The following is a 69,312-nucleotide window of genomic DNA, read 5'->3' as shown; positions in this document are numbered from 1 at the left end:
TGAGAGGTATGATGCCACAGAACCAAATGCTATCAGTGACACTGAAGAGGCCAATTTCTCCCCTGCCAGTACTGCTCATCCTAGAAAAGTACACCCTTAGCTGTAGGTCCCTTAGTGACCTGGGTGTCAAGCAAGTGCACACCCTCACACTAACCATCATTCCTGTGCAGAGGCAGAGGTGTGTGCCAAGCCTGGACAGAAGTCCTGGCCCACTTGGGCAGCCTCCTCCATACCTGGGTATGGGATGTGACTTTCTTCGTATGCCAGGCAAGTCTCCACTTGTTTTTGTTCAGTGTCATGAGCTCAACCTCTGTTTCCTCGTGTAGATCTAGCCGGCTGCCTGCTGCCGGTTCTTGTGGACCTGTGTGCATGTGTGTGGGTTATGTTCTTCTGTGAGTAGTGCCTCCCCAGAAGCCCCAAACAGAGTGTTAGGAGCCATGAGGAATGATGGATGATGAAGGAGACATGCTTCGTGGTGGTCCGGACTTGAGTTTCACTCAGGAAGGCTGAGAATAGGGATAAGTGGTGATCTGGGCAAACTGTATTGATGATTTTTATCCTTCCTCATTGGTTTCTGTGCTGTGCTGTGCTTTCCAGTGTCTCGGGATTATCCTGTGGTGACCATAGGGCAGGGTTACACAATAGTGGATGGTCATTTTGGAGGGTCTCCTGGAGTTAGTGGCCATTACTAGGGGCATTATTCTAACAAAAGGCAAATGTGGGCTCTCAGCAAAGAAGAATATGGGAGAATGGGCCCTAACATGGGGAAAAGTGAGGCATGTCATCGGAAGTCCCAGGACGAGTCGGTCCTGGGATGTTTGGCATCCAAGACTCATTGGTAGTCCTGTGTGTGCTGTTACCCATTCTCAATGTTTTCAGCCAATGATGTTATTTAATATATTTCTTGGAAATTTCAGTTTTGTCACGTGTCTCCTTTGGGCTGTTGAAGGAAGATTGTGTTAGGCCTGAGCATGGTGGTGGAAAATTGGTGGGCATGTATACGCAACCCAGAGTGGGTCAAAAGTTCGTTGATTATAGGCATATATATAGAGTGGATCATGTACTAGGGTACAGGAAACATCTTGGAGAGAGTAGGAGCTGTTTGTATCCATGTGTCATGTACAGAGACTTTGGAAATGAAAAGGTTGAATAGAGGGTACATGAAACTAGACCACAGCTGAAATGTGTCTGTAAAGTCTGGCACACGTGTGTTCTCATGTATTTGGGTGCCCCTAGCTACCTATCTAGGTATGTATGTATCTATCTATGTAATATAGATTTAAATAGATTTTATGAGAGAAGAGATTGAGTGGGAGATGAATAGTGAACTAAGGGGTTTGTGTTTGGTAGGCAAGGTATCATCACTTGAGCTATGCTTCTAATCCGTATTTGTATTGGTTATTTTTGAGGTAGGATTTAGCTTTATGTCTGGTTGGTCTGGGTTGAGATTGATTTCCCTGTTTCAGTAGCAACAATAGGCACAGCCCTGTTCCTATCCGCTGTTTTCCCTAGGGATAGAATAACAGGTGCTTGTCAACTTCTTCCTATTGGGTAAGATGGAGTCTTGCAAACATGGTTTTGTTGGTTCTAGACTCTAAGCACAATCCCCCATCTCTTCCTGGAGGATAGATATATTTTTAATCATTTTCTATTTTTATTATGTTTATCTTGTGCCTACCCTATGGTATTAGAGCGTTCATGATGTCTGGGAACAGTGAATGGGGCTATAAAATACTACAGTGGGACATTCCAGCCACCTACACTGTCAGAGATCTGAGTATTTAAAGCCGAACACGTTCGCCGGCACATGTGAGAAATCAATACATTCTTTACCACAGCCTTCGGCGCCGGTTCCTCGGTGAGTTGCCGAGAGCATGCACGGGCCTGCGCGTGTGTACACCAGGGTCCTTTGCACGTAGACCACCGCTGACGATGTGAGTGCGCCTGCGCAGGCCGCCATTTCCTGCAGCCGAGAGCTTGGGCTGCGATGTCTGAAGGCAAAATGGCTGCCGGGTCGCCATCGGACATAAAGCGGCTTCGGCGGACGTCGTACCCGCGTCGGCCGCGAGGTGGCGGGCGAGGATCACAAATGGCGGGCGCCGCGCCCCGCCCCGCCCCCACGCTGCGGCCTCCGCCGCCGCCGCCGAAGGGGAGGAGCCGTTCGCGGGGACAGGCGGCAGGGGCGGGGCGGGGACAGGCGGGGAGGGGGCAGAGTGCCCACGCACGGATCACTACGAGGACAGGGTGATCGCACGCCAGGAAGAAACAGAAGGAAACTTCTCCATAGAGGATCTAGCTATGTCATCGGCTGGACACTGGGCAAAGCCCAACTTGGGGACCACAAGTTGGCCTCAGGCTGGGGGATGATGTAATTAGTACACTATGACTTTGATGAGCTAAATGGACAGGTGGGTATGGGATGATGAGATCCTTAAGAACAGACACTGTTAACAGACTGTCTTTACAGAAGGAACTATAAATACATGAATAGGCAACAGTGTGGATTTATCTAGTTCACTGTTTAAGGACCAGGATACTTAAATCTAAAACTTGTGCCCATTTCACTACACCCTACTACTGCCACGTTGAGTTTACCTCTACCTACCAATTCTTTGGCAAGTCTGTGATGTTCACTTCAAATGTAAACGATCAATGGGCTAATGCTGAGTACTTATCAAAATATCTCCTTTTTCTTACCCTACTTCCCACCTCTCAGATGCCTGTTCGGACATCCCAACAGCTTTTATTATACACTTCACCACATACCAGTTTTCATTGCAGATACTATATGTTACACATGCACTCATTCTTCAAGCAGATTAATGAACTCATGTATAACACTTGTGGATGCTAGGACGGGGGACAGGGAGTGGACATCTTGGTATATCTCATGTGGACAATGATTTCTTCCACAAGGGAAAGGAAAAGTATTTCACAACCATAGGGACAAATAAAAATCTTTTATCACAACTTGCTTCAAGACCTTGTTCATTCTCCTGCCCTCTTTCATTTCAAAGAGATATGGATTGTTGAAGTAGCACACAGAACATCATTCAGACCTGTTATACTGATACCACACACTAGAGCCCTTAGTAAGACACACTTACTCTACAAAGTACGAGATAACCCCTAGGAATATCAGGGACTGACCCACCTTACTGAGATTTTTAGGACTCTAGTACTAAGCACACTAAGATGTCTATCCCAGAATAAAAGACAAATGACTGTATCCTGACCTTTCTACCCCTCCACAAGAACCAATGGCAGTACCTGCTAGGCCTCTTTGGGTTCTGAGGAGAAAATATCACAAGCCTGGGGTGACTGCTGTGGTCCAAACACTGGGTGGCACTGACACAGAAAGCTGACACCTGTGAGGGGCCAGGAGCAGGAGAGTAACCCGCAAGGCAGGACAGCAGGGGAAGAAACACTTGAATGCTATTATCTGATACACACTATGGTGTTAGGGTGAGGCTTGTATAGGAAAGGATGCAGTGCTGCGTTTAAGGCCAGCCCCCATGGGACAATTTCCATGCAAACCCCGAGGGTTCTGGAGCACAGCCATGCCACTCCCATCAAACAATTATATTTCTTTGTAAAAACAGTTTCTGGTGTGATTCTGGGTCCTTGTATAATTAACACTTGACCATAGGAAACCAAGAGGCCTTTGTGTCTGAAACTCCCCATTATGAGTAGACTTCTGTCAGATACCTGTCAGCAATCCATTATCGAATCAAACTGGTGAATCTGAAATACAAACTGTGTAGGGTCATAAGTGCAAGTAAATTGTATGGATGGTACTGTAGACTCATGTTACCATCACACTTATACCAATGCCCTTCTCTCAGGACACATCTTGGGTCATGCGATCTTGTAGCTAGGGCAAGGGAAAGGTCCAAGTTCAGTTTATGGAAGAATTGACTAGGTATTTCGATAGTTATTTGAAGTGGATAACAGCTGCATCAGCTCACCATCAATGTCCACCTCAGGATGCACCCCAAAACACAGTACAGAAGAAAGGCAGGCCTTCCCAATTGGTGAAGCTTTGAGTGGTGCAGCTTGTTATTCATTTTGTGTGGAAAGAAAAGGGCCTCAGATAGGACTGTATGCAGATCCCTGAGCAGTGTCAAATTTCTGGAAGGAAAAGGACTACATAGTTGAGGATAAGGAGCTCTGATAGACAAGCATATGTATAGGCACAAGAGGGAACATATTAATGCCCATCAGAAAGAATCAACAATTGCACATGGCAACATTTATCCACATTATGTCTCTCCTTTCTTGGAAGGACAAGGTTTTCCTTTCTTATAAGAATAAAAGCCTATACCAAATATTTTTCTTCCCTTCTGGTAGAACTTCAGTCAGAATCACTATCCAAGAGTCACCAGTGTGTGATATAGACCTGGAATGTCACAGAGGATGGCATCTTACCAGGGGACATGCTTCTGAATGAAGGAAGCGTGTGATGAGATCCATGACCTGGAACTCTTCTATCACAACCCAACGCCAGCCATACACTATTAGATAGATGGAGGAATGGCCTGTTGAACTTGCAGCTAAAGCACAAGCCTAGAGAGAATACTCTGCAAGGCTGAGGGGCTCTCCTCCACAGTGTTACATAGTTGCTCAATCAGAGATCTCCAGGTAGCACTTTGTTCTCAAGAGGAAGAATATGTGACTCAGGAAATTAAGAGATATAAGCCACAGAGCCCAGTGATATACTCAGAAACCATCTTTGTGTTTCTCATATGCTCACTTCTGGGCTCTGTAGAGATTTTCATCCCTAAAAAGAGTACCTTTTCACCAGAACAGAAAGCCTGTGTCCCACTGTATTTATAGCTGTGATTAGTAAGGGGGAATTACTGTGATCCATTGTGTCCAGATGCCAGCAAGCAGGAACTCTCATCATCTTGGTAGGCGTGGTAGATATTTACCAAAGAAGAGGCAGGGCCGATGGTAAAACCTCCACAGAGAGGAACATATAGGAGACCTAGAAGACGTCCTTGGGTGGTCCTTCATATTGTCTTGTCTGACTGAAGCTGTGAATAAACAAGTACACAAATTTTGGCCTGAAAAGGGTGGAGCTACTAAGGAATAAGATCCTCAAGGATGAAGGAAAGTCACTAAGACTGCACAGATAATAGCTTAGGATGAGGGAAATGGATAGTGGAAAGAAAGAGTGAGTAGGGAAACTAATACTTCTTACAATCACAGGACCAGCCATATTGATGGAGGCTGTATTTTTGTTCTACCAACTTCTGTTGGCCTCAGAAAAGCCCACAGGGGCCACAGAGAAAGTTATGCATATTCATGGACCTATGTGGTATAAGGGGTGGCCTGTGGCAGCTATGGAAGTATACCACTCAGATGTTTCTTTAAGAGAGGGCTTGCTGCAAGGGGTTTAGCTACCTGACAACATTTGAACCAAGGCCATGCCATTTCTAAGGACCCATTACTTAATGGCTTAGCACAGCACAGTAGGAGGGTAATTTCTAACCAATCCATGACTCCTCTTTGGGAGTCAGAGCTGTTTCCTGTTGACCTGGCCAAGATCTCAAAATTCCAACACAGTCTGAATTTCTTCTGTCAACCCTTCTTCCTTCTCTTGTATCCCTCTCTCCCCAGGTATCAGGCCTAAAGGCTCTTCCTGCTTCTCCTGTGACTTTTCTACTTGGTCTTTCTCAATAAATCTCTCACACTCTGTTTTGCTTCCTGCAACTTCTAGCTGACGTTTAAATTTGCTGTTAGATAGAATGCCTCCAAATCTTCCTTCATGGAGACAGTAGGAAAATAGCCAAAAAAAAAAAAAAACTCTTTGCTCCTGCAAATTCCTTCCCAAATCATCTTTGAAATGATTAATCTTCTTTTTAATAGCCTTCATGGAATGGTTGGTGGTTTCTACATTGGCTTTCCCATCTGTTAATACATCGAGCAGTGTATAGGGATGTGGAGGCTGAGCAACGAAAAATATGACCACAAGGGGCAGTAGCACAGACAGATCAATTAGGAGACACTTGGCAGTTTGCCCAGGAGGAGACTGTTCAGATGCTTCATGGGGAGAGCTTAAGTTCATCACCTGGGAGGGGAGGAAAGCATAAGGGACGCTTACAGAATGGAGATATTAGAAAAAGAGCTTACATATCTTGGCAATGTCACTCATAAGCACAGTAAGGAGTCTCTGGCTAGAGCTCTAAATCTGCGTATTTGGTCTATTTTAAAAAATAATTGAATGTATGAAAAACTGAGTTTGTATGCTACAGATTGTACAAGGACTTAACTTCCTGTCCTCAGATTTGCACTGAAAATCATGTGAAAATAGGCAACATTCAACGTAAAAGTCTCTGAATTTCAAAAGTAAGTATATGTAAAAAGAACACTTGCAAGTATGACACCGCTGAACTTCAGCTTATAGTGCAAAACCATAGTCACAAAACAGAGTTTGATATGGGCACCAAAACAGACATAGAGACCAATGAGACAAAATAGAAAACTCAACAAGCAAAGCTACAGGCTATGACCATCTGATATTTGACAAATGAGCCCAGACACAGTCTGATGAAAAGACAGCATCTTCAACAAATGATACTGGGGAAATTAGTTATTTACATGTGGTAGATCCTCAATCCTTTAATTTGTATAAAAATCAACTATAGATAGATCAACGATCTTAACATGAGACCTGAAACCTTGACACTTTATAGGAAAAGTTTCATAGGGAAAATGCTTAAAGTGCAGACACAGCTACTTATGTTTTGAGTAGGAGGACTACAATTGCCCTAAAATAAGAGCAAGAATCATCAAATGAAATTACATCAAATTAAAAAGGTTTTGCACATCAAAACAACTGGACAAAGTCTTGACCAAGTATTCAACATACAAAGGATTAATATGCAGAATATACAAAGAGATCAATATGAATCAGCCCCAAACCAAATAATCCAATTAATAAATGGGGAAACAAACTCAACAAAGTTCTCTAAAGAAGAAACAGAATGGCTAATAAATGAGTGAATAAACATTCAACATACTTGATATAAATAAAATGGCATAAATAAAATGGCCATCCTTGTCCTCACAGAAGGATATCTTGGCAAATTGGGGCAGAGGGTGAACAGGTTTTTGGTCATAGCCCCCATCAGGAGCCCCTCCTGATCTTAGTGACAGGACAAGAGGGAAAGGGTAGGCAAGGGGCTAAAGCCAGTCAGCCAGGCCTTGGGAGCTCTTTGCTTATCCCTGGGTAAGACTGGGCCCGTGTGTGCTATTGTCACTGAGTAGGTGTGACTGGAGGGGACTGTGGGGGAAAGGTGTGCATGGGAGTGGATGTGTTCATGTGAATTTCCAAGGATGTGAGACTAATTGAGAGTGAGGGTATGTGGTTATCGTGGCACATGTGTTGTTGAGAGTGCAGGTCATTGAGAATGGGAGAGTGGTGTGTCTGAAAATAAGAAGGCTGTGAATGGCTGAGGGCATGGACTGCATATGAGTACGTGACTATGACATTCGGTGTCTAAGTTTGTGTGGTCTTGAATGGGGAAGGGGTGAGTGTATTACTGACTGACTATGATTTTCTTGGCTTATTTGCTGAGATTTGCTTTTGCTAACTTTCCCCCTATGCTGCCCTCAAACCATAATTCTCCTCATCTCTGCCCGCAAAATAGCTCTATCAAGTTCCATATCAGTGCTATAATGTGACTTTAATGGTGCTAATTGTGAGGGAGGTCAGTTTTTATATCTATGGACGTTTAGTTAGGATATGATTATGAATATGGTTTAATAGCTATGTTAGGGAATATTTCTGGTTTTTCTTGGTTGAAATGACCACAGATAAAGTATTGGTTGTGCTTTTCTTTTTACCTTTTTTATATGCTGAACTTTGTTGATTTTTTTTTTTGTATGTGTGTGGTAGTGCTGGGGCTTGAACTCAGAGCCTGGGCATTCTTGCTTGGCTTTTTTACTCCAGGATGATACTCTACCACTTGAGCCACAGCTCCACCATGTCTGGCTGTTTGGTAGCTAATTGGAGATAAGAGTCTCATGGAGTTTCCTATCCGTGTTGGCTTGGAACCAGGATCTAAAGATCTCAGCCTGCTGGGTAGCTGGGATTGCAGGTGAGAACCACCAGTGCTAGCACTGACTTTTTCTGTATTTAAATGTAATTAATAGAAGCTCCTGTAAACAAAATTGCTAGGCCTATCTTAGACTCATAAGATCAGTTTCCAGACGCGGAGTCTACAAATCTGTCCTCTTGCTGATCACTGCTACTGGTTATCCCATAGAGGTTGCTCCTTCTCCACCTGTGACACTTTTCACGTCACAGGTGACATTTGTCAATTTGGTCCCCAAATGTAATGCTTTTGTGTTAGGTACCATACTGGGCAATAGAGACATAAAAAGCAAACAAGTAACATTTCCATTAGCCTCAGGGTCAGTAATTAAGTACAGTTTGGAAACTGTTCATAAACTTTTGAAATTGAACATATTCTACGTATGACCTCTACGCCTGGTATTCTCAAATCTTTTTCTGATGTACACACTATTCACCTGGCTGGGGCTTCTCCAGGCTCCTTTCTAGAGAAATTGCTGACATGCCCCTTTGCCTTTCACCCCACTGCATGTCTCCCCTTGACAGCTCACAGCTTTGTCATTTGTTCACTGACATTGTATCCATAGCGTCCATTTCCTGGGCCTAAATTTCTGTCCCTGAAACTCAAGCACATGAATATTTGAAACCTTGGAGTGGCAAACATAGGACCAGACAAAGGTCTTGGTGTTGGGAATTTACATCAGTGGAAGATCACTTGCTTGGAAAGTGCCAGGCCCTGAGTTCAGTCCTCGACTCTGGGGAAAAAAAAACCCACAAAACAAAAAACAACCACGAAGGTCTAAAAAAAAGAAAAGAATACAAAGGGCTCATTTAGAAATTTGCAAATGAATGTTTTGGGGAGTGATGCATTGTGAGTGATGTCTTACACATTTTTGTAGAGCAACACATACATCCTTGACATTGATAGCAACCCTGACAAGGTCACATTCTGCATGTTATGGAAGGTAAATCACCACTTTCAGAGCAAGGAAGTTATGCCATGTCTCCACATGAGGGAATCGTACTGTAAAGTATGTGACCTTGCACTTGTCTCTAAACCTGTCTTAGGGTCATGTGTCAAATAAGGACAATGTTAATACCTATCTTACAGGATTTTGGTGAGTAGTAATTGAAATGATTCCCCTAAAGAGATTAAGAATCCAATGTAACCAAGGAAAAGTCCTCAAGCATCATTGCTTTTGGATTTGTGACAACAGACAGAACAACAGCAAACAGAAGTCTGAAGATCCCAGGATGGGGCACAAGTCCCGTGGACAGTTTTGTGTCACATTGCTATACAAGGTGGTTTCCATGACCTGTTTGGATGGGTGATTCCTGTGTGAGCAACAAGCACACAGTCCTGGTGAGGCTGGGAAAGGGACAGAGCCCTGCTCTCGGGAAGCTGGGATGATGCCGCCAAAGCATGCATGATCACAAAGAACATAGTAGGTGAATGGTAGTGTGCTTCTAGGGGAGTCCTGTCTCCCTCATCCAGTTGCATCCCTAACACCAAACAAAGAACTAGTAGGTTCACAGACTGTAGGAAAAACCAGGCCTAAGGTGTTGGGTTGAGTATTAAGAGAGCAGCAGCTTGTGTGCGCCTTTCCATCTGAGTAGTACAAATGGAGTGCAGCACTCTTGTGTTGTAGTGCAGAAAGGGAAAGGGTCATGCAAACCAGAGCTATAGGTCATCCCTCTGTGTCCGGGACAGTGGCCCCAGGGCAGCAAAGTTGTTTTGCTTCCACAGTGGCGCCACTGCAGGCCCAGGCCTGCCTGCAGTTCCTGTCTTCTAGCGAGAAGGGCAGTAGAGCATGAACCCATGTGAGCAGCTGTGGGATCTCATCTGGGGGACTTTCCCCCCCCTCCCCCCACACCGCTCAGGGCAGGTGAGCTCTGTGCACCGAGTTCATGGACTGGGGCTTTAGTGAGTGGGGTTGGACTGAAGGGTAGCTGAGAAACTGTCAGAGTGCCTGTTCCCAGCCGCTGGCCACACCTCTGATCGTTTGCTGGTGGCCTTGGGTGCAGGACTCTATCACTCCGTGGCCAGGCAAGACTCCAACAAGTGCGCATCCCACGTCCGGGCGGGGTGGGGCGGGGCGGGGCCGGAGGGTCGCGTCCCAGATCGGAGCGCAGGGTTGGGGCAGGGTGGGGGCACCTGTGACTGCCGGCGAGGGGGGCGTGGATCGTGGGGTGGGGGCACCTGTGACTGCCGGCGAGGGGGGCGTGGCGCGGAGCCGGTGATGTCACCCGGGGCCCCCGGGGCCCGCAGCGGCGGTGGCGGCGGGCACAGCCGCCCGGTCCCGTGACCCGTGCGCACCAATGGCCCGGCGGTCTCCAGGGCGACGCGGGGGGTCCGGGCTCCGCCGCCTCCGCCCCCCCCGCCCCGAGTCCGCACTGCAGAGAGTGGTGGCGAGCAGGCGCGGGCGCCCCGGCCCACGTGCCGGAACCAGACAGCCGCCGCCAGACGCGCTGAGCGAGCCGGAGAGCGCGCACCGGCGCAGGACGCACGCGCACCGCGACACCCACCGGGGCCGCCAGCCCAGCCCCGAGCGTGCGCGCCCGCCGCCCGCCGCCCGCCGCCCGCCGCCCGCCTGCCACGGACCCGGGCCGCGACGCTCCTGCCCCAGGACCAGGTACCCGCCAAGCCCGCCCGCCCGCCCGCCGGCTCGCGGGAGGAGGGGGGCGAGGCGTGCGCCCCCGCGGGACCCGGGCAGCCGCCCTGCGCCGCGCCCCCACCCACTGCGGCAGCGCGGGGCGCCGGGCTCGGGGCGCGCACCGACGCCCACCCGACCCGACCCCACCCGCTCCGCCCCGCCCCGCAGGGGCGGCCGACCAGGGGGCGGTGGAAGGCCGCCTTGGGGTCCCCGCGGAGAGGAGCCGGCGCCGGAGCTGGGGGGCACGGGGCTGGGGTGGGCTGCAGGGCGGGCGTTCACCGCGCTCTCACCCCCTCCGCATTCACAGGCAGTGCAGACCCGCACGGGAACTTTGGGCTCGAAGTTTTGTGTTTCCACACCAATTAGAACCCGCTCAAGTTTCAAACATGCCACTGAGCCTGTTGCAGGACTGGTGTAGAGGGGAGCATCTGACCAGCCAGCGATCCATGCTAATCCTCGGCATTCCCGAGGACTGTAGTGAGGATGAGTTTGAGGACACTGTGCACTTGGCTCTCAGGCACCTGGGAAGATACAGGGTCATCGGTAGGATGTTTAGAAGGGAGGAGAATGCCAAGGCCTGTCTACTGGAATTTGCAGAAGATTTTGACTGCGCTTCGGTCCCCAGAGAAATACTAGGCAAGGACGGGCCCTGGGAGGTGATTGTAGAACCTCCTAATTCAGATGGTGAATTTCTTAATAGACTAAACCACCTGTTAGACGAAGAGCGAAGAACGGTGTCTGACATTAATAGAATCCTCGGGTCCTATACTAATTCTGCTCCTAGGCTGGCTTTTAACCCAGAAGTTTGGAACTGGACCCAGACCCTGGAGATAACAGTTCAGCCTCTGCTAGAGCAAATGTTGTACCGACAGCTAAGAGTGTTTTCTGGAAACACCACACCTGTCCCAGGGATGTCAGCCTTTGAGGCCTGGTTTGAGCACACCACGGACATGTTACAAATGTGGCAAGTGCCTGAGATGGAAAAGAGGCGCAGGCTCATAGAATGCCTTCGAGGTCCTGCTCTGCAGGTGATCAGTGTGCTGCGGGCCAATAATCCTGGCATCACTGTAAAAGAGTGCCTTGAGGCCCTGCAGCAGGTGTTTGGGCCTGTAGAGAATGGGAGGATGGCTCAGATAAAATTTGCTGAGGCCTACCAGGAGCCAGGAGAGAAAGTCTCCAACTTCGTGCTACGTTTGGAGCCGTTGCTACAAAAAGCTATTGAAAAAAATGTAATACCACGGAAGAGTGTGAATCAAACTCGCCTGAAACAAATCTTAGACGGAGCCACTCTTACTGACAAACTTCGAGACAAGCTTAAGCTGATGAATCAGCGCAAGAAGCCACCAGGTTTCCTGGCCCTGGTGAAGTTCCTGCGTGAAGAGGAGGAGTGGGAGGCCACCGTGGGTCCAGACAGGGAGTTCCTGCAACCTGTGGAATTATCTCGAAGACCCTCAGGCACAATCAGTGAGTTCGGGCCTTCTCTCTCCGCCTCTGAGCAAAGCGGTCAGACCTGGCTTTCCCAAGGCCCCCAGGGCTCCCAACATCATCGCCGTAACCAGAGGGGCAGCAGAGGCTGGAAGGGCAGTATGCTGAGAGGTGGCTCTCGAGGTGCAGGCAACCGGAACCACCACACATTCTGTTACAGTTGTGGAGAAGATGGCCACATCAGGGTACAGTGCTTCAACCCCTCCAACTTGCTCTTGGTGAGGCAGAAGAAGCAGGCTGCAAGTAGAAAGTTGGGAAACGGAAGCTGGGCTTGAGACAAGAGCCAACCCAAGTCCAAGGTCAGAGAACAAGGTATAATTTTTTACCACAGGTTAAGCAGACAAAAGACATACTGAAAAAATGGAAAGGCATAGTCCAGACAAATAGCAGGAGACTTGAGGGAGCAGGAAGACAGGACAGCCAGGCCCAAGCCAGACCCCCTCACCCTTCACCAACTGTCACCAACCAAGACCAAAATGCACCCAACGCTGTGGAGGCCACATACAAGAGCTCCATGAAGTGCAAGAAATGCATGCAGGAAGCTGACACACCCAGCCCAGAAAGCACCAAGAACTCCACTGTGAACCTCAGTGAAGCAGAGGCCACAGATGGTGAAGCTGGGGGCTGTGGTCTGGGTGTCAACCCAGTCTCGAGGCCACCTCCACATGTCCACCATGGGAGCTCTGATTTAAGCCTGCTCATTAAATATCACGTCGCACTGGGCAGAAGAAGAAGCCTGCGTCAGGGCAGCCCAAGCCAGAAAGACCCAGTACTGCAGGACAGAGAAGACCCCGCAGGCTCCAGCCTATCTTCAGGGTCATGTACACTGCTCTTGGGAAACCCCAGGAGGGCAGTATCCTGAAGCCCCTTCGTGAGTAAGGCTGGGTCCCTGGACCCAGAGGCCCTGGGAGACCACAGACACCCAGAGGCACTTTCCTCCCCTACAGCACACAGGGCTGTATGGGAAGGACACCCAACATTCAGGACACACTACAAGTGGGCACGGGGTGGGGGGAGCTCTTTGGGTCACTTCTGTAGCACTGCCATGGGAGTGAGTGGGAGTGCCGGGCAGATTTTGTTCTAACAGAGGTGGTGGAGGAAGGGAGGACTTGGGGTGGGGTTGTTTTGTTCTTTTTGTTCCTGCAGGAGGCTGGAGAACCGGAGATAGCGCACAGGGAGTACCGGAGCCTGGCATGGCAAGTTACAACTCAGCAGCTGATAAGGCCAAGACCAGTTCAAACCCTGCCAACTCGGGTGGCTGAGCTGGAGGCATCTGTAAGACACCAGCCTACATGAGGGTGCCTGAAGATCATAAACTGCCAGCTGCACGCCTCTCCCCAGTGGCGGATCCCATCCCAGTTCCACGTACCAGCCCCAGATAGGCTACTTCCTATCGTGGAAAAGCCCACCCTTACCTAAAAGCCCTGTATTTACCCCACCTGTCAAGCAATGACCACCACTGCCCCCACATACTAACCACTTCTCCGGTGCAAAGGCATGAAGTGTGTATGAATCCCAGGCAGAGGTCCTAGCCCACTGGGCAGCCACCTCTATGCCTGGGCATGTGACATGTGCTTCCTCCTGTGCCACACAAGGCTCCGCTTGCTACTGTCCAGTGCCAGCAGCTCAACCTCTGCTTTCTTGCTATAGATCTAGCCTGCTGCCTGCCACTAGTTCGTGTGGACCTGTGTGCACATGTGTGGATTATGTTCTTCTCTGAAAACTGATGCCCCAGAAGCCCCAAGCCCAGTCTCAGGAGCCATCAGGAAGCATGGATGACAAAGGAGTGGCCTTCCAGTGACCTGACTTTAAACTTGGGCAAGAAGACCTGGACCAGAGATTAGTGGGGGTCTGGTGACATTATTTTGATGTTATGTTCCTGTTGTTAGTTGTGACTGAGTTTCCTTTGTTTGGTGGAAGTGAGTCCTTGCTGTTCTTTCCAGCATCTCAGAATTGTCCTGTGCTGACCATAGGCAGGGCCAACCCAAACAGCAAGTGATCCTGAAGACAGTGGACATTGCCAGAGACCATTGTCCCTGACAAAAGGCAAATGTGGGGCTTGCAGCAAGGACAACATGGCAAGAAGGACTGTGTGTGGGGGATGTGTGTGTGTGTGTGTGTGTGTGTGTGTGTGTGTGTGTGTGTGTGTAGGATATGCAAATGAAGCAACTCATCAGGAGTAGGTCCCAGAGTCTATGGCTCCTAGTAGCTGTGGGGAGTTCCTGTCTTTGCTTTCACCTCCTTTTCCTCAATGGTTTCAGCAAATTCAATAAATTTCACTAATGTTCTCCCTGTGTCCTGCCTCTGCTTGGATGGGTTGGGTTGGATTGAGGTGTCAAGAGCACCGAGGCTAGCCAGGCACTGGTAGCTCATGCCTGTAATTGTAGCTACTGAAGAGGCTGAAATCTGAGGATCACAGTTTGAAGGCAGTCACAAGACTGTTATCAACAGTTAATCACAGAAAAAGCTAGAAGTGATGCTGTGGATCAAGTGGTACAGTGTTAGCCTTGAGCAAAAGGAACTCAGAGACAGTGCCCAGGCCCAGAATTCAAGACCCAGGACCATCCAAAATAACAACAATCAAACAAAAAGCACCTGAGCTAACATTGAGGAATATGTAGGGCAAGGTTCCCAAGGGATATGGAGTGTGTGTCCTAACTGCAGAAGTGCTCATGACTCCGACAGTGGTTTATAGATTCGGATTAAAAAAAACCTAGCTTAGCAAGTTGGCAGTTCACAGGGCATTGGTAGGTGTAGTTAATCATAGCTGAATCACAAAGGTACAAGGGAGCTCTTCAGAAGTAAGTGGGCATAACATTAAAGGGAGAATGGGTGTCATCAGACTGAAGCAAATGGCCCAGGTTTGCTACTAGTGCTGGTAGAACTCACGGCACATCTGGAGTGTCAATCTCATCCCTTGTATGTGAACAAGTATGAGAAGATGTATGAAAATGTATAAACTTCTGACCTACCAATTGAATAACAGTGGATATTATATTAGCTTACGTTAGACAGTGGATATTGTGTATGAACCTGTCAGTTATTTGTGAATATGTGCTAATGACTGTGAATGTATTATGTTTTTCAATATGTTTCAGTATGTGTGAGTATGCGAGATAGTGTGTGAATGCATTTATTGTCTATTTGAGTATTTCTTTACCATCAGTGTGAATGAATGTGTGTGATAGTACATGTATTTTTATGAGTAAATATGTGTACATAGATATGTGTGATAGTAGAATAATTTGGTATGTATCAATAACACTGAGTACATGAGTCCATGTGTATAAATCTAACGCTGTGCTTGTGAGTAAATCCATGGGGATTTGTATGAAGGTATATGTTAGAAGATTGGAGGTTCAAAAAGAGAAAATTCTTGCTGCACATTACATACAGGATTCAAGAAGTGTGATTAAGGTGCCAAGAGGGTTCATGCCAGCCAGAAGGTCTAAGGAAGAATCTGTTGCATTCTTTTCAGCCTATTTCTGGGAGCCTTGGGCTTTTCTTGGCATGTAATAGAATCCCAGAAAATTTCACATGGCACGTGGCCTATGTGGATGTCAGTATTAGTGTTCAAATTGTCCTTTGATAAGAACATCAGTCCTATTGGATCTGGGACCCATCGTTCTCTAGTTTCACCTCATCTAAATTTAACCATTAAATCTACAGTGATCCTATCTGCAAATAAGGTTGCATCCTAAGGCAGTGCAAGATTCTTTTCTTCCCTTCCTTCCTTCCTTCCTTCCTTCCTTCCTTCCTTCCTTCCTTCCTTCCTTCCTTCCTGTCTCTGTCTGTCTGTCTGTCTGTCTGTCTGTCTCTCTCTGTCTCTCTCTGTCTCTGTCTCTCTCTCTCTCTCTCTCTCTCTCTCTCTCTCTCTCTCTCTCGCAGAGTTTGAACTCTGGAACTTGTGGATTTTAGGCAGGTACTCTTACCACCTCAGTCACTCCTCTAGCGCACAGGATTTTTTACCAGAAACATTTTTTAAAGCAAAGTGGGCATGGAATGGTGTGTTTCAGTCATGGAAAAAAAGTAAATTCGAAGCTACATTAATATATCCAGCAAAGTCATCTTTCTTGCTTGAAGCAGATATAAAAACATCCTATGACAAACAAAAACTAAAGGAAATTATATCCTCTAAGCCAGCACTACAGAGTGTACTTAAAAGAATTCTATACACAAAAGAGACAGATGAATACACTCATAAAAATACAGGAAAAAATTACTTGAGGCATGGATAAGCAAATGAGCAGAGAAAACTGAAAATTTATAAAAGCAATAAAATGGCAGGAACTACTACAGGACTTCCAATAATAATTCAAATAGTGTTCACTTCCCAACCATAAGACTGGAAAATGAGTTAAGAAACATGGCTCAACTATTTTGCCTACCAGAAAGATACCTTACTGACAAATTCATAGGCTTAAATTAAAAGGGACAGAACAAGATTTTCCAAGAAAATAGAGACTTAAACAAACCACAGTGTGTGTGTGTGTGTGTGTGTGTGTGTGTGTGTGTAAGTGTAACAAACTTACCTCAGACTGAAATTAGTTACAAGCACCAAAAAAGGACACTTAGTATTGAAAAATACATCAGGAGTATATAAAACTTAATAAACATATATGCACGGAATGTTGGCACATCCAGTTTGATAAAGCAAACACTATTGGATATACACACACACATTATACCTCACAATGAATGTAAGGTCACTTCAATACCCAACTCTTTTGTCATCCAGACAAGTCAACATAGAACTCCAAACTTCAATATTACAATAGAGGGAATATACTTAAGCATCTACCGAACATTCTACCCCAGAATACTCATTTATTTTTAGCAGCTTAAGACATTCTCCAAAATAGATAATGGTTTAGGATATAAATCAAGTGTTAGTAAACACAAGGAAATTGAAATAAGTTCTTATGTTTTATCAGACCACAATTGAATAAAACTAGAAATCATTAAAAAAAAAAACTATCTCAACAATATCTGGCCATGGTAACACATTCTGGTCACTTCAGCTATGTGGGAAATGTGAAGGGTAGGATCATAGTCCAGGTCAATCCAATCAACTACCAATAAAGCTAGAAGTGGAGCTGTGGAGCAAGTGGTAGAGCTACTAGCCTTTTGAAAAAAAAATAATAAAGGCCCAGGGACAGCACCCAGGCAGTGAGTCCAAGACCCAGGACCAGAAAAACAATAACAAAAACAAAAACAAAATCCCAAAACACAAATGCCAGAAAAACCCTTAGTCAATCTAAACAAAAGAGAAAATACTCAATTTAACAAAATTAGAAATGAGAAAGGGACATATCACTACAAATATCTATGAAATTTGGGGAACTATTAGGGAAGATTTCAAACATTTTTATTCTAATAATATGAGAGATCTAGAAGACATGAGTAAATTCCTAAACCCATATAACCTAATAAATTTAAACGAAACAGAAGTCAACAACACATTAAAAATAGGTATCACAAACAAGTTGGTTTAATTGCAGGGATGGAAGGACAGTTCAATTTATGAAAATCAATAAACAAAAGTAATATAGCACATGAACAGAATAAAGGACAAAAACATTTAATCATTTGAATAAATACAGAAAAAATGATAACATTCAATATTTCTCATGATAAACTAGGAAGAGAAAGAGAACATAACTCTATAAGGTAAAAGCTATATATAATAAACCTATAGCTCAATCCTACTAAATGGGGAAAACTGAAAGTATTTCCTCTAAAATGAAGAACAAGACAAGGATGTCAATTCTCTCCAATCATATTATGCTTGAATTGTCTGGCAGTTAAAAGAGGGAAAAAGAAATAAAAGTTACAAGGAGGAAACAAAGCCAAATGATCCCTACTTGCAGAAGTCATGACTTGGTACTTGAAACTTTAAAGACTCCACCAAAAAAACCCTGAGATTTCACAAACACTAAGAACAGTAAGATTTAAAAACCAAAACACAAAGCAGTACGTTTTTCTATATCCCAATAACAAAAAGGCTGAGAAATAAACTAGGGGAAAATTCCCTTTTTAATAGCCTCCAGAAATTTTAATATTTAGAAGTAAACCTAATAGAGAAGATGAAATACCACTACAATAACAACTATAAAACTTTCCAGGAACAAAGAGATGTTATGAAAAAATGAAAAGACCTCCCATGAGCACAAAAAAGGCAAAAATATTATTATGAAAGTGGAGAACTGCCAAAAGTGCAATACTTGACAAAATTCTAATGCCATTTTTTCACAAACAAAAACTTCAATCCTAAATTCATATGTAATCAAAAAAGACCCTGAAGACCCAAATAATCTCAAGCAAAATGGTCGATGCTAACAGTATCGCACTACCTGATCAAGTTACAGCACACAGTCATAGTAAAAATAACATCGTACTGGAGAAAAAGCAAACATGTAGATCATTGGAATAGAAGAGAAAATCCAGAAACAACTCTACACAGCTACAGCCATATGATTTTCGACAAAGATGTCGAAAACTCTTGACAGAGAAAAGAAAGCAACAAATGGTGTTGTGAAAAATGGATCTACACCAGTAGAAGACTGAAACTAGATCCCTGTATTTCCCCGTGTACAAAAATTAATTCAGTATAGATCAAAACTCTTAATGTACAACCAGAAACTGAAATTGCTAGTGGAAAATATAGAGAAGACTTTAAGGATAAAGGTTTACATAATAGTATTCTGAATAGGACTCCAATTAGTCAGGAAATGAGAACAAGAATTGGCCACTTCTGCCTTTCACTTACTTATATCCTGGCCATGCCTCACATCTCATTTTGACTGACAATGCCTGTGAGGTGGGTAAGGAAGGTGTTCTTGCCCTTTAACAAATCCAGAGTCATAATTTAGTGTGAATACTTTTAGTTTACATATGGTATGCTTATGCAGGCAGGGCCATTGTCACTTGCAGTTTTCTACACCTGCCCCCCCCACCACTCCAGCACCTCTCAGAATTCTGCCTTCCCCAAAAACCTGACCCAGAAGAAGAAGAAGAAGGCAAGGCTGATGGGCTTTTGATAGTCTGCTAAAAATTGTCTAGACTTTCTTGTGAAAGGGACGTTTACTCTTAGAGAGGTAATTCATTGCCCTCCTGTTTCCTACTGTATCTGTGCTGGACCAGTTTCTCCCCCACAGATCTTATCCCATTACTATATATCCTTCTGCAGGTTTCAACCTACTGGCAGTAATCATTCATCATATCTCTGAGACTTGCTCTGTGTGTCAAAATTTAATGTCATAACTAGGTGATGGAAGCCCAAGCCTGAAATAATAGCTACTTAGGAGACTGAGATCTGAAAATGGTGGTTCACAGCCAGCCAGGATAGAAAAGTACTAAGATTCTTATCCCCAGTTAACCAGGAAAAATAAACCTGGAAGAAGAGGGAGTCGCTAAAGTGGTGAAGGGCCAGTCTTGAAAGGAAAATCAAGCAAAATGTCAAGACCCTGAGTTCAAATGCCAGTAACATACAGACACACACACACACACACACACACACACACACACACACACACGTTATGCCAAGTGTGTGATCAAGCACTGTGCATCAAGGGACTTAGAGGTTTTTAGGTTAGAGGAAGGACAAGGACAACCTATGAGTTAAACTGGTGAAATGACAAGAAATTTTAATAACACCTGTCCATATCAGGAGAAAGAAACTGGTAGGGGAATAAAAGGAGAAAACAAATGTTTCATTTAAAGACATAAAGCATCAGAGAACAAATACTTCTAAAAGACATAACAGTCTGCTCAACTATATAACTGCAGCAAGTCAAGAGGCACAGAAGTATAGCTTGTGGAGGACAGCTGGGCAAAATGTCAGCCAAACTTTACTTTAACCATGAAGCCATGCATGGCGGTGTGCAGCAGTGCATGCAGATATCAGAGCGAATAGACTGGGAGCAGGGAGGATTGTGCCAGCAAAACCGAGTAAAAGCCAAGCTCAAGCTAAAGAGTAATCTAAACGAACAAGTGATTAGAGAGTTTGAAGTAACAGAATGATTACATTAAAAACCAAAGAACAGGGGCTAGGGATATGGCCTAGTAGTAGAGTGCTTGCCTGGCATACATGAAGCCCTAGGTTCAATTCCCCAGCACCACATATAGAGAAAACTGCCAGAAGTGGTGCTCTGGCTCAGGTGGCAGAGTGCTGGCCTTGAGCAAAAAGAAGCCAGGGACAGTGATCAGGCCCTGAGTTCAAGCCCCAGGATTGGCAAAAAAAAAAAAAAAAAAACAATCAAAGAACACAGATAAAATTCTAGTAGAATAACACACACACACACACACACACACACACACACACACACACAAACACAGAGGGATCTTGCCATGTGTATCAAAGTCTCTCAAATTAAAACACTGTCAGCCAGGTGCTGGTGGCTCATGTCTGTAATCCTAGCTACTCCACAAGCTGAGACATGAAGCCCATGATTTGAAAGCAAGTGAGGCAGGAAAGCCCATGAGATACTCATCTTGAATTAACTACAATCAAAAAGTTCAAATTTGAGCCAGGGAAAAACTAGTAGAGATTTATCATTCAGCAAGAACAGCTCCAGAACAGCATGCAGATGCTGAGATGAAATCTCAGGAACCACACCCCCACAAAAACCCATCACTGTGTACAGGATATGTAAAAAGACAGACTGATTACTATAAGAGAACATAGGGTATAGTAAAGATATCTGTATTTGTAGCCAGTGAAAACTCATTTTCAATTATGTTTTAAGGAAGCTGATATGCAAAGATATACACTACACAAAGAGGAAAAGAACAAAGGAGGATATTGGATTACAATATCATACATAAAGATACAAAAATGGATGGGAAGTAGTGACAAAATAGACAATGAAATTTGAGTACTTTAATTAGAAAATATAGGTAATTTAAATGAGAGCAAAATTTACGAAACATTTACATAAAAGACCTATGCAAAAAATGCCAAAAAATTATTATGAGAAGGAATGAAACGGTATCCGAAATGAAAGAGGAATACACATTGTGGAACAGCAAAAGGGGCTCGGAGCACGAGAATATATTCATGTGAAAAGAAACACAAATGACCCTAAGAGCAGGCATGAAGGAAAAAGCAGTTCAAAGTCAGTGGGAGGGAAAATAGAAAGCCAGTGAAGAACTGTCAGGTTGTGTCGCTGAAAAAATGCTTGTGTTCTCTATGTCCCTTTATGTGACCTTGTGGGGTATGAGGGAAGACCCTGGGATGGAGGGACAAAGGGTGAACAGAAACAGCTACAGTACTCACTGGACACTATGTCCAAATGAAATGAAGTGTACATCTTGTGTGGGGGATGGTAGGGAAACACTAGGAGAGAAAGGGAAGGGATGAAATTGTCCCCAAGGAAATATCCTGCTTACCTGACTTATGGAACTGTAACATCTCGGTAAACTGCAAGTATGATAAGAACTTTTAAAAGTAACAGCAAAAGGAAAAAGGGACTTTACTAAATGTTCCTGTACCACCTGCTGGTGAGTCTCTGAGACAAGGGGAGAGTTGAGCTGCTGTTAAGCGCGGTCCAAAGGGAAAGATCTGGGCAGTGTGAAGGTTTCCACTGGCTTCTGGCCCAGGAAGCCCCATTCCTGGCGCGTCAGCCATTAGTGGGAATGAGTGTGGACCCCGTTACTGCCACGCAGGAGCGACTCAGGAAAGAATGCTCAGGTGCATGCATGGACAGGAAGCGGGGCAAATGAGGGCACCGCGGGGTGTCCTTGGGGGTGACAGGCCGACACAGGGAGCAACGTGGTCCGCACAGGAGTGCAGAGCCTGTAGGAACAACAAAGGGGCCAGCAAGAGCGGACGTGGCAGAAAGTTCCATGGAGGTTGAACTTGATCCCAGGGATCTTGCTCCCCGCAGAGGAGAGACAGGCAGAGCGGAACGGGGGGGGGGGGGGGGTCCCGGGTTCGAGTTCTGGCAGGGCTGTTGTCACCCGCAGGTGCACTGGAGGGGGCTCCGGACCCACCGGAGCCCGAGCAAGGAGGGGCCGCGCCTTCGCAGGAAAGGAGCGATGGAGGGCAGCAAGAGGACATGGCAGTGCTATGCACTTGTGCTAACTGCATGAAGGGGGGCAGGAGCAGGGGGGCAGGAGCAAGGGGGGCAGGACCGGGGGGGGGAGGAGCAGGGCCATGGGGCCTCTGTGGTTGAGGCTGGGGCTTACAGGGAGCTGTGCGGACTGAAGGACCGAGCGCCAGGAGAGCCAGGAGAGCGTCAGAAGCCGAAGCCATAGCAGGCCGGGGGATAGACGGGAGCAGGGCCAAGCGATGGGGTCTCTAGGCTCGGCTGGGGCCCATCGTTGTGGGGGATAGGGGTGGAAATCCCCCGGAAATGATGTGCCACGCATGCGCGGAGCGCCCGTCCATCATGGAGACGCTGGGGCCTTGCAGGGCGAACACACCAATGGAGCGCGCCGCCACGGGAGGCCCCGCCCCGCGCATGCGCAGAACGTCCGGAAGCCATTACGGCCACCAGCTCTGGCGGTGTGTTCCACATGGGCGCGCGAGCCGGTGCTGCGAGCAGGTCGTGGTCCTCGAGGTAACGTGCTTCTGTTTATGCGGGCGCGGGATCGCCCAGCTGTGGGGAGCAGGGGCAGCCTGGGTGCCAGGCTCCTGGGGGTTGAGGGGCTGGGCGGCCCAGGGAGGGCCAAGGCGGCTCTCGGAGGACCTGTGCCCGGCTGCCCATGGGCCGGGGCCCGGGCCCCAGCCAGAGCCCTTAGAGCGGCCGGGATGTGCGTCCAGGCCTGCAGCCTAGGCCCGGAAAGGCCCGGGCCCCAGCCAGAGCCCTTAGAGCGGCCGGGATGTGCGTCCATGCCTGCAGCCTAGGCCCGGGCCCCAGCCAGAGCCCTTAGAGCGGCCGGGATGTGCGTCCAGGCCTGCAGCCTAGGCCCGGAAAGGCCCGGGCCCCAGCCAGAGCCCCTTAGAGCGGCCGGGATGTGCGTCCATGCCTGCAGCCTAGGCCCGGGCCCCAGCCAGAGCCCTTAGAGCGGCCGGGATGTGCGTCCAGGCCTGCAGCCTAGGCCCGGAAAGGCCCGGGCCCCAGCCAGAGCCCTTAGAGCGGCCGGGATGTGCGTCCAGGCCTGCAGCCTAGGCCCGGAAAGGCCCGGGCCCCAGCCAGAGCCCTTAGAGCGGCCGGGATGTGCGTCCAGGCCTGCAGCCTAGGCCCGGAAAGGCCCGGGCCCCAGCCAGAGCCCCTTAGAGCGGCCGGGATGTGCGTCCATGCCTGCAGCCTAGGCCCGGGCCCCAGCCAGAGCCCTTAGAGCGGCCGGGATGTGCGTCCAGGCCTGCAGCCTAGGCCCGGAAAGGCCCGGGCCCCAGCCAGAGCCCTTAGAGCGGCCGGGATGTGCGTCCAGGCCTGCAGCCTAGGCCCGGAAAGGCCCGGGCCCCAGCCAGAGCCCTTAGAGCGACCGGGATGTGCGTCCAGGCCTGCAGCCTAGGCCCGGAAAGGCCCGGGCCAGAGCCCCTTAGAGCGGCAGGGATGTGCGTCCAGGCCTGCAGCCTAGGCGCGGGTCCCAGCCAGAGCCCTTAGAGCGGCCGGGATGTGCGTCCAGGCCTGCAGCCTAGGCCCGGAAAGGCCCGGGCCCCATCCAGAGCCCTTAGAGCGGCCGGGATGTGCGTCCAGGCCTGCAGCCTAGGCCCGGGCCCCAGCCAGAGCCCTTAGAGCGGCCGGGATGTGCGTCCAGGCCTGCAGCCTAGGCCCGGAAAGGCCCGGGCCCCAGCCAGAGCCCCTTAGAGCGGCCAGGATGTGCGTCCAGGCCTGCAGCCTAGGCCCGGGCCCCAGCCAGAGCCCTTAGAGCGGCCGGGATGTGCGTCCAGGCCTGCAGCCTAGGCCCGGAAAGGCCTGGGAGGGCCCCTGTGGGCCGAGGATGGAAGCTCCATCGGCCCCTTGGCGGGTCCGAGACAAGACCTGCTCCCTCCTCCCAGGCTCCACGAGGCCCACCACACACAGGCGCACGAAGCCAGGAAGCCATTTTCGCTGACAGCGCTGGCGTAAGCAAGCCACAGGGTCAGGCGGGCTGGAAATGATAAACGCGTTCTCTCTGTACGTGCATGAGATCCTCTGTGTTTCTCTGCATCTCTGTGTGTTTTAGGTATGGCTTCCCCACAGGACACAAAAACAAGGCAGCGTTTGTCTTTCTGAACTAGCCTGATGTGTCCTAACCGGATGATCTCCAGCTCCACTCATTTGCTTGCAAGAGAGACCATTTTAGGCTTCCTTTCGGTCTTGAGTTCTTGTGTCCCATTATGGTCTGAAAGCACACAGGCAGTGACAGCAATTTCATTGCATTTGCTAAGGTTTACTTTATATCCTCAGAGATGATTCGCCTTGGGAAAAGGTCCATAGGCTGCTGAGAACAGTGCTTAATATTTGTGTCTCAGCTGGAGAAACTACCATGGAAATGTCTGTCATGTCCATTTGGTTCATAATGACATTTAACTTCCACAGACATCTCTCAAAAAAAGTTTTTTTTTGTAGGTGTACATAGCCATGCTCTTGGTGAGTTTGGGTACAGAATCTGCCACTGTGATTGTGTTGGGTGGGGGTAAGGAATCCAGGTATATTCCTAACTGACAGCACTTCTTTACTGAAGATGGGGACAAAGACAATATGCACCTAAATCTCGACAACGATTATGCATTCACAATATGTTGCTTGTAGGAACATCTATGTACAGATATGACTACATACATCACTTGTGCTTAGGAGATCTCTGCTCCAACCTTCCATGCTAACCCAGTTTTGGCTTTTGTCTGTGAGGTGTAATTGTGGTCCAGAACAGGAGTTTGGGCCTTGCCTTTTCCTCATGTTCACTAATCGATGTCTTTTGGCCAGGGAAATGGAGACAATAACCGTTCCGTGTTAGTACTGAGCATACCCCACGGAGTAACGCCTGCCATTTTGTTGTTTCTGTAGTGTTTGCTTCTTTCCCACTTCTTACTTGCTTTGTCTGCTATACAACACAGGCTGTATTTCCTCCCCTTGAGCACACTGTGAAGTGCTTGTTAGATGGCTTGCTTTAGGTTTTGTTTATCATGAAAAGTGTGTTCCTATGTCTCCTGTCATGAGTGGTAGCTGTGCTGTGCAGGGTGGGTGGAATGACATTGGATTAACAGTTGTTTCATCCCTGAAAACACAACAGACTGTGCCTGCCTTGTTTTGAAAGATTCTGTGTAGAGTTTCCAGTTACCCTCCTGGGCTTGCATTATTTGTGAGTAACTTGCCTCCCCCCCCCCCCCCTCTATGAGGTAGTTGTTCACTCTCCTATTTAAATCTAGCAGTCTGTGGAGTGGCTCCCTTCTGGTCTTGTCTGTTTGGAGTCCTAAAGGCATCTTGTACCTGGATGGACTCCTCTTTCTCAAGATTTGGCAAGTTTTCAGCTGTTTTTGGAAACATTACCCCACCCTCTTAGCTAACATTTCTCCTGCTTCTATGCCCATCTCTTGTACGTTCAGTCTTTCAAGCTCTGATCTTCTGACTTCCATTTCCTCTCCTCTGCTGGAGAGGCTTGGGACTGCGTTTTGCATCCCTAGGATTTAAATTTTGTCTTCTTTACTCCCGTATTTCTGAATCTTTGTCGTGTTCCTTTCGCATGTCTCTGTTGAAGTTTCAATTTGCTTAGGTGTTTATTTATATATTCTGAGAGTTCTCTTTGTTGCTCATCTGTATTCTCCTTGAGTTTTGTCAGCTGAGTGATATTCAAAGTTAACTAGAAATCACCTCCACTTGGCCCAGTGTGGCTGCCGGCCAGAGACAAGTAAACCTAAGTAATAAGAAGACACGGCCCTTGACCATACTCCTAGCTATGTAGGCTACTGAGTGTAAGGGTCCACATTTCAAAGGGAACCTCGGGCAAACAAGCCCATGGGTCTAATCTCTTAATTTACCAGCAAAAAGACAGAAACAGAGCTCTGCTGTGGCTCAAGTGGAAGAGCACCAGCCTTGACAGCAAAAGCAGAGTGAGACTGCAAGGCCTTGAGTTCAAGCCGCAGGACCAGCGCATGACAACCAAAACAACAAAGGAAAGCAAGGGGTTGTGCTCTTCTCGGTGCTGGTGACTCGTGCCTTCTGCTATCCTAGCCAGTCGGGAGTCTGATAGCTGAGAAGGAAGGTTCTAAGCCAGCCTGGGCAGATGTCCTATACTCGTACCTGCACTGAACCAGCAGAAAGCCAGAAGGGGAGGCATGGCTCTAGGGGTAGACTGATAGCCATGAGGGATTATGATCTCAATCTCTAGGGAGGAGCAAAAGGAAACCAAACCATGTGTTAGGGGATCAGGGAATCCTGCTGTTCCCGAGGGTGGACTCGTTGGAGACAAACAGTAAGGAAAACTACTTCCTCTTGAAATGTCCCCATGAACATGAGCATGGGATTTGCAGGGTTGTGTATGCATTTGGAGCTGTTGAAGGAAGTAAATGCAGTGGTCTCCCAAAGTGATGCTATGTGTTTGCAGAGTGGACATTCGCAAAAAGGAAAAAAGCAAAAAAACATCGTGTCGTTCACCTTGGCCCTCTGCCACACCGGAGACTTAAATTTGGTACCACGTAGAGGTGCAATGGGACGTGTAAACTGCCCTCCAAAAAACAAACCAACAACCAAAAAATAAACAAAACAAAACAAATCGCATGTGGGAAATTGATGCAGTTGCCCAAATATCGTTTTGTAACTATCTACTAGAGTTTTCTCTTTGACTACAAATATTAAGTATCCACGTCAATACCTGATGCTGTGGAAATTTAGATGTGGGCCTTGCGGGGTGAGGTGCCTGTGTTCCAGCTACGAGGAAGGAACCTCTCTTTGGCTCTTGCCTGACAGGGCATGTCTCCTCTGAGGCCCACTGCTGGGAAATGGTCATGATATCGTTGTGCCCCTGGGAGTGTCGGGGAAGAGACCACGCTCTGTGGGGACCACACACGCACACACGCACACATTGACACTGAATGCTTTGGGTTTTCTGGGGTACATCTTCCTTCCCTCCAACGTAGGACGTCACTTGAGTCTTCCCAGAGTCGTGCTGTTTTCTAGGTTGTAGCACGTTCTTGACTGCCTCACTGGCTCATCTACTCGCTTGGAGGAGGAGCACAAGTAAACTGTGGCTGAAGGCCCTTTGCTTGAAGATCAATCAGCATGCGTGTCCTAGGAAGAGGTGGAGAGTGTGTGACACGGGGCTCTTTCTACTTTGCGAGACAACAGGGAGGCGCTACTCGTAGTGGTAGTGAGAAAGACTTTCCGGCCGGCCTCATGTTCTGCCTGCCTGCAATGGAAGCCAGAGTCCACGTTTCCTGCCATTAGTGTGTCATGGGGGTGGACCTGCGTCTTTGTGGTCCCTGAGGTCTCGTCCACTCTGAGCAATTTCTGCAGATCCTTCTACGGGTCGGGCGGTGGCGGTGGGGAACCAAAAGACCCCTGTTCCAAAAGTGGGAATGCTGACTCTCCTGTCAGCCCGTGGTAGCTCCAGGCAGGATTTTGGGGAGCAGGTGCCACCCCCAGCTTCCTGCTCTCGGTTAGGGCAAGAGGCACGGAGATGACGGCCTTCACATGCAAGCTAGCTGTGTGGATCCCTAGAGGAGAAAGGGCAGAGGCCTGGCAAGAAGTAAACGTGGGTGTCTTGAGGACACTTCAAGGGGTTCTTGTGAGGGGAGGGTTGGGGAAACCTCTGCTGAGCTTTCCAAGTGAATTGTATCCTTCCTTGTGTCCAGCAGGTCTCAGAACACCGTAGACCCTGGAGTGAGAGGAGACATCAGGAGAGCCCAGGCAGCCCCTGCTGGTCAGCAGAGGGAGGTGGCCGCTGTGTGTCTGCCAGGAGCCACGGTGAGGAGACAGGAAACCTTCTGACTGTGGGTGCGCTGTCTTCCCGTCAGCTGCTCTTCCACGGTCTGCCTCATGGAAATGGGCTTAAGGAAGGTGGGCTCAGGGCGTCCGAGGGGACAGTTCTGGCCCTTGCCATTGTGACAGGATGAGCAGGGAGATGGTCCCCATCCACATCACGGCCCCACCTGAGTTTGGCCATGTCCTGCTTTTGGACCTGGACAGGGGTGGCCACATGTGAGGTCTCCCACTGCATTTTGTTTCCATCTCGGGCAAGTGGGACTTGATCTCAGGGTTGGCTGGCCTCAGGCCAGCTCTGGGGAGATGGGGGGCCGGTCACGGCCATGGGACGTTTGGGAGCCTAGAGCGAGCCCAGAAGTGGTGTTCACCCCGGGACAGAGGACACCCTGGCACAGTACAGCCCGCCCATCCTGTCTCGTGGCTGCCCAGTGGTGGGCTTGCAGGATTCGGCCCGAGGGAGGTGAGGTGGTAGGGAAGGTACCCCAGTGCCTCGGCCAAGAGCTTCAGGGGCCAGGAGATGAAAGAGTTTGCGTGGTGAGGCAGTGTCCAGGGGTCCCAGAGGCGATGACACTCAGGTGGTGTCATGGATCTAGGAGAGGTATCCAACCCGAGTGACTCCCCCCCCTCCCCGGGCTGTACCGCACCCCTACACGACCCTCAGGCAGCACCAGAGCCACCAGCTCCTAGCTGCCGGGACCCCAAGGAACCACCCCACTTTGTTCCTCAGGCTCTCAACCGGTAGACCCCCTGGAGCACAGGACTGGCTGCCAAAAGCGATCACCGGTAAAGGGCTTTCTTGTAATAGACCTTGTGGGAGCTGCCAAGGGTGCCGTTGAAAGCTGAGGCCACTCACCGTCTCCTCCCCCTCTCCCCAGGCCTGTCTACCCTGCTTCTTGCCTGCTGCGTTCAATGAGAGCCACGATGCCCTATATCCCAAAGAGCCAGCACGTCTCTGGCGAGGGGTGCTCCGAGACCCCAAGGGAGGCGCGGGGCCTGCTGGGTGGGCTGGTCCCTATGGTGGAGGAGGAGGAGGCGGCCACTGCCACTGCCTCTTCCTGCTTCACTGCTATGCTCCCGGCCTCCCCAAGGGAGGAGCAGTGGGGCCAGGAGGAGGAAGAAGAGGAGGAGGAGGAAGAGGACGAGGAAGAGGAGGCTGCAGCAGCCGCCGCCAGAGCCACTGGCCCTTCCTCCTTTGGTTTTTCCGTGCTCCCCCCCACCCGAAGGGAGGGGCCTGTTCCTCAGGCACCTCCCAGTTTTGGTTTTCCGAGCACCTTCCTTCCCCGCATTGGCTTAGTCTCTGCCCCATGGAAGCAACTCGATGAGGGCACCAGAAGTGTCGTGGTGATTCCTCGTCTGTTCCCCTGGGCTGACCGGGTAGACCCCAAATCCTTGCTGAAAGACGGCCTGTCCTTGGTGCCCTTCCTGCTGCTCAAGTACCACCTGAAGGAGCCCACGAGCAGAGGGGAGCTTCTGAGCCATGTCTGCAGACAGCACCAGGAGTTCTTCCCTATGATCTTCAAGACAGCCTGTGAGTGCATGCTGCTGGTCTTTGGCATTGAGCTGAAGGAAGTGGTGCCCGAGGCCGACTGCTACGTGCTGGTCACTTCCCTGGGGCTCACGTATGATGGGATGCTGAGTGATGTCCGGGGTGTGCCCAAGACGGGCTTCCTGATCATGGTCCTGTGTATCGTCTTCCGGGAGGGCAACCATGTCTCCGATGAGGTGCTCTGGGAGGCGCTGAGTAAGATGGGGGTGTGTCCGGGGAGGAAGCACTACACCTACGGGGACCCCAGGAAGCTCGTGGAAGATTTTGTGCGGGAGCAGTACCTGGAGTACCGGTGGGTGCCCGACAGTGATCCTGCTCGCTATGTGTACCAGTGGGGCCCCAGGGCCCTGGCAGAGACAAGCAAGGCGAAGGTCCTGGAGCAGTGGGTGAACTTCAGTGGGCGTGATCCCAGCTGCTTCTCGTCCCTGTACAAAGAGGCCTTGAGAAAGGAGAAGGAGGCCGCCCAGCAATGAGGGGTAGTGAGGGGTAGATTACCTTCCAGGGGTGGGGGGCAGGTTACCACCAGGACAGAGAGGGGTCAGGGCCACATCCAGTGGCCTCTCCTGCCTCGTGTCACATGAGGCCCGTTGTTTGCTTTTGAGTTTGGAGAGAGGAGTCAGCCTTGTCAGTTGTGTGGCTCCGGGCTGGGTTTGTGAAAACATAGGCTATAATACCTGTGTGGGCAATGTTCAAGTTGACCTTACTTTGGTCTGTCCTTTTCGATGGAAGCTTTATACAGGTTCATCGTCCAAGGCTGTGGATGGCAGTAGTCGCATGTGTATTGCTGTGGATTTTCTTTGAGGGAGAGTGTCTTTCACTGTCCAGCCAACTGGGAACCTGTGGACTTTGGGGGCCTGGGGTGTGTGTGCGGCGGGGGGCGGGGGGGGGGGGGTTGAGAGGTTGGAGGAGGGCCACAAAAAACCAAAAAACAGTTGCAGTAGGTAATGTCCCTTGCAGATGGAAGGGACTCGGCCGAGAAGAGATAATGGCATAAAGAAACGGAGGAAAGAGAAGTTAACTCTTGCCTCCCCTTATTCTGTTGTGTTTCTTTCCTATAATATTAAAAATGTTGCATTTGAGTGTGTAGGCCTGGCTTGACTGTTATTTGGGAATGTCGGTGCCGTGACATGTCCATACGTAAGCACACCCACTGTTTATTCCTGAAGCCTCATTGAGCCCCTGCTCCTGGGATAGTTGAGATGTGTGGTGGGGATCCTAGGGAGCTGGGGCCAGTTGGACAGACGTCTCCCACAGACAGAATGGCTGGTTGTGGCTGGGCCCTGGTGGCTCTCGCCTGTGTAATCCTAGCCACTCAGCAGGCCGAGATCTGAGCACCCGAGTTCAGAGCCGGCCCAGACTCTCCTCTCCAAGTAACCACCCGGAAACCGAAAACGGAGTTGGGGCTTAAAGTGGTAGAGTGGTAGCTATCCTTGAGCAAAAGCGCTCGGAGACAGTGTCCAGATCCTGAATGCCAGCCCCACCTCGGACAACAAGGAAAAAATTTGAAAGACAAAGAACGAATGGCTGGGTGCAGAAGGAGCAAGCAGTTCCACCAGGTGTGCGGGTCAGTCATCCTCTTAACACCGCAGGAAGCAGTAAAAAGAGACAAGGAGGTAGGGCTCCGAAGGAGAGCAGTGCAGTGTCAATAGCCTGAGCCAAGGCGGTCTGGGGCTTAGAGACACCAAAGTTCCTTCCGTAGGAGTTGATTGTTAGGGAGCTTCCTGGTGTCTGCGGACAGATCCTTGGAAGATGGGAACGTGCCCAGAGACCACCGGCATATGCCGCGTGAGGAAAGGGGGGTGCAGGATGCAGGCAAGCACACCCCCGAGGGGTGAGTGACCTTGCTTGTCCTCTGGCTGCTAGAGAGGCTGGCCACATGGGCCAGGCCTTCTGGAAGGGGGCCGAGCCGGGTCGGGGTGGTGTTGCTTAGGGGGCTGAAGGTCCCTTTCAGCTGGGCAGCACTGCGTTGCTGCCATGTCTCCTGGGCAAGGCAGCAAAGCAAAGGCCGGGCACGTGTGGATGGGTGAGGAGGCCGGACAGGGAGATTTGCAGGGAGGCTGGATACTCACACCGCCCTCCTGGCGAAGAGAGGTGTGTTCCAGGGGCGGTCGGGCTGCAGAGGACGCCAAGGCGCTGGACGTGGAGGCACTGTGCTCAGGGGGACTGCCTGCGCCTCTCCTCACACACGTGCAGGCCGAGCTTGCAGAGGCTCCAAGCCTGTGTGTCACAAGAAGGGAGCGGAGCGTGCCAGGGCCAGGCGCTAGGGTACAGGCTGCAGGGGCCCAGTGGAGACTCGCGTGTGACACGTTGCAGAGATGACTTGGGGGGGGGGGCATGCACACCCTGGGTCATCATGCTGTGCCTTGGACACTGGTCCCCGGGCGGCCAAACCCTCAGGCCCCACGGTGGGTGGTGGCGCCGCTGCAGGCCCAGACCCGCAGTCCCTCGCTTCCAGCGACACCAGCAGCACCCAGTGCTGCCCAGATGAGGGAGCTTCCCTGGGATGTGGAGCAGGAGCCCATGGGAGCGCACTTGAATCCCCACCAGGGGATCCCCCACCCCCCACTTAGCCCTGGGACCAAATAGGCACGTCTCCCCCAGCTTCTGGACTGGGGCAGTGCCCGGGGGTGGAGGGGATCAAGTTGAGGGTGAGCAGGGAAACCCCCAGGGCGCCTCCCTGCGCCCAGCCCTTGGCCATTTGCTGGTGGCACAGTGGAGAAGCCCCTGCCATCCGTGGCCACGCAGGACTCTAACAAGTGCGCATCCCACGTCCGGGCGGGGTGGGGCGGGGCGGGGCCGGAGGGTCGCGTCCCAGATCGGAGCGCAGGGTTGGGGCAGAGCCAAGGGCCCTGGACAGCGGGGCATGGACGCCCCGGACGGGGGCGGGCCGGCTGCGCGGGGTCGGGGGGTGGGGGCACCTGTGACTGCCGGCGAGGGGGGCGTGGATCGTGGGGTGGGGGCACCTGTGACTGCCGGCGAGGGGGGCGTGGATCGTGGGGTGGGGGCACCTGTGACTGCCGGCGAGGGGGGCGTGGCGCGGAGCCGGTGATGTCACCCGGGGCCCCCGGGGCCCGCAGCGGCGGTGGCGGCGGGCACAGCCGCCCGGTCCCGTGACCCGTGCGCACCAATGGCCCGGCGGTCTCCAGGGCGACGCGGGGGGTCCGGGCTCCGCCGCCTCCGCCCCCCCCGCCCCGAGTCCGCACTGCAGAGAGTGGTGGCGAGCAGGCGCGGGCGCCCCGGCCCACGTGCCGGAACCAGACAGCCGCCGCCAGACGCGCTGAGCGAGCCGGAGAGCGCGCACCGGCGCAGGACGCACGCGCACCGCGACACCCACCGGGGCCGCCAGCCCAGCCCCGAGCGTGCGCGCCCGCCGCCCGCCGCCCGCCGCCCGCCGCCCGCCTGCCACGGACCCGGGCCGCGACGCTCCTGCCCCAGGACCAGGTACCCGCCAAGCCCGCCCGCCCGCCCGCCGGCTCGCGGGAGGAGGGGGGCGAGGCGTGCGCCCCCGCGGGACCCGGGCAGCCGCCCTGCGCCGCGCCCCCACCCACTGCGGCAGCGCGGGGCGCCGGGCTCGGGGCGCGCACCGACGCCCACCCGACCCGACCCCACCCGCCCCGCCCCGCCCCGCAGGGGCGGCCGACCAGGGGGCGGTGGAAGGCCGCCTTGGGGTCCCCGCGGAGAGGAGCCGGCGCCGGAGCTGGGGGGCACGGGGCTGGGGTGGGCTGCAGGGCGGGCGTTCACCGCGCTCTCACCCCCTCCGCATTCACAGGCAGTGGAGCCCCGGGCCGGTCTTGCCGAGGCCTGGACGCCCGCCGCAGCCCGCTGCCCCCCAGCGCCAGCCCGGCCTGCTCCCAGTGCGGCTCCCCGCCCCTAGTGTCAGCCCGGCCGGGGCCGCAGTCGGGGGCGATGGCGGTGGCGATGCTGCAGGACTGGTGCAGGTGGATGGGCGTCAGCGCCCGCAGGGGCCTGCTCATCCTGGGCATCCCCGAGGACTGTGACGAAGGCGAATTCCAGGAGTCCCTGGAGGCCGCACTGTGGCCCGTGGGCCACTTCACGGTGCTGGGCAAAGTGTTCCGAGAGGAGGATAATGCCACCGCGGCCCTGCTGGAGCTGGACCGGGAAGTCAACTGTGCTTTGGTCCCCAGGGAAATCCCGGGCACCGGCGGCCCCTGGAACGTGGTCTTCGTGCCCGGTTGTGCAGGCGAGGAGGAGTTTCTGGGCCACGTGTTCCACTACCTGGAGCAACAGGGGGAGGTGGTGGAAAGCGACGCAGGGGCCCTGGAGCTGGAGCTGCACACGGACTGCTGGCTCCACTCGGTCAGCCAGGCCGTCCAGCCCTGGGTGGAAATGGTGAGGTACCAGCGCCTGGGCGTGTTTTCTGGGAGGGAGCACCCAGACCCCGGGGAGGAGTCCTTTGAGGCCTGGCTAGACCACACCACCGACATGCTACGTGCGTGGCAGGGGGTCTCGGAAAGGGAGAGGAGGAGGAGGCTAATGGAAGGCTTGCGGGGCACTGCCCTGCAGCTGGTACATGGCCTCCTGGCAGAGAACCCCGCCAGGACCGCCCAGGAGTGCCTGGCGGCCCTGATCCAGGTGTTCGGAGACAATGGCTCCCAGGCCACCATCCGGGTGAAGTGTCTCTCTGCTCAGCAGCAGCCAGGAGAACCCCTGTCGGCCTTCGTGTTGCGGCTGGAAGTGCTGCTACAGAAAGCCATCAAGAAGGGGGCCCTAGCCAGGGCCTCTGTGGACGATGTGCGCCTGAGGCAGCTGCTCACTAGGGCCAACCTGACTGAGCCTCTGGATGAAGCCCTGAGGAAGCTGAGGATGGTCGGCAGGCCTCCAACTTTCCTGGAGATGCTGGGGCTCATTCGGGAGTCCGAGGCATGGGAAGCCAATCTAGCCAGAAGCATGGCGGTCCAGGCAGAGGACGAGGCCCCTGCCCAGCCTGGTGCCCAGGCGTGTGACGCCCTGGCTCATGCCAGGGCTGCTGCTAAGGCAGCGCTTGAGAAGGTGGACGAGGAGGGAGAGGATGTGGAGGAGAGGGAGGAAGAGGAGGAGGAGCAGGAGGAGGACGGGGAGGAGGAGGAGGAGGAGGAAGAGGTGGAAGAGGAGGAGGAGGAGGAGGAGAGGGGGGAGGAGGAGGAGGAGGAGGAGGAGGAGGAAGAGGAGGAGGAGGGGGAAGAACATGGCCATGACCATGCCCCTGCAGGCCTCAGCCAGGGAGGAACCAATGAGGCTCCTGGGGCCCCCACCTCCGCCCAGATGGGCATTGTTTTTGGAGAAGCCCCAGGAGGGCCTGGCTGGCGGCCAGACAACTCCACCTGGGCAGGAGAGCGGGAGGCCGAGGAGCCCTCTGAGGCACCTGCTGAGGGACTCAAGGACGCCTTGGAGGAGCCCGTGAATGAGGATGAGGCAGGGGAGGTGAGTCGCCCCGAGTCCTCCCCAGACAAATAGGCTAAGAAAGCCCAGAGGCCTCCTCTCCTCTCGGGCAGCAGAGCCCTAGAGGCAGAGGGAGCCAAGGCCAGGGCCACCGCCTTACCCCACAGGGGGAGCAGGGTGCGTGAAAGGGCCCTCCCCTAGACCAAAACACCCCGCCTCCCCCCCCCCCCCGCCCCCAGGGCTCCTCATCTCCTCTTGGTACCCTGGACACCACCACCAGCCCTTCCAAGTGAACCGGGTCGCCACGTTTGCCGCCAAATGGGGCAGAGAGTGGCAGGCACCTATCCCCATGAAAGCATCAACACCCCCTCCTCCCCCTTGAGTCCCCATCCCAAACCTCTCCGAGTCCGGCGGTCAGCCTGGAAGTTCCCGTGCTCAACCGGCCGGTCCATGTTCAAAGGGGTCGCCTGAAGACATCCGTTACCCTCACTAGACTGGGAGACATTAGGGCGAAGAGGCCACCGTCTTCCCACCTGTCCCAAGAAGGGGACCCCACCCCAGTTCCATTCACCATCCCTGGACAGGCTACGCCGTGTCCTGGAAAAGCCCACTCTTATCTGTAGGGCCCCTAGTGACCCCTGCTGTCAAGCAAGCACCAACCCCTATGCTAGCCATCCTTCCTGTGCAGAGGTGTGAAGTGTGCATCAAGCCATGGTGGGGATCCTGGCCCACTGGGTCAGCCACGTGCTCCGGCACGTGCCATGAGCTTTGTCCCATGCCAGCCAAAGCTCCGCTTGCTCCTGTCCAGTGTCATGAGCTCAACCTCTGCTTCCTCGGTGTAGATCTAGCCGGCTGCCTGCTGCCGGTTCTCGTGGACCTGTGTGCACGCGTGTGGGTTATGTTCTTCTCTGAGCAGTTCCTCCCCAGTGGCCCTGAGCCCATCCCCGGGAGCCATCAGAAAGGACGGACGATGCGAAGGAATGCTCGCCTCTGGTCCAGAATTCAACCTCGAGCAAGAAGACCCGAACCAGGGATGGGGGTGGGGGTCGGGGTGGGGGTGGGGGTGGGAGTGGGGGTGGGATCTGTGCCTTGAAGTTCCACTTCTGTTGCTACTTGTGACTCAGTTTCCTCTGCTTTGTGAGGTGTTCTCTGCTGTGGTTTTCCATGCCCTGGGACTATCCTGTGCCAATCTTCAGAAGGATGTCCTGAACTGAGTGGGCATTGCCAGAGGCCATTGTACTGGAAAGAGGCAGACCTGGGGCCCTCAGCAAGGGAGAATACAGCAGGACTGGCAGTGTGTGTCTCTGTGTGTGTGTGTGTGTGTGTGTGTGTCTGTGTGTGTGTGTGCGAGCATGCATGTGCACACGTGCGTGCAGGGTGTACAAATGTGGCAACTCATCAGGAGCCCCAGGAGGAGTGGGCCTGGGATCTGTGTCCTCTACTGGCAGTGGAAATTTCCTGTCTGCATTTGTCAACTCTTCCTTCTCCTCCATGGCTTACAGCAAAGGTTTCTGTTCAATAAATTTTGTGGGTGTTCCTGCTGACTTCTGTCTCTGTTGGGATGGGAATGCATGGGGGAGAGGGGAAATGGCTTCTGGGATAACACTGAGGATGTCCACGAGGGGCTAATGGGAGCCACTAGGTGAGCAGAAGCCAGGCGACAGCACACTGATGGTTTTCAGACTCGGTGGCTGCCTGGCTTCCCAGGGCACTCGAGGAGCCCCCAGGAATAAGTGGATCTGGTGTTGAAGGAGGCTAGGAGGACAGTTGGCTCCGCGATCCCTGACAGTACCATGGGTGTTCGTGGGGCGTGGGGAAGGGGTGACTCGGGGCCTTCGGGGAGATCAGAGTGGCTACACGTGCAATACCAGGCCTGCCCCTCCTTTAAGCCACAGTAACAGACAGTGGGGAAATTTGGGTCTTATATGTGCACAATGGTGGTGTGAAAGGGCAATCTCCCTATAGAAATGATGGTCATAGTGGCCCTGTTACCAATATTGAGCCTTAAGCAAGCATACCAAGCAGCACCCATTGGCCTCTACAGGGAGGTGGTGTAAGGCATTCCATGGAACCTCAGACCCCACTGACCCTGCAGGAAGTGGGGAGGGGATTTGCCTGTCTGTGAACCCTATTATCGCACATATCTTACTTATCCTGGCAGCCCATGATCAGGAGTTGAAGGGGGTGCTGTGACATCAGATAGTTACCCACACCCCTTGATATCTGCCAGCACTAGTTTAGGGTGTTCCCAGGGCTTCCAGATAGGCCGTGTTTGCAATCTCTTGTTGGCAAATATGGCCAAGTTGCTAGTGCCTGCAGCTATTTTAGGGGCACAGAATACTGAAATGATGTTGCCCAGGCAAACAACAAATCTGACCCTGTCTTTAAACCTATGACCATTTCCATTCTCCTCACTGAAGTATGTGAGGAAAGGGTGGACCTTTTTTGGGGGATCCAACACATCCTACTTACACTGGCTCCTCCTGCCAGATAGTCTTTACCTGTCAACCCTGGTGTACAACCATCTGTACATCCATGTCTATCAGAACGGTGCTCAAATCATCATGTGTGAGCTAATCTACTCTCTGTTATAGAGGCTATGGCTCACAGTGAGGAGTTGGAGATATAAAACTGTGGATTTCTTCTGTGAGATGAGTGAGCCCAGGGAGGCAACTGGGGTCAAGTTCCAAGGAGGCAGAGATGTTGGCACCCACAGTCGAAGTACTCTTAGGACTCTTAAGTACAGGGAAGGTAGGGCCACGGGCCATGTTTTGCCCAAGCTCCATGAAGATGGATAAGATTCTGAAGTAAGGAGGTGCCCCTCTGTTGGGGATTCATCTTGGCCTTAAGGGAGGAAGGGCGAGGAGAGCGCTCCCGAGATGCCACCCTTCCCCCAGCCCTGGGGCAGTGTGGAAGTGAGCCACACCTATCTCCTTCTGGGTCCGGAACCAGAAGGGGTAGCTTTGAGACCATCCCCCACCTTGCTCCAGACAGCACGTGTGCTCCCCTTTCACGAGCTTTGCCCAGAGGGCGGTACTATGGGAAGTGACGGTAGCCCATAAGGGAGGTCCTTGGGAGCTGCTCTTGGACGGACAAGCTCGCCAGCCTATCGCCAGCTCCTGCTCAGTCCTCGTCATCACTACTATATTACTGTGAGCCCTCCTGATTAAACCGGATTGCTCTCCGAAGCGTCTCCGAGATCCGTCTGCGCCTGGCTTCCTTGGTGGGTAAGGAGGGAGGAAAAGGGGATCTCGTTTGGCCGCATGCATCTTAGGCTAGCCAGTGTCCCTCTCTTCACCTCGGCTGCCTGCTGGTCAGGTGCCCAGGGGAGAGGGTGACAAGGGGAGCACTGATAAGGGAGTAAGCTGAGCATCCCCGCACCAGGGGAGGTAAATCTAGCCCGGCACCCCTCCCCTTGGGAAAGGTTATGCTCCACATGACCAGGGCTTCTAATGGGGAAAATCGTGTAAATCATATTCTTATAAGATTACCTGCACGTGATCTGGCAGGAAGAACCTGGGCAGGGACATAGCAAGGGTTCCAGCACCAGGGAACCATGGTCCAACCTGAGAAAATGTCTACCCTAGGCCTGCTGATGGGCAGGGACTGTGGGGAAGGGCGGTCAGGCTGCCTGGGAGAGGCCCTGTAACCCCTTCTGTGGAGGATGAGGGCAGAAAGCAACCACAAGGGACCCAAGAGTGGGCAATTTAAAGGGCAGCAGTGGTTGGACACCAAGAGTACACAAAGGCCATTGTGGAGGTTGGAGATGGCTACAATAACCTCAGAAGGTCCAGGGCTGATTCCTACCTTGTGCTTCCTGCCCACTGATGGTGAGGCTTAAGTGCATCACATAGATTCACTTATGTCAACTTAAACCCAAGCTTGAAAGGAGATTGCCCTTTCACACCACCATTGTGCACATATAAGACCCAAATTTCCCCACTGTCTGTTACTGTGGCTTAAAGGAGGGGCAGGCCTGGTATTGCACGTGTAGCCACTCTGATCTCCCCGAAGGCCCCGAGTCACCCCTTCCCCACGCCCCACGAACACCCATGGTACTGTCAGGGATCGCGGAGCCAACTGTCCTCCTAGCCTCCTTCAACACCAGATCCACTTATTCCTGGGGGCTCCTCGAGTGCCCTGGGAAGCCAGGCAGCCACCGAGTCTGAAAACCATCAGTGTGCTGTCGCCTGGCTTCTGCTCACCTAGTGGCTCCCATTAGCCCCTCGTGGACATCCTCAGTGTTATCCCAGAAGCCATTTCCCCTCTCCCCCATGCATTCCCATCCCAACAGAGACAGAAGTCAGCAGGAACACCCACAAAATTTATTGAACAGAAACCTTTGCTGTAAGCCATGGAGGAGAAGGAAGAGTTGACAAATGCAGACAGGAAATTTCCACTGCCAGTAGAGGACACAGATCCCAGGCCCACTCCTCCTGGGGCTCCTGATGAGTTGCCACATTTGTACACCCTGCACGCACGTGTGCACATGCATGCTCGCACACACACACACAGACACACACACACACACACACACACACAGAGACACACACTGCCAGTCCTGCTGTATTCTCCCTTGCTGAGGGCCCCAGGTCTGCCTCTTTCCAGTACAATGGCCTCTGGCAATGCCCACTCAGTTCAGGACATCCTTCTGAAGATTGGCACAGGATAGTCCCAGGGCATGGAAAACCACAGCAGAGAACACCTCACAAAGCAGAGGAAACTGAGTCACAAGTAGCAACAGAAGTGGAACTTCAAGGCACAGATCCCACCCCCACTCCCACCCCCACCCCCACCCCGACCCCCACCCCCATCCCTGGTTCGGGTCTTCTTGCTCGAGGTTGAATTCTGGACCAGAGGCGAGCATTCCTTCGCATCGTCCGTCCTTTCTGATGGCTCCCGGGGATGGGCTCAGGGCCACTGGGGAGGAACTGCTCAGAGAAGAACATAACCCACACGCGTGCACACAGGTCCACGAGAACCGGCAGCAGGCAGCCGGCTAGATCTACACCGAGGAAGCAGAGGTTGAGCTCATGACACTGGACAGGAGCAAGCGGAGCTTTGGCTGGCATGGGACAAAGCTCATGGCACGTGCCGGAGCACGTGGCTGACCCAGTGGGCCAGGATCCCCACCATGGCTTGATGCACACTTCACACCTCTGCACAGGAAGGATGGCTAGCATAGGGGTTGGTGCTTGCTTGACAGCAGGGGTCACTAGGGGCCCTACAGATAAGAGTGGGCTTTTCCAGGACACGGCGTAGCCTGTCCAGGGATGGTGAATGGAACTGGGGTGGGGTCCCCTTCTTGGGACAGGTGGGAAGACGGTGGCCTCTTCGCCCTAATGTCTCCCAGTCTAGTGAGGGTAACGGATGTCTTCAGGCGACCCCTTTGAACATGGACCGGCCGGTTGAGCACGGGAACTTCCAGGCTGACCGCCGGACTCGGAGAGGTTTGGGATGGGGACTCAAGGGGGAGGAGGGGGTGTTGATGCTTTCATGGGGATAGGTGCCTGCCACTCTCTGCCCCATTTGGCGGCAAACGTGGCGACCCGGTTCACTTGGAAGGGCTGGTGGTGGTGTCCAGGGTACCAAGAGGAGATGAGGAGCCCTGGGGGCGGGGGGGGGGGGGAGGCGGGGTGTTTTGGTCTAGGGGAGGGCCCTTTCACGCACCCTGCTCCCCCTGTGGGGTAAGGCGGTGGCCCTGGCCTTGGCTCCCTCTGCCTCTAGGGCTCTGCTGCCCGAGAGGAGAGGAGGCCTCTGGGCTTTCTTAGCCTATTTGTCTGGGGAGGACTCGGGGCGACTCACCTCCCCTGCCTCATCCTCATTCACGGGCTCCTCCAAGGCGTCCTTGAGTCCCTCAGCAGGTGCCTCAGAGGGCTCCTCGGCCTCCCGCTCTCCTGCCCAGGTGGAGTTGTCTGGCCGCCAGCCAGGCCCTCCTGGGGCTTCTCCAAAAACAATGCCCATCTGGGCGGAGGTGGGGGCCCCAGGAGCCTCATTGGTTCCTCCCTGGCTGAGGCCTGCAGGGGCATGGTCATGGCCATGTTCTTCCCCCTCCTCCTCCTCTTCCTCCTCCTCCTCCTCCTCCTCCTCCTCCCCCCTCTCCTCCTCCTCCTCCTCCTCTTCCACCTCTTCCTCCTCCTCCTCCTCCTCCCCGTCCTCCTCCTGCTCCTCCTCCTCTTCCTCCCTCTCCTCCACATCCTCTCCCTCCTCGTCCACCTTCTCAAGCGCTGCCTTAGCAGCAGCCCTGGCATGAGCCAGGGCGTCACACGCCTGGGCACCAGGCTGGGCAGGGGCCTCGTCCTCTGCCTGGACCGCCATGCTTCTGGCTAGATTGGCTTCCCATGCCTCGGACTCCCGAATGAGCCCCAGCATCTCCAGGAAAGTTGGAGGCCTGCCGACCATCCTCAGCTTCCTCAGGGCTTCATCCAGAGGCTCAGTCAGGTTGGCCCTAGTGAGCAGCTGCCTCAGGCGCACATCGTCCACAGAGGCCCTGGCTAGGGCCCCCTTCTTGATGGCTTTCTGTAGCAGCACTTCCAGCCGCAACACGAAGGCCGACAGGGGTTCTCCTGGCTGCTGCTGAGCAGAGAGACACTTCACCCGGATGGTGGCCTGGGAGCCATTGTCTCCGAACACCTGGATCAGGGCCGCCAGGCACTCCTGGGCGGTCCTGGCGGGGTTCTCTGCCAGGAGGCCATGTACCAGCTGCAGGGCAGTGCCCCGCAAGCCTTCCATTAGCCTCCTCCTCCTCTCCCTTTCCGAGACCCCCTGCCACGCACGTAGCATGTCGGTGGTGTGGTCTAGCCAGGCCTCAAAGGACTCCTCCCCGGGGTCTGGGTGCTCCCTCCCAGAAAACACGCCCAGGCGCTGGTACCTCACCATTTCCACCCAGGGCTGGACGGCCTGGCTGACCGAGTGGAGCCAGCAGTCCGTGTGCAGCTCCAGCTCCAGGGCCCCTGCGTCGCTTTCCACCACCTCCCCCTGTTGCTCCAGGTAGTGGAACACGTGGCCCAGAAACTCCTCCTCGCCTGCACAACCGGGCACGAAGACCACGTTCCAGGGGCCGCCGGTGCCCGGGATTTCCCTGGGGACCAAAGCACAGTTGACTTCCCGGTCCAGCTCCAGCAGGGCCGCGGTGGCATTATCCTCCTCTCGGAACACTTTGCCCAGCACCGTGAAGTGGCCCACGGGCCACAGTGCGGCCTCCAGGGACTCCTGGAATTCGCCTTCGTCACAGTCCTCGGGGATGCCCAGGATGAGCAGGCCCCTGCGGGCGCTGACGCCCATCCACCTGCACCAGTCCTGCAGCATCGCCACCGCCATCGCCCCCGACTGCGGCCCCGGCCGGGCTGACACTAGGGGCGGGGAGCCGCACTGGGAGCAGGCCGGGCTGGCGCTGGGGGGCAGCGGGCTGCGGCGGGCGTCCAGGCCTCGGCAAGACCGGCCCGGGGCTCCACTGCCTGTGAATGCGGAGGGGGTGAGAGCGCGGTGAACGCCCGCCCTGCAGCCCACCCCAGCCCCGTGCCCCCCAGCTCCGGCGCCGGCTCCTCTCCGCGGGGACCCCAAGGCGGCCTTCCACCGCCCCCTGGTCGGCCGCCCCTGCGGGGCGGGGCGGGGCGGGTGGGGTCGGGTCGGGTGGGCGTCGGTGCGCGCCCCGAGCCCGGCGCCCCGCGCTGCCGCAGTGGGTGGGGGCGCGGCGCAGGGCGGCTGCCCGGGTCCCGCGGGGGCGCACGCCTCGCCCCCCTCCTCCCGCGAGCCGGCGGGCGGGCGGGCGGGCTTGGCGGGTACCTGGTCCTGGGGCAGGAGCGTCGCGGCCCGGGTCCGTGGCAGGCGGGCGGCGGGCGGCGGGCGGCGGGCGGCGGGCGCGCACGCTCGGGGCTGGGCTGGCGGCCCCGGTGGGTGTCGCGGTGCGCGTGCGTCCTGCGCCGGTGCGCGCTCTCCGGCTCGCTCAGCGCGTCTGGCGGCGGCTGTCTGGTTCCGGCACGTGGGCCGGGGCGCCCGCGCCTGCTCGCCACCACTCTCTGCAGTGCGGACTCGGGGCGGGGGGGGCGGAGGCGGCGGAGCCCGGACCCCCCGCGTCGCCCTGGAGACCGCCGGGCCATTGGTGCGCACGGGTCACGGGACCGGGCGGCTGTGCCCGCCGCCACCGCCGCTGCGGGCCCCGGGGGCCCCGGGTGACATCACCGGCTCCGCGCCACGCCCCCCTCGCCGGCAGTCACAGGTGCCCCCACCCCACGATCCACGCCCCCCTCGCCGGCAGTCACAGGTGCCCCCACCCCACGATCCACGCCCCCCTCGCCGGCAGTCACAGGTGCCCCCACCCCCCGACCCCGCGCAGCCGGCCCGCCCCCGTCCGGGGCGTCCATGCCCCGCTGTCCAGGGCCCTTGGCTCTGCCCCAACCCTGCGCTCCGATCTGGGACGCGACCCTCCGGCCCCGCCCCGCCCCACCCCGCCCGGACGTGGGATGCGCACTTGTTAGAGTCCTGCGTGGCCACGGATGGCAGGGGCTTCTCCACTGTGCCACCAGCAAATGGCCAAGGGCTGGGCGCAGGGAGGCGCCCTGGGGGTTTCCCTGCTCACCCTCAACTTGATCCCCTCCACCCCCGGGCACTGCCCCAGTCCAGAAGCTGGGGGAGACGTGCCTATTTGGTCCCAGGGCTAAGTGGGGGGTGGGGGATCCCCTGGTGGGGATTCAAGTGCGCTCCCATGGGCTCCTGCTCCACATCCCAGGGAAGCTCCCTCATCTGGGCAGCACTGGGTGCTGCTGGTGTCGCTGGAAGCGAGGGACTGCGGGTCTGGGCCTGCAGCGGCGCCACCACCCACCGTGGGGCCTGAGGGTTTGGCCGCCCGGGGACCAGTGTCCAAGGCACAGCATGATGACCCAGGGTGTGCATGCCCCCCCCCCCAAGTCATCTCTGCAACGTGTCACACGCGAGTCTCCACTGGGCCCCTGCAGCCTGTACCCTAGCGCCTGGCCCTGGCACGCTCCGCTCCCTTCTTGTGACACACAGGCTTGGAGCCTCTGCAAGCTCGGCCTGCACGTGTGTGAGGAGAGGCGCAGGCAGTCCCCCTGAGCACAGTGCCTCCACGTCCAGCGCCTTGGCGTCCTCTGCAGCCCGACCGCCCCTGGAACACACCTCTCTTCGCCAGGAGGGCGGTGTGAGTATCCAGCCTCCCTGCAAATCTCCCTGTCCGGCCTCCTCACCCATCCACACGTGCCCGGCCTTTGCTTTGCTGCCTTGCCCAGGAGACATGGCAGCAACGCAGTGCTGCCCAGCTGAAAGGGACCTTCAGCCCCCTAAGCAACACCACCCCGACCCGGCTCGGCCCCCTTCCAGAAGGCCTGGCCCATGTGGCCAGCCTCTCTAGCAGCCAGAGGACAAGCAAGGTCACTCACCCCTCGGGGGTGTGCTTGCCTGCATCCTGCACCCCCCTTTCCTCACGCGGCATATGCCGGTGGTCTCTGGGCACGTTCCCATCTTCCAAGGATCTGTCCGCAGACACCAGGAAGCTCCCTAACAATCAACTCCTACGGAAGGAACTTTGGTGTCTCTAAGCCCCAGACCGCCTTGGCTCAGGCTATTGACACTGCACTGCTCTCCTTCGGAGCCCTACCTCCTTGTCTCTTTTTACTGCTTCCTGCGGTGTTAAGAGGATGACTGACCCGCACACCTGGTGGAACTGCTTGCTCCTTCTGCACCCAGCCATTCGTTCTTTGTCTTTCAAATTTTTTCCTTGTTGTCCGAGGTGGGGCTGGCATTCAGGATCTGGACACTGTCTCCGAGCGCTTTTGCTCAAGGATAGCTACCACTCTACCACTTTAAGCCCCAACTCCGTTTTCGGTTTCCGGGTGGTTACTTGGAGAGGAGAGTCTGGGCCGGCTCTGAACTCGGGTGCTCAGATCTCGGCCTGCTGAGTGGCTAGGATTACACAGGCGAGAGCCACCAGGGCCCAGCCACAACCAGCCATTCTGTCTGTGGGAGACGTCTGTCCAACTGGCCCCAGCTCCCTAGGATCCCCACCACACATCTCAACTATCCCAGGAGCAGGGGCTCAATGAGGCTTCAGGAATAAACAGTGGGTGTGCTTACGTATGGACATGTCACGGCACCGACATTCCCAAATAACAGTCAAGCCAGGCCTACACACTCAAATGCAACATTTTTAATATTATAGGAAAGAAACACAACAGAATAAGGGGAGGCAAGAGTTAACTTCTCTTTCCTCCGTTTCTTTATGCCATTATCTCTTCTCGGCCGAGTCCCTTCCATCTGCAAGGGACATTACCTACTGCAACTGTTTTTTGGTTTTTTGTGGCCCTCCTCCAACCTCTCAACCCCCCCCCCCCCGCCCCCCGCCGCACACACACCCCAGGCCCCCAAAGTCCACAGGTTCCCAGTTGGCTGGACAGTGAAAGACACTCTCCCTCAAAGAAAATCCACAGCAATACACATGCGACTACTGCCATCCACAGCCTTGGACGATGAACCTGTATAAAGCTTCCATCGAAAAGGACAGACCAAAGTAAGGTCAACTTGAACATTGCCCACACAGGTATTATAGCCTATGTTTTCACAAACCCAGCCCGGAGCCACACAACTGACAAGGCTGACTCCTCTCTCCAAACTCAAAAGCAAACAACGGGCCTCATGTGACACGAGGCAGGAGAGGCCACTGGATGTGGCCCTGACCCCTCTCTGTCCTGGTGGTAACCTGCCCCCCACCCCTGGAAGGTAATCTACCCCTCACTACCCCTCATTGCTGGGCGGCCTCCTTCTCCTTTCTCAAGGCCTCTTTGTACAGGGACGAGAAGCAGCTGGGATCACGCCCACTGAAGTTCACCCACTGCTCCAGGACCTTCGCCTTGCTTGTCTCTGCCAGGGCCCTGGGGCCCCACTGGTACACATAGCGAGCAGGATCACTGTCGGGCACCCACCGGTACTCCAGGTACTGCTCCCGCACAAAATCTTCCACGAGCTTCCTGGGGTCCCCGTAGGTGTAGTGCTTCCTCCCCGGACACACCCCCATCTTACTCAGCGCCTCCCAGAGCACCTCATCGGAGACATGGTTGCCCTCCCGGAAGACGATACACAGGACCATGATCAGGAAGCCCGTCTTGGGCACACCCCGGACATCACTCAGCATCCCATCATACGTGAGCCCCAGGGAAGTGACCAGCACGTAGCAGTCGGCCTCGGGCACCACTTCCTTCAGCTCAATGCCAAAGACCAGCAGCATGCACTCACAGGCTGTCTTGAAGATCATAGGGAAGAACTCCTGGTGCTGTCTGCAGACATGGCTCAGAAGCTCCCCTCTGCTCGTGGGCTCCTTCAGGTGGTACTTGAGCAGCAGGAAGGGCACCAAGGACAGGCCGTCTTTCAGCAAGGATTTGGGGTCTACCCGGTCAGCCCAGGGGAACAGACGAGGAATCACCACGACACTTCTGGTGCCCTCATCGAGTTGCTTCCATGGGGCAGAGACTAAGCCAATGCGGGGAAGGAAGGTGCTCGGAAAACCAAAACTGGGAGGTGCCTGAGGAACAGGCCCCTCCCTTCGGGTGGGGGGGAGCACGGAAAAACCAAAGGAGGAAGGGCCAGTGGCTCTGGCGGCGGCTGCTGCAGCCTCCTCTTCCTCGTCCTCTTCCTCCTCCTCCTCTTCTTCCTCCTCCTGGCCCCACTGCTCCTCCCTTGGGGAGGCCGGGAGCATAGCAGTGAAGCAGGAAGAGGCAGTGGCAGTGGCCGCCTCCTCCTCCTCCACCATAGGGACCAGCCCACCCAGCAGGCCCCGCGCCTCCCTTGGGGTCTCGGAGCACCCCTCGCCAGAGACGTGCTGGCTCTTTGGGATATAGGGCATCGTGGCTCTCATTGAACGCAGCAGGCAAGAAGCAGGGTAGACAGGCCTGGGGAGAGGGGGAGGAGACGGTGAGTGGCCTCAGCTTTCAACGGCACCCTTGGCAGCTCCCACAAGGTCTATTACAAGAAAGCCCTTTACCGGTGATCGCTTTTGGCAGCCAGTCCTGTGCTCCAGGGGGTCTACCGGTTGAGAGCCTGAGGAACAAAGTGGGGTGGTTCCTTGGGGTCCCGGCAGCTAGGAGCTGGTGGCTCTGGTGCTGCCTGAGGGTCGTGTAGGGGTGCGGTACAGCCCGGGGAGGGGGGGGAGTCACTCGGGTTGGATACCTCTCCTAGATCCATGACACCACCTGAGTGTCATCGCCTCTGGGACCCCTGGACACTGCCTCACCACGCAAACTCTTTCATCTCCTGGCCCCTGAAGCTCTTGGCCGAGGCACTGGGGTACCTTCCCTACCACCTCACCTCCCTCGGGCCGAATCCTGCAAGCCCACCACTGGGCAGCCACGAGACAGGATGGGCGGGCTGTACTGTGCCAGGGTGTCCTCTGTCCCGGGGTGAACACCACTTCTGGGCTCGCTCTAGGCTCCCAAACGTCCCATGGCCGTGACCGGCCCCCCATCTCCCCAGAGCTGGCCTGAGGCCAGCCAACCCTGAGATCAAGTCCCACTTGCCCGAGATGGAAACAAAATGCAGTGGGAGACCTCACATGTGGCCACCCCTGTCCAGGTCCAAAAGCAGGACATGGCCAAACTCAGGTGGGGCCGTGATGTGGATGGGGACCATCTCCCTGCTCATCCTGTCACAATGGCAAGGGCCAGAACTGTCCCCTCGGACGCCCTGAGCCCACCTTCCTTAAGCCCATTTCCATGAGGCAGACCGTGGAAGAGCAGCTGACGGGAAGACAGCGCACCCACAGTCAGAAGGTTTCCTGTCTCCTCACCGTGGCTCCTGGCAGACACACAGCGGCCACCTCCCTCTGCTGACCAGCAGGGGCTGCCTGGGCTCTCCTGATGTCTCCTCTCACTCCAGGGTCTACGGTGTTCTGAGACCTGCTGGACACAAGGAAGGATACAATTCACTTGGAAAGCTCAGCAGAGGTTTCCCCAACCCTCCCCTCACAAGAACCCCTTGAAGTGTCCTCAAGACACCCACGTTTACTTCTTGCCAGGCCTCTGCCCTTTCTCCTCTAGGGATCCACACAGCTAGCTTGCATGTGAAGGCCGTCATCTCCGTGCCTCTTGCCCTAACCGAGAGCAGGAAGCTGGGGGTGGCACCTGCTCCCCAAAATCCTGCCTGGAGCTACCACGGGCTGACAGGAGAGTCAGCATTCCCACTTTTGGAACAGGGGTCTTTTGGTTCCCCACCGCCACCGCCCGACCCGTAGAAGGATCTGCAGAAATTGCTCAGAGTGGACGAGACCTCAGGGACCACAAAGACGCAGGTCCACCCCCATGACACACTAATGGCAGGAAACGTGGACTCTGGCTTCCATTGCAGGCAGGCAGAACATGAGGCCGGCCGGAAAGTCTTTCTCACTACCACTACGAGTAGCGCCTCCCTGTTGTCTCGCAAAGTAGAAAGAGCCCCGTGTCACACACTCTCCACCTCTTCCTAGGACACGCATGCTGATTGATCTTCAAGCAAAGGGCCTTCAGCCACAGTTTACTTGTGCTCCTCCTCCAAGCGAGTAGATGAGCCAGTGAGGCAGTCAAGAACGTGCTACAACCTAGAAAACAGCACGACTCTGGGAAGACTCAAGTGACGTCCTACGTTGGAGGGAAGGAAGATGTACCCCAGAAAACCCAAAGCATTCAGTGTCAATGTGTGCGTGTGTGCGTGTGTGGTCCCCACAGAGCGTGGTCTCTTCCCCGACACTCCCAGGGGCACAACGATATCATGACCATTTCCCAGCAGTGGGCCTCAGAGGAGACATGCCCTGTCAGGCAAGAGCCAAAGAGAGGTTCCTTCCTCGTAGCTGGAACACAGGCACCTCACCCCGCAAGGCCCACATCTAAATTTCCACAGCATCAGGTATTGACGTGGATACTTAATATTTGTAGTCAAAGAGAAAACTCTAGTAGATAGTTACAAAACGATATTTGGGCAACTGCATCAATTTCCCACATGCGATTTGTTTTGTTTTGTTTATTTTTTGGTTGTTGGTTTGTTTTTTGGAGGGCAGTTTACACGTCCCATTGCACCTCTACGTGGTACCAAATTTAAGTCTCCGGTGTGGCAGAGGGCCAAGGTGAACGACACGATGTTTTTTTGCTTTTTTCCTTTTTGCGAATGTCCACTCTGCAAACACATAGCATCACTTTGGGAGACCACTGCATTTACTTCCTTCAACAGCTCCAAATGCATACACAACCCTGCAAATCCCATGCTCATGTTCATGGGGACATTTCAAGAGGAAGTAGTTTTCCTTACTGTTTGTCTCCAACGAGTCCACCCTCGGGAACAGCAGGATTCCCTGATCCCCTAACACATGGTTTGGTTTCCTTTTGCTCCTCCCTAGAGATTGAGATCATAATCCCTCATGGCTATCAGTCTACCCCTAGAGCCATGCCTCCCCTTCTGGCTTTCTGCTGGTTCAGTGCAGGTACGAGTATAGGACATCTGCCCAGGCTGGCTTAGAACCTTCCTTCTCAGCTATCAGACTCCCGACTGGCTAGGATAGCAGAAGGCACGAGTCACCAGCACCGAGAAGAGCACAACCCCTTGCTTTCCTTTGTTGTTTTGGTTGTCATGCGCTGGTCCTGCGGCTTGAACTCAAGGCCTTGCAGTCTCACTCTGCTTTTGCTGTCAAGGCTGGTGCTCTTCCACTTGAGCCACAGCAGAGCTCTGTTTCTGTCTTTTTGCTGGTAAATTAAGAGATTAGACCCATGGGCTTGTTTGCCCGAGGTTCCCTTTGAAATGTGGACCCTTACACTCAGTAGCCTACATAGCTAGGAGTACGGTCAAGGGCCGTGTCTTCTTATTACTTAGGTTTACTTGTCTCTGGCCGGCAGCCACACTGGGCCAAGTGGAGGTGATTTCTAGTTAACTTTGAATATCACTCAGCTGACAAAACTCAAGGAGAATACAGATGAGCAACAAAGAGAACTCTCAGAATATATAAACAAACACCTAAGCAAATTGAAACTTCAACAGAGACATGCGAAAGGAACACGACAAAGATTCAGAAATACGGGAGTAAAGAAGACAAAATTTAAATCCTAGGGATGCAAAACGCAGTCCCAAGCCTCTCCAGCAGAGGAGAGGAAATGGAAGTCAGAAGATCAGAGCTTGAAAGACTGAACGTACAAGAGATGGGCATAGAAGCAGGAGAAATGTTAGCTAAGAGGGTGGGGTAATGTTTCCAAAAATAGCTGAAAACTTGCCAAATCTTGAGAAAGAGGAGTCCATCCAGGTACAAGATGCCTTTAGGACTCCAAACAGACAAGACCAGAAGGGAGCCACTCCACAGACTGCGAGATTTAAATAGGAGAGTGAACAACTACCTCATAGAGGGGGGGGGAAGGCAAGTTACTCACAAATAATGCAAGCCCAGGAGGGTAACTGGAAACTCTACACAGAATCTTTCAAAACAAGGCAGGCACAGTCTGTTGTGTTTTCAGGGATGAAACAACTGTTAATCCAATGTCATTCCACCCACCCTGCACAGCACAGCTACCATTCATGACAGGAGACATAGGAACACACTTTTCATGATAAACAAAACCTAAAGCAAGCCATCTAACAAGCACTTCACAGTGTGCTCAAGGGGAGGAAATACAGCCTGTGTTGTATAGCAGACAAAGCAAGTAAGAAGTGGGAAAGAAGCAAACACTACAGAAACAACAAAATGGCAGGCGTTACTCCGTGGGGTATGCTCAGTACTAACACGGAACGGTTATTGTCTCCATTTCCCTGGCCAAAAGACATCGATTAGTGAACATGAGGAAAAGGCAAGGCCCAAACTCCTGTTCTGGACCACAATTACACCTCACAGACAAAAGCCAAAACTGGGTTAGCATGGAAGGTTGGAGCAGAGATCTCCTAAGCACAAGTGACCTTAGAAATGTATGTAGCCATATCTGTACATAGATGTTCCTACAAGCAACATATTGTGAATGCATAATCGTTGTCGAGATTTAGGTGCATATTGTCTTTGTCCCCATCTTCAGTAAAGAAGTGCTGTCAGTTAGGAATATACCTGGATTCCTTACCCCCACCCAACACAATCACAGTGGCAGATTCTGTACCCAAACTCACCAAGAGCATGGCTATCTACACCTACAAAAAAAACTTTTTTTGAGAGATGTCTGTGGAAGTTAAATGTCATTATGAACCAAATGGACATGACAGACATTTCCATGGTAGTTTCTCCAGCTGAGACACAAATATTAAGCACTGTTCTCAGCAGCCTATGGACCTTTTCCCAAGGCGAATCATCTCTGAGGATATAAAGTAAACCTTAGCAAATGCAATGAAATTGCTGTCACTGCCTGTGGGCTTTCAGACCATAATGGGACACAAGAACTCAAGACCGAAAGGAAGCCTAAAATGGTCTCTCTTGCAAGCAAATGAGTGGAGCTGGAGATCATCCGGTTAGGACACATCAGGCTAGTTCAGAAAGACAAACGCTGCCTTGTTTGTGTCCTGTGGGGAAGCCACACCTAAAACACACAGAGATGCAGCGAAACACAGGGGATCTCATGCACGTACAGAGAGAACGCGTTTATCATTTCCAGCCCGCCTGACCCTGTGGCTTGCTTACGCCAGCGCTGTCAGCGAAAATGGCTTCCTGGCTTCATGCGCCTGTGTGTGGTGGGCCTCGTGGAGCCTGGGAGGAGGGAGCAGGTCTTGTCCGGACCCACCAAGGGGCCGATGGAGCTTCCATCCTCGGCCCACAGGGGGCCCTCCCAGGCCTTTCCGGGCTTAGGCTGCAGGCCTGGACGCACATCCCGGCCGCTCTAAGGGCTCTGGCTGGGACCCGGGCCTTTCCGGGCCTAGGCTGCAGGCCTGGACGCATATCCCGGCCGCTCTAAGGGCTCTGGCTGGGGCCCGGGCCTTTCCGGGCCTAGGCTGCAGGCCTGGACGCACATCCCGGCCGCTCTAAGGGGCTCTGGCTGGGGCCGGGCCCTTTCCGGGCTTAGGCTGCAGGCCTGGACGCACATCCCGGCCGCTCTAAGGGCTCTGGCTGGGGCCCGGGCCTTTCCGGGCCTAGGCTGCAGGCCTGGACGCACATCCCGGCCGCTCTAAGGGCTCTGGCTGGGGCCCGGGCCTTTCCGGGCCTAGGCTGCAGGCCTGGACGCACATCCCGGCCGCTCTAAGGGCTCTGGCTGGGGCCGGGCCTTTCCGGTCCTAGGCTGCAGGCCTGGACGCACATCCCGGCCGCTCTAAGGACTGTGGCTGGGGCCCGGGCCTAGGCTGCAGGCTTGGACGCACATCCTGGCCGCTCTAAGGGCTCGGGCTGGGGCCCGGGCCTTTCCGGGCCTAGGCTGCAGGCCTGGACGCACATCCCGGCCGCTCTAAGGGCTCTGGCTGGGGCCCGGGCCTAGGCTGCAGGCCTGGACGCACATCCCGGCCGCTCTAAGGGCTCTGGCTGGGGCCCTGGCCTTTCCGGGCCTAGGCTGCAGGCCTGGACGCACATCCCGGCCGCTCTAAGGGGCTCTGGCTGGGGCCCTGGCCTTTCCGGGCCTAGGCTGCAGGCCTGGACGCACATCCCGGCCGCTCTAAGGACTGTGGCTGGGGCCCGGGCCTAGGCTGCAGGCCTGGACGCACATCCTGGCCGCTCTAAGGGCTCGGGCTGGGGCCCGGGCCTTTCCGGGCCTAGGCTGCAGGCCTGGACGCACATCCCGGCCGCTCTAAGGGCTCTGGCTGGGGCCCGGGCCTAGGCTGCAGGCCTGGACGCACATCCCGGCCGCTCTAAGGGCTCTGGCTGGGGCCCGGGCCTTTCCGGGCCTAGGCTGCAGGCCTGGACGCACATCCCGGCCGCTCTAAGGGCTCTGGCTGGGACCCGGGCCTTTCCGGGCCTAGGCTGCAGGCCTGGACGCACATCCCGGCCGCTCTAAGGGCTCTGGCTGGGGCCCGGGCCTAGGCTGCAGGCCTGGACGCACATCCCGGCCGCTCTAAGGGCTCTGGCTGGGGCCCGGGCCTTTCCGGGCCTAGGCTGCAGGCCTGGACGCACATCCCGGCCGCTCTAAGGGCTCGGGCTGGGGCCGGGCCCTTTCCGGGCCTAGGCTGCAGGCCTGGACGCACATCCCGGCCGCTCTAAGGGCTCTGGCTGGGGCCCGGGCCTAGGCTGCAGGCCTGGACGCACATCCCGGCCGCTCTAAGGGCTCTGGCTGGGGCCCGGGCCCAGGCCCATGGGCAGCCGGGCACAGGTCCTCCGAGAGCCGCCTTGGCCCTCCCTGGGCCGCCCAGCCCCTCAACCCCCAGGAGCCTGGCACCCAGGCTGCCCCTGCTCCCCACAGCTGGGCGATCCCGCGCCCGCATAAACAGAAGCACGTTACCTCGAGGACCACGACCTGCTCGCAGCACCGGCTCGCGCGCCCATGTGGAACACACCGCCAGAGCTGGTGGCCGTAATGGCTTCCGGACGTTCTGCGCATGCGCGGGGCGGGGCCTCCCGTGGCGGCGCGCTCCATTGGTGTGTTCGCCCTGCAAGGCCCCAGCGTCTCCATGATGGACGGGCGCTCCGCGCATGCGTGGCACATCATTTCCGGGGGATTTCCACCCCTATCCCCCACAACGATGGGCCCCAGCCGAGCCTAGAGACCCCCTCGCTTGGCCCTGCTCCCGTCTATCCCCCGGCCTGCTATGGCTTCGGCTTCTGACGCTCTCCTGGCTCTCCTGGCGCTCGGTCCTTCAGTCCGCACAGCTCCCTGTAAGCCCCAGCCTCAACCACAGAGGCCCCATGGCCCTGCTCCTCCCCCCCCCGGTCCTGCCCCCCTTGCTCCTGCCCCCCTGCTCCTGCCCCCCTTCATGCAGTTAGCACAAGTGCATAGCACTGCCATGTCCTCTTGCTGCCCTCCATCGCTCCTTTCCTGCGAAGGCGCGGCCCCTCCTTGCTCGGGCTCCGGTGGGTCCGGAGCCCCCTCCAGTGCACCTGCGGGTGACAACAGCCCTGCCAGAACTCGAACCCGGGACCCCCCCCCCCCCCGTTCCGCTCTGCCTGTCTCTCCTCTGCGGGGAGCAAGATCCCTGGGATCAAGTTCAACCTCCATGGAACTTTCTGCCACGTCCGCTCTTGCTGGCCCCTTTGTTGTTCCTACAGGCTCTGCACTCCTGTGCGGACCACGTTGCTCCCTGTGTCGGCCTGTCACCCCCCAAGGACACCCCGCGGTGCCCTCATTTGCCCCGCTTCCTGTCCATGCATGCACCTGAGCATTCTTTCCTGAGTCGCTCCTGCGTGGCAGTAACGGGGTCCACACTCATTCCCACTAATGGCTGACGCGCCAGGAATGGGGCTTCCTGGGCCAGAAGCCAGTGGAAACCTTCACACTGCCCAGATCTTTCCCTTTGGACCGCGCTTAACAGCAGCTCAACTCTCCCCTTGTCTCAGAGACTCACCAGCAGGTGGTACAGGAACATTTAGTAAAGTCCCTTTTTCCTTTTGCTGTTAGGTTCTTATCATACTTGCAGTTTACCGAGGTGTTACAGTTCCATAAGTCAGGTAAGCAGGATATTTCCTTGGGGACAATTTCATCCCTTCCCTTTCTCTCCTAGTGTTTCCCTACCATCCCCCACACAAGATGTACACTTCATTTCATTTGGACATAGTGTCCAGTGAGTACTGTAGCTGTATCTGTTCACCCTTTGTCCCTCCATCCCAGGGTCTTCCCTCATACCCCACAAGGTCACATAAAGGGACATAGAGAACACAAGCATTTTTTCAGCGACACAACCTGACAGTTCTTCACTGGCTTTCTATTTTCCCTCCCACTGACTTTGAACTGCTTTTTCCTTCATGCCTGCTCTTAGGGTCATTTGTGTTTCTTTTCACATGAATATATTCTCGTGCTCCGAGCCCCTTTTGCTGTTCCACAATGTGTATTCCTCTTTCATTTCGGATACCGTTTCATTCCTTCTCAAAATAATTTTTTTGGCTTTATTACATAAATGTCGTTGATTTTGATATTCTTTAAAAAACTCTTCCTTCAGTAAATACTTCTTCTATCTCTGAACTCTTCATCATCCCTCCACCACTGGCCATTAGACAAGAAACATACCTCTAGCTAATATAGAATTTTATAACCTCTTGTTTGTAAATCTTGCTTTTGTCACTATTTAAATAATCATGATTTTGTTTCATGTGTCATCAAGACCTCTTTATCAGTTTTTCTGACTTTAGAATGTCTCCAAACACCCTTCAATTTAAAATCCTCTGTGTATTGTTCATATTGAATGTGATTCTTCCCATGTCCTTCTTATACAGCATTTTATATTCCTCTTACTTTGCTTTTATTTACATCTCCAGTGTCTTGTTTACTTTAAGCTTTTTAACTATAGACACACTAGAAATTCATCACACAAAACTGTACCCTTTGCATCCTATACTTTAGAGTGCAATGTAGACTTGACCAATAGCACACATGGGAGGCCACCTCATGTATCACTTTCACAATCTTTGTTATTTCACAAAATACTTCAGGAAATGCAAGAAATGTATTCTTTGCACTCCCTACCCTGTGGGGAGACAGTTTTTGAAGCTAATTAGGCATACTCCCTGTGATTTCAGGATTGCATGCCAAGTCTATCACGCATGTCATACAATCATATTACTGTCACTCTCTTCACACCATGTTGAACAGTAAAGTGTAAGTGTGTTTAGATCCAATTTAGACCCAGAGTCCTTTGGGTCTACCTCAGCTTGAGTGTTGCCTTTGCCTTATTTTGCTTTGCAAGACCATCTTTTTCACTTGCTTTCTCCTCTACAGGTCATTTGTCATTATTTATTCATGTTTATATATACATATATATATTTGTTATCATATATTCGTCGTATGTGGAGGGTTCTTTGTGATATAATGAACTCTGAACAAGGTCAACCTTTTTGTCTCTTTAACCTTGCTTCCTCCATCTTAAAACAATTTCAACAGACTAATTTGTTCTATGCTTACAGATGCATACATAGTACTTCTTCCATATTCACCATTCTTCAATCTCTCTATTGGGCCTTTACCCTCCTGCTGATACCCCTTCATTATTAAAGCCTGGTTTACTTTTGTGTCATTCATTTTTGAGTGTATGTTAAATGAATCATAGTATTTCACTATATTTGAGGGAGGCACATATTATTATAGATTAATCCAATAATTGCCTTCTAGTTCTGTCTCTTCACTTGTTTCCCCAATGTTCCACTACTCACATATTTTAGTCACACCCCAAATTCATACATAAAAACATTAGTTTTTATTATTATTATTCACCTTCTAACATATCATTCTGAGCTAGGGTCTTGATATGTAGCTCAGGCTGACCTTGAACTTAAAGTCCTCATTGCCTCAGCCTTCTGAATACAAGAATTAAGATTTTTCACCTCCAAACCAAGCCAGAGAGTACATTGTTTGTTTATGTATTTATCTATCAGGATTGATGTTTATACTTAGGGTCTCACCATCAATTGCCTTATTTGCTCCTGTGCCACTGTAAAACTTCACCCATACCTCCAACATGGCTTTTTTCTTGTTAATTGGAAATGGAGTCTCAGAATTTTCTTCCCAGGCTAGCTTCAAACTAAGATCCTCTGAGTTTTCGTTTTCTGAGTAGCTAGGATTACACTTGTGAGCCACTAGCATCCCTCTGTGAAGGTCATTTTAAGGTGACTAAATGCCTTGATCCCTTGTTTTCTAATGTACCTGGGTTCTTGTATTTTCAGAAGTGAAAACATCTCCTTCTGAAGACCTGGATCCTGACTTGTCTCTCCAGGGACAATAAAACTATTCCCTGACTTTTCTTACCCCAAGTCTATTTTGTAACAAATCCCTGTGCAAGTGCTCATTCTATGCAGCATTCGCAGGAATATCTCTGATAAACCATTATTTCATTTATTCATTTATTAGACTGGACCAGGTGTAACTGACTAACATAAAAAGCAAAGTCCTGCCTCTGAGTGCATTGGCACCTCCTGGTTTCCATAGAAATATGACATGATGTGGATAGTTTTGAGGACATTCTGCTTTCTATGGCAACAGGGAAAGTCTTTTTGTTGGTGGTAAACATATTTCATGAGGATATTACACACTGGAGGGAAAGAGTAACTGAAAACTGCTATAGTAGATGTGTACTGTCGGTGTGAGTGTATGGTGTGTGCAGGGAGTATGTGCATTCTGCACTGGACAGTACGGGGTCTCATTCCTCCTGTTTGTTAGAGAGACTGGGGGATCCAAGCTAAGATTGAGTAATGTTTCAACATACAACTCAGTCTCATTGCACTGAGGCAATACCTCCTATGTGTGGGCTCTGTCAGCTGAATTCTTTAAAGCAGACGTCTCCAAGTATTATTTTTTGCATAAGCATATGTTTGGAACAATTGTATATACCCTTAGTAATTGGCTCCTTTCCTCATTTCTCAGTTCCTCACTATAGAAAGTGATTTCATGTGCTTGTGATGTGAGTGAGAATCTTGAAGGCAGTGAATGACAGGACAAGTGGATTTATCTGGAATCTCATATGACAAGCATAGTACAAGTAATGGTACTATACTTACCTTGTCTGCTAAAAGGTAACTTAATCTGACATCACACAAATTGTCTGAGTTTTGTTGGTGCTTATGTGAGATTAAGTGCCACTCTATGAATTTTTTCTGTCTTCATCTAGGTGTTCATGAAAAGCTTAGGTTTCACAGGATGGGAAGATCTCTCTCACGATTTCTGCTTTAGAATCAGCAGATTCTAGGAAAGGCCATCAAATTCTCACTCTACTCCTATGTGATACTCCCTGTTCTAAGAGCAGGCCCACTTGTATCTCAACGAATAAATCAATCCTTATATTTCTCAATCAGCTCTCCTCCTTCTCTTACTCTTCTCTTTCCATATATCTTCTTGCGTATGCCTACCTATCTGTCCATCCACTCATGCATTCATCATTCCACCCATCCACCCATCTGCCCACCTACCTGCTTATGTGCCTATCTCTTTAGAGAGAGCAGAGAGAAAAGGTGAATGGAAGATCAAACTTGAGGATTGTATGCAGCACTGGATAGAAGGTGTCTGGGCTCTGGTCCACAAGATATTAGAGGAACATTTAAAATTATGTGATCTAGGGCACTTCCTCTGTCTTTTTCTCCCCAGAAAGCATTGCTGTTGTATGTAGAAAAATAACTACCAGAGACATTTTGATTATCTTTTGAAAGCACTCTATTACAATGCTTCATATTAAAAAATGTAGACAAATGAGAATACTGATTAATATTAAATAGGATGTGAAAAGTTTAAGTACCTTTGAAGTACCTTATGGAAATATATATGCACAAGTGGGATAAAAATTTTGTACCCTGTGGAATTGTGCTTGCAAATGTAGTATGGAGGTCAGAACTGGCTAGCGCCATTATTGGCTACATGGTGAGTTGTACTGTCTGGCATCTTGTCTTGATGGTGGTGCCTCAATCCCAAGAGAGAGGGGTGGGCTCTTGGCCTATGGCTTACTGAACCTTTCAGTCAAGTACCTGGGACTGGGAGCTTCCTGTGACCCAGCCCTCTGACTTAGCCCTATTTAGGGTCAGATCAGCCCATGTGCCAGCAGGCTGTGCCATATGTCTCCTTGTTCGCCTTCTGTGTCCTATCTCTGGTCACCATGGTGTCCCAAGTCAGCTCTCCATTGGAGCTGAATTGGTTTGTTTGTATTGTCATCCTTCTCTGGCTTGTTTTCTGATAGTGTTATATGTATTCGTGGGCTGCCGGCCTTTGCAACAACTGGCTGCCTGCAGACTGCTAATGTTCTAATAAAAACTCCAAGGTTCCATCCTTCAATATGTGGCTTCTTGGATAATTTATTATATAATAAAGAGAACATTATGTGTGATTGAAATATGGATGCTCAGTGCTCATTGTTTTATAATTTTAAACATCACATTATGTTTTGGTACATGTTTTCAAAATTAGCTAAAAATAACATGCATGCTGGAAGCAGAAACATGTACAGGGATTTGAAGAGGGAGTGAGCATGCATTCTACACATTCTCACAAGATGGTTTTTTTCTTTTTCATCCATCAGTGTGTATGGTATGTGTGTGTACATATGTCTGCACTTGGAAAGTGTGGTTGACCTTGCAGGGGCTCAGGCATGTGTGTTGGGGTGGCTGAGGGAGGATGAAGTGGCTGAGTCACATGTTAATCTTTCTGTATTGCTCTGTGTCCTCAGGTGACAGCTGAGCTTAACAGAGTACTCTAGTTTTACTTGGTCAGAGAACTCCAAGCTTTCTTTGTCACACAATTTCATCTCAGGAAGATTTTTGTGCAGGTTATTCCCCAAGCAGTTCTATTTCTTGCTCATTAGTTAGTTCATATTGCATCAACCAGCATGTAGATGTATTGAATACGTGCATGGATTTTTATAGGATGCAACTTCTTTACATCCAGAAACTTCACTGGAAGTCAGGTAGTCTTGTGGTAAAATACAGCAATGACTTATAATGCACTTCTGTGCAGTGAATGAATACAAAAAAGGTAGAAGACATCCAGGCAAGTGCTTGGAATGAGGACTGTGGGTAGAGAAGGACTGAGGAAATGTTTTCAAGCCCTGCCTTGCACATATCTGTAGTATTGGAAATTACAGAGGTAAGACTTTTGTAACTTTATGGTAAAACTGAGTATAAACACACTTAACATAAGGAGATGTGCCCCCCAATGTTTCTGCATTCAGCACTCAAGTCTCACATTCCTGCATGAGCATGCACAGGGATGCATAGGAAGTGTATGGGAAGCACATATATCCTCAGATTAAGAGGGACTCGCTGTGACATGCTGATCACTGTAGTTCTCTTTGTGTGCATTTCATATTCTCTGAAAGACCCAGTAAATGTATTTGGGAATCACCAAATAATTTGTCTCCCTGTGTCCATAGTCAGCATACAGAATGCTAACAAAAATCTTCATGAGTCCAAGGCACATGCTATCCCAAGAGGAGTAGTTTCTCCCGTTTGAGACAGAAGATGCTCTCTTCCATGATACAGAAGTTGAAATTATTGATATGCAAAAGTTTGATGAAATTATGCAGGATATGCATGTTATTGGTGAAATTAGCAAGTGACGTCTATATAAGAAGGCATGTGCTTTGAAGGGTGAGGAAAGGAAAAATGATTACCCAGTTCTCACATAATTTGCTCTGTTTTCCTTATCTGCTTTGACACTTCCAGCTTAACACTAGAGAGCCTAAGTTGTACACATCTTCATCAGGTACCTTGGGATCTCCAGAAGATTCATGAAAATAATTGGTCCAAAGCAGGGCAGACTATCTTCAAACAAGTAATTGGAGCTCAAAAATCAGGCCAGCCACTCTCCACATGGCCTAGGTAAGCCTGAGCCAATGGAGCCTGGCTGAAAAAGTAAATTCTTGATCCCTGCTTAAGAACTGGCTAAATCAGAACCAATGAGCTTTAACCCTTTCTCTAGTTCTGATGAAGCCTCAAGTTTGAAAAGTGAGACACAAGTTCATCTCAGCCAATCCCATGACTTTAAATAACATCTGTTTCATTCAGTGCTACACTTGACTGCCAACATCAGCAAAGTCAACAAGAAAGCATCCTTGAACACTCTGCCTAAAGAACTCAATGCCTTCAACACCTAAACACATTTTCTCTTCTTGCCAGAGCATTATCCCCATTGAAGTTACAGAAAGTGTGAATTTCTTTACTAGTTTATTGCTGGTCTATTCTCTGGCAAAACAGGAACCTTTACACGTGGATCTTTATCCTGGGCACATGCAAGGTTCTCAGTCCTTAAATGTTGCTCACTGGAATGCACGAGTTAATGATGTGCACAAAACGTGCATTTCCATTGTTTTCAGAAGCCTCAAATCACCTTTAGATGAAGATGACTGAATCAGGCTGCTTTTTCATCAGGGCTTTTTCATCACTATGGCAGATTTGAGCTCTTCTGGGCATTCATCTTCTCATTGGCAATGGCTCTGAATGTTGGCTACCTTATTGTATGCTGTTCACCTGCTTTTGAAATAACTCATGTTGTCTCTTCTCTACACAGAAATTATACCCTCTTCATTTCATAGGCTAGTTACAAGGCCCAAGGGAAAAATGCACACAAAACTCTTAGTACCATACCTGGTCTGGGTCCACCATGGAAGCACAAAGTATCTCCTTGATCTGACCTAGGTTGATTGGCTCTACACTGAGAAATGCAAACATGTGGCCTGAGTAGAGAGGCTTTGTACATTCTACTTAATTAGAGAGAAGAGGTTTTTTCTGACCTAATGAAGTAAATATTACAGAGTGGATGCTCTAAAGTACAGAGGATATATGAACAATTCACAGTTTCCAATCAGTTTCCAAAGCTGAGTCTAAATAGCAGGGAGATGCAGGACCTGACAAGAAGGGGGAAGATGTCTGCATCTTTTCACATGGATGGTGACTGGACACTACAAAACTGAAAACATAGATAACCAAGAAGAAAATGAAGAGGTTTAAGAAATCTGTCTCTGTAAACCACGAATCTCCTTTTTAATCAGATTAATGTACAAAAATCAATTTTGAAAGGGCCAATCTCTACAAGTAATAATGAGAGCACACAGAGTGAAAAGCCTATACTTACACAATAGCAAGAACTCCTGCAGATGTAGGAACAGCTTCTCTAGAGGCCTCAGGGAATGGACATACACAGAGGAAACAGCTAATCTTCCATATTACAAGAGCCATATGGGCTTGCCATCATCCTGATGATCTAAATGAGTTTGAGTAGTTTGGGTCCAATGAACTCTCAAGACTTCCTTCCAGGACAAAGATGTTCACGGAGGAGAAAGAATGGAATTAAAATAAAGCATGACGGCTGGGAATGTGGCTTAGTGGTAGAGTGCTTGCCTAGCATGCATGAAGCCCTCTGTTCCATTCCTCAGTACCACATACACAGAAAAAGCAGGAAGTGGTTCTGAGGCTCAACAGGTAGAGTGCTATCCTTGAGCAAGAAGAAGCCAGGGACAGTGCTCAGGATGTGAGTCCAAGCCCCAGGACTGTCTAAAAAACCCAGAAAACAAATAAAGCATGAGGGGGAATATAGAAGCAGAGAAAAGGGAAGATCTAGATAAAAGAGACGAGAACAAATTCAGAACACATAAAGTAAACTGAGGACTTTGCATAGTTCTGACAATTCCCAGAAGAGGGCGCTCCTCATATGTGAAACTAGAAAATTTAACCCATACTGTACTTTTCGTCTTTCAGAGCACAGAAAGCAATTTCGTGTGGAAATAAGTTAACAGAAGAGAATCAAAGACAAATATCATGCAAAATTACTAAAAAAGAAGGAGAGAATAAGAAGAATAATAAAAACATTTTATAATGATATGTCCCAAATAAATGGGACTAGGCTTCTTCTTCTTCTTTTTTTTTTTTGGCCAGTCCTGGGCCTTGGACTCAGGGCCTGAGCACTGTCCCTGGCTTCTTCCCGCTCAAGGCTAGCACTCTGCCACTTGAGCCACAGCGCCACTTCTGGCCATTTTCTATATATGTGGTGCTGGGGAATCGAACCTAGGGCTTCATGTATACGAGGCAAACACTCTTGCCACTAGGCCATATTCCCAGCCCTCCAGTAACCTTTAAAATAGCTAAATATATAGAAGATTTTTAAGTTTTTCAGATCAGACTACAATATAAAGACACAACCCCCTCTCCTGCAAGCCAGACACCAGTAGCTCATGCCCATAATCCTAGCTACTCAGGAGACTGGGATCTGAAGATTGTATTTTGAAGTCAGCCTAGGCATGAAAGTCAATAACACTCCAGTTAACTACCAAGAACATTCCAGAAGTGGAGCTGTGGCTCAAGTAGTAGAGCATTAGTCTTGAGCACAAAAGATTAGGAACACTGTCCAGGCTCTGAGTTCAAGCCCCAGGACTGGTACATACAAAAATAAAAGACCCCAAGAGTAAATAAATGCAACATATAATATCCCCAAAGAAATAGGTGGAGAAAATAAGGGCATAGTTTAAAATAAATAAGATGAATAGAGAGATGAAGAGTATTTGAGAGAAAATAGAATAATTTAGAAGATAAACAAGTAAAGGAAATCTCACATACACGCAGTATGAATCCCCCCAAACAAAAAACAAATGAAACAAAAATGAGTTAAACCTCCTGTGGGTATGAAAATTCAAAACCATAGACTGAAAGAGCATACCACATACCTGGGGACACCAACCCAGAGCCAGTGAAGCCAAGATGTGTTCCAGTAAAATGATTCAACTTAAAAAAAATAAGTCTTAGGCTATCTAGTAACCAAGAGATTAAGTATATAATAGAAAGAAAATTATTAAATTATCCTTAAAACGTTAAACAGCAATGCTCGCTGACAGAAGAAAATGTAGAAAATGAGGGGCAAAGTGTCTGAGCAAAGAATTTAGAATCCAGTCAATCCCACTTTTTTTTTTTTTTTTTTTGGCCAGTCCTGGGCCTTGGACTCAGGGCCTGAGCACTGTCCCTGGCTTCTTCCCGCTCAAGGCTAGCACTCTGCCACTTGAGCCACAGCGCCGCTTCTGGCCGTTTTCTGTATATGTGGTGCTGGGGAATCGAACCTAGGGCCTCGTGTATCCGAGGCAGGCATTCTTGCTCAATCCCACTTTTGGAGGTGTAAATGCAGCAAACTCTCACCAGTGTGAAAAACCTTGCAGAAAGGCATTTCCACAACTTCTTTCTTAGGAATCAACTTAAGAGTGAGCTTCAGGAAATCAACATGACTGAAGGGACATTGGAAAGTCTGGAGTTTCCACAAGGTACCAAGAATTAATGAGGGCCCTTCTACAATACAGAGCTCATGATAGCGCCATAAAACATCTCATCGAGTGAATAAAGGCAGTGGAAAGACCAAGTGAATAAATATTTTTTAGACTCTTCTCTTTAAATCACATTGGTAGACGGCTGATGCTATTATTCTGAGCATGTTTTATGTATAGTGTGGGATTTAACAAATGAGAAAGCACTCTTTATTCGAACTCATATATACACATGTGTGTATGTATATATACATTCTGATCTTGAATATAAACTGGAATTAAGTCTAAGCTATGAGCTATTTCATCTTTAAAGCTGTGTGTGATTCTTAGCACTGAACACAAATCAGTGATCAACATGGCAGCAATGGTTTTCTATAGCACCTAAATTGTTCTTGAAATTACAGTCCCAATTTTGGGCTCCTAGCTACTCAGGAGGCTGGGATTTGAGGACCAGGGTTCAAAGCCAGCTTGTATGTAAAAAGTCATGAGACTCTTATCTCCAGTTAACCACAAAAAAGCCAGAAGTAGAAGTGTGACTCAAGTGGTAAAGTACCAGCCTTGGCTAAGGAACAGCACCCTGGCTCTGATTTCAAGCTTCAGTCACAGCACAAGAAAAATCATTATTAAAAGATATTTGAGCCGGGCACCAGTGGCTCTCAGAAAAGTTATGCTGGGGTCCTATACCCCAGCACCTCTGGATGGGGCCTTCTGTGGGTCTTTACAGAAACGATGGTTACGGTGAGGTCATCAGGGTGCGCCCTCATCCAACAGGACTGGCGTCCTTCAAAAAGGGGGAAATTTGGACACAGAGGCACACCCAGAGGGAAGACAATGTGAAGAGACACAGAGAAGACAGCCGTCCAGACACACGCCAAGGGAAGGGGCCTGGCAGGGCTCGGGAGGGTGATCTGAGCAAGCCGATGAGCGGGCTGATTTGTCAGGATGGCTGGCAGAAGAGGCATCTGTGTTCCCGTCATCCACTGCGCCCGCCTGTGGAACTAGAAGGGTTGTCAGGGCACAGGGCAGCGCAGCATCAGGACTATGCTTCCGCTTGCCCCATGGTGAAGTGTCACCCTGTGACTGGCCAATGGGAGATGAGTGTGTGTCACACACGTGGCGGCCTATTGAACGATCCCTGGAAGACACTGGCAAGCACACGTTGTCTCTTCCTCCTATTCAGAAAGCTGAAGTATGAGAATCATTATTCAATGCAAACCTGGAAGAAAAGTCCATGTAGTCTTATCTCCAATTAAACTACCAAAGAAGTGGAAGTGTGGCTCAAGTGGTACAGCACTATTCTTGAGCAAAACCTGCAAGTCAGAGCAGGAGGACTTTAGTTCAAGTCCCAGAACTGGCACAAAATAGTGCTTAACGATGGCAAATTTTATATGTCTATTTAAGCATAGTGTAAGTTTTGAAAAGAAAAATAGGAGTCTTTTATTTCCAGTATGGGTATCAGGCAACATAATTCTCCTTTTCTATTTATCTCTACTTTAACTCTGTCAGACTAAAATAAAGAATTGCTAAATTAAAAGAAGATAAGAAAAGAAAAAGAAACACTAAGTATTTTGATTTTGGCACACTGCCATTTCACGTCACACATAAGGGTATGAGATTACAACCACAAAGATTTGAGAAACAAGATTTCTGATACTGGTTTGAATTACATGGTGCCAACATTTCAGATATGCATCCCATCTGAGAGGCAAAGCTCTTGGCCTCCTGTGCCACCTCAGTTCCCCTATAGCCTGCCTTCAAAACCAGGGTAACAAGAACCAGCAAACAGAAAGATCCTCTCAGCGACTGGTATTTCATAACCAAGACCATCACTGTCCTGATGGAAGTTACTTCAGCAAACAGATTCCTTAGGAATTAGTGAAAGGAAAGCGTTTTCTTCCAGCATGCCCAGAATTCTTAGCTAAGCAATCTGACCTGATCCAGCTGGGCCCAAGGCTCATTATGGGAATGTGGGGCCTGCAGACCAACTGGTTTCCCAGGTAGCTTGCGTTGTCCTTTCAGCTTGGTTGGTCACTGTGAGTAGCTGCCTGGATTCCTCTCTACTCTTCAGTGAGCCAGAGTAGAAATAGTTTCATTGTCTAAACAGTGCTGTGGGCCGAGTAGAAATATGTACACACATGTTGTCCTTTGGATTGACTCATTCTGTATTGGAAAAAGAAAGTAGGAGCATTGCTATTTCTCTCCTTGTCTATGGATAAGCAGGAATGAAAATTGAGTTATTCTAGTCAGCCACAAAGTCGAGTTCGTGTGCTTATTTAACTAAAAGCCTATTTACCTTGAACAGAGAGGCATCCATCCATCCAATCATTCATTCATTCAACAAACAAACAAATGGGGAGCACCCTGCCCTGTGTCAATAACTAGGCTAAATGCTGAGCTTTTGAAAGGCACACCTAGCAGAGATACTGAACCAAGCAGTGGGATATATGCTATGATCCAAAATGGGAGAAGCCAGCGGACTTCACAATGCGACAACGAGTGCAGTGGATAAACAAGGCTTCCAGGGAGATCTGTGTGAGAAAGACAAAATGGGTATGAGTTACCCCCATACCCAAAGTCAAAGCAGTGGGAAGGGCCAGCATTTTCAAACAAAATGAACACAGTCAAGGCAGGGATGGAAAACTTTTTTTTCAAAAGGCCAAAAGATAAATAAATAGTTTTAGTTTTCCAGCTTTAGCTATACAATTGAAGCACTAAGGCAGCCCCAGACAACATGTGACTAAGATGGATGTAGCTATATACCATGGAACCTTAATTTATGGACTTTGGAATTAGAATTTCATATCATTTTTGTGTCATGAAATATCATTCTTCCTCTGACTTTTTTTTTGTTGTTTGTTTTTTTGGCCAGTCCTGGGCCTTGGACTCAGGGCCTGAGCACCTTCCCTGGCTTCTTCCCGCTAAAGGCTAGCACTCTGCCACCTGAGCCACAGCGCCCCTTCTGGCAGTTTTCCATATATGTGGTGCTGAGGAATCGAACCCAGGGTTTCATGTGTAGGAGGCAAGCGCTCTTCCCACTAGGCCATATTCCCAGCCCTGACTTTTTAAACCATTTAAAAATGTCCTTAGGTCGTAGGTTGTAGAGAAACAAATGGTGTGTTAGATCTGGGTGACCTCTGATCTAAGATGCTAATGTTGTTCAGGAAGCCTAGGATATCCTGGCATGGAAGTTCAGAACATGTAATTGCAGCTCCTGGAGGCGAGTCAAATTGCTGAGCTCAGAGACATTGGCTGTGAACACAGGGCATAGACCTGCATAAGCTGTTCAGTAAAAGCTTTGGTTTTGAAGGGGCAGAAGAGGTGGGGTGTATCATACTAGATGGAGATGAGAGGAGGAAGAAATAGTGTATGGTGAGGCTGGGGATATGGCCTAGTGGCAAGAGCACTTGCCTCGTATACATAAAGCCCTAGGTTCGATTCCCCAGCACCACATATACAGAAAACGGCCAGAAGCGGCGCTGTGGCTCAAGTGGCAGAGTGCTAGCCTTGAGCGGGAAGAAGCCAGGGACAGTGCTCAGGCCCTGAGTTCAAGCCCCAGGACTGGCAAAAAAAAAAGAAAAAAAGAAATAGTGCATGGTGTTTGTTGATTATTTATACAGCATCTGGAGCTTTGAGGAGGGTGTCTTAGGCTGTGGAGTGCTAGTGTCTAGGAGGCCATGAGTTTTAACCTTATAAATTTGAATTGAATAATTTCTTCTCCAAATAACTGAATTTGAATGTCCAAAGAAAGGCTGGCAAGGAGATGGTGATGGTCAACTGCTTGCATGCACTGGTGCTTCAGCTCTCACATTTGTCTTTCTTGGGACATGAAGGAGTTCATCATTCATTTCTAATTATATTTCTCAGTTGTAACTCAGACTCCAAAGGGTGCAGTAGGCCATCATCCCTGGAGACAGATGGTTTGATAAACAGGATGTAGGAGACCCTGATATTTCTATCCTTCTACTATCAGTGTTAAAAATGCAAGGGTTTTCACAGGCAATATCCTCCAGCAGTCCATTGAGAGTAGCTACATGGAGGCTACTGTGCTGATACAGTGCCACAAGCCTCCCCAGATGCTGATTCTGTTCATCCTATCTCATTGGATCATCAAAATGCATTGAGCTCCTTTGACCTGTCTGGCACCAAAGGTCTAGTAATGAACAAAATGGAAGAAGACCCTGAAGGAGACAAACAATTATCTAAAATAAAGGCATTGGATGGGAATAAGTGCCAGGAGGTGGCAAAAAGCTGAGGTAGCCCAGGGAGGAAGTGCTATTTTGCTTTATAAAGAGTGGTCTTGGAAAGTCCCTGAGAATGTGGAATTGGAACAAAGAAGCGAAGATGATGGGGGAAGCTGCGAAGATAGATATCTGGAGAAGAATGTTCTAGCCAACAGAGATGGCCTATGGGAAGACCCTGTGACAAGAGCTAACTGTGTCAGTTGAATCCTCAACTAATGTATTTTATTCTCTTGACTCTTAGTAGCAGTGTACAGTTCAGAGGGGTGTGTGTGTGTGTGTGTGTGTGTGTGTGTGTGTGTGTGTGTGTGAATGTGTGCTGGTCCTAGGGCTTGAACTCAGCGCCTGAGTACTGTCCCTGAGCTATTTTTATCAAGGCTATGGCTCAACTGAGCTGCAGCTCTAGTTCCAGATTTTGATAGTTAATTGCAGTTAAGAATCTAGTGACTTTCCTGCCCTTTCTGGCTTTGAACCTTGATCCTCAGATCTCAGCTTTCTGAGGATTACAGGCTAGGATGATAGGCATGAGCACCTGTTGTCTGGCAACTCTGATAGTTTTAACCCTGACCTCTATCTTGAATCCATGGGAGCAGATGAGCCTGCATTAAAACCCCACTTTGTCCATTTGTACTCACATTGCCAACTGGGTTGCCCACTAGGAGAAGCTCAGACAGATAAAAAGGGTACAGATTTTTGAGTAAGGGTCCTGGGATGAAGAGACCCTTTTAAAACAATGATGAGAAACCAAAGACTACATTTTCCAGCTGATGATACAACTACCATCTTAGCACACTTCTGGAATCTTCTCTAGAGAGAATCCAAAATAAACCTATGTTCTCAAATAGAACAGAGTCCAAGAAGAGAAAAAATAATACCATCTCCTAAATATGACAATTTCCTAAAGCTAGCGAGATCATGAAGTAGCTGATTAAGATACCTCATTTGTAAACAAAACAAAATATGTTATTTGGCTTACCATGTGTGATTTCAGAGTTGGTTCTTCTTCTGACAGGTAACCACTCCCTCCCCCCTCCACATGCTTTTCACCACTGTTCATTCACTCAAATGTTGCCTGTTCTAGTTAACCTTATTTATCAACCTGACTGGATTGACAAATGCTTAGGAGATAAGTAAAGCACACCTGTCTATGAGGACATTTCTAAATACCATTATATTCTAAGGACTCCCATCTGATCAGTGGATTAATCCTTCATGAGTTTATAATATGGCCTTATCAGTGGGAGGAGATGGTAAGTAGGAAGGTAGGGCCTGATTGGAGGAAGTAGATCTTTGGGGACTATACTTT

At 51.4% G+C, this 69,312-nt stretch overlaps 5 protein-coding genes across 5 annotated transcripts; 3 read left to right on the top strand and 2 right to left on the bottom strand.

The window, feature by feature from the left end:
• The first annotated feature begins 11,046 nt into the window (after window positions 1–11,046).
• On the top strand, window positions 11,047–12,709 carry Pnma3 (PNMA family member 3). The gene has a single exon (XM_048336725.1). The coding sequence runs from the start codon at window positions 11,121–11,123 to the stop codon at window positions 12,492–12,494; it is 1,374 nt and encodes a 457-aa protein (XP_048192682.1). The 5' UTR covers window positions 11,047–11,120; the 3' UTR covers window positions 12,495–12,709.
• A 15,488-nt stretch (window positions 12,710–28,197) lies between these two features.
• On the top strand, window positions 28,198–30,089 carry LOC125344072 (melanoma-associated antigen 4-like). Its single transcript, XM_048336672.1, has 3 exons — window positions 28,198–28,286; window positions 28,946–29,167; window positions 29,294–30,089. The coding sequence occupies exons 1-3, from the start codon at window positions 28,198–28,200 to the stop codon at window positions 30,087–30,089; spliced, it is 1,107 nt and encodes a 368-aa protein (XP_048192629.1).
• Window positions 30,090–33,522: 3,433 nt separating this feature from the next.
• On the top strand, window positions 33,523–35,843 carry LOC125344071 (paraneoplastic antigen-like protein 6B). Its single transcript, XM_048336670.1, has 3 exons — window positions 33,523–34,647; window positions 34,879–35,037; window positions 35,838–35,843. Exons 1-3 carry the CDS (start codon window positions 33,523–33,525, stop codon window positions 35,841–35,843), a joined length of 1,290 nt encoding a protein of 429 aa, XP_048192627.1.
• A 327-nt stretch (window positions 35,844–36,170) lies between these two features.
• LOC125344069 (paraneoplastic antigen-like protein 6B) lies at window positions 36,171–42,315 on the bottom strand. Its single transcript, XM_048336668.1, has 4 exons — window positions 41,191–42,315; window positions 40,801–40,959; window positions 39,850–40,034; window positions 36,171–36,234 (listed from the first exon to the last, which is right to left on the bottom strand). Exons 1-4 carry the CDS (start codon window positions 42,313–42,315, stop codon window positions 36,171–36,173), a joined length of 1,533 nt encoding a protein of 510 aa, XP_048192625.1.
• Window positions 42,316–45,748: 3,433 nt separating this feature from the next.
• Window positions 45,749–47,640, bottom strand: LOC125344067 (melanoma-associated antigen 4-like). Its single transcript, XM_048336667.1, has 3 exons — window positions 47,552–47,640; window positions 46,671–46,892; window positions 45,749–46,544 (listed from the first exon to the last, which is right to left on the bottom strand). Exons 1-3 carry the CDS (start codon window positions 47,638–47,640, stop codon window positions 45,749–45,751), a joined length of 1,107 nt encoding a protein of 368 aa, XP_048192624.1.
• Window positions 47,641–69,312: the final 21,672 nt, after the last annotated feature.

Source organism: Perognathus longimembris, chromosome 28 (genome assembly GCF_023159225.1).
Source record: "Perognathus longimembris pacificus isolate PPM17 chromosome 28, ASM2315922v1, whole genome shotgun sequence".
Taxonomy (NCBI): domain Eukaryota; kingdom Metazoa; phylum Chordata; class Mammalia; order Rodentia; family Heteromyidae; genus Perognathus; species Perognathus longimembris.
Note: the sequence above shows the minus strand (reverse complement) of the source record. Positions and strands in the feature narration are given on the sequence as shown.

What these genes read in the sequence shown, in the direction of transcription:
- LOC125344072 (XM_048336672.1), top strand. Translation starts at nt 28,198, where the DNA reads ATGAGCAGGGAGATGGTCCCCATCCACATCACGGCCCCACCTGAGTTT. An exon ending in CTGGACAGGGGTGGCCACAT is followed by an intron (nt 28,287 to 28,945) that starts GTGAGGTCTCCC and finishes CCCTCTCCCCAG; the next exon opens with GCCTGTCTACCCTGCTTCTT. An exon ending in GCCTCCCCAAGGGAGGAGCA is followed by an intron (nt 29,168 to 29,293) that starts GTGGGGCCAGGA and finishes CCCCACCCGAAG; the next exon opens with GGAGGGGCCTGTTCCTCAGG.
- Pnma3 (XM_048336725.1), top strand. Translation starts at nt 11,121, where the DNA reads ATGCCACTGAGCCTGTTGCAGGACTGGTGTAGAGGGGAGCATCTGACC.
- LOC125344071 (XM_048336670.1), top strand. Translation starts at nt 33,523, where the DNA reads ATGGCGGTGGCGATGCTGCAGGACTGGTGCAGGTGGATGGGCGTCAGC. An exon ending in TGGACGAGGAGGGAGAGGAT is followed by an intron (nt 34,648 to 34,878) that starts GTGGAGGAGAGG and finishes ACCTCCGCCCAG; the next exon opens with ATGGGCATTGTTTTTGGAGA.
- LOC125344069 (XM_048336668.1), bottom strand. Translation starts at nt 42,315, where the DNA reads ATGGCGGTGGCGATGCTGCAGGACTGGTGCAGGTGGATGGGCGTCAGC. An exon ending in TGGACGAGGAGGGAGAGGAT is followed by an intron (nt 40,960 to 41,190) that starts GTGGAGGAGAGG and finishes ACCTCCGCCCAG; the next exon opens with ATGGGCATTGTTTTTGGAGA. An exon ending in ATGAGGATGAGGCAGGGGAG is followed by an intron (nt 40,035 to 40,800) that starts GTGAGTCGCCCC and finishes GCTCCTGTCCAG; the next exon opens with TGTCATGAGCTCAACCTCTG.
- LOC125344067 (XM_048336667.1), bottom strand. Translation starts at nt 47,640, where the DNA reads ATGAGCAGGGAGATGGTCCCCATCCACATCACGGCCCCACCTGAGTTT. An exon ending in CTGGACAGGGGTGGCCACAT is followed by an intron (nt 46,893 to 47,551) that starts GTGAGGTCTCCC and finishes CCCTCTCCCCAG; the next exon opens with GCCTGTCTACCCTGCTTCTT. An exon ending in GCCTCCCCAAGGGAGGAGCA is followed by an intron (nt 46,545 to 46,670) that starts GTGGGGCCAGGA and finishes CCCCACCCGAAG; the next exon opens with GGAGGGGCCTGTTCCTCAGG.